General features: G+C 59.5%; 1 protein-coding gene across 1 annotated transcript; it reads right to left on the bottom strand.

Moving 5' to 3' along the window:
• Positions 1–30,818: 30,818 nt before the first annotated feature.
• Slc6a3 (solute carrier family 6 member 3) lies at positions 30,819–69,069 on the bottom strand. Its single transcript, XM_077109407.1, has 14 exons — positions 68,784–69,069; positions 67,038–67,169; positions 61,123–61,354; positions 56,008–56,146; positions 55,200–55,334; positions 51,700–51,803; positions 50,321–50,445; positions 44,887–44,999; positions 43,790–43,918; positions 43,221–43,320; positions 42,853–42,953; positions 39,776–39,943; positions 38,367–38,438; positions 30,819–30,842 (listed from the first exon to the last, which is right to left on the bottom strand). Exons 1-14 carry the CDS (start codon positions 69,067–69,069, stop codon positions 30,819–30,821), a joined length of 1,860 nt encoding a protein of 619 aa, XP_076965522.1.
• Positions 69,070–70,003: the final 934 nt, after the last annotated feature.

Below are 70,003 nucleotides of genomic sequence, written 5' to 3'. Positions count from 1 at the left end.
CTTCTCTGGTGTGTCCTCGGCTGGGGGAGATGAGGCTGCCCCCCTTTGCCCCTGGCCGCTGCTTCCTGCTAGTTTGTTCTCGAGTTCTGCTCCAGTTCCTCCCCTTTTGCTCAGGGGCTGAGTTTGCCCTCCTTCCTCTCAGACTCTCCCCACTCGAACTGCGTGGCCCTCAGGCCATGACCGCCAACGCAGTGGCCCTTCTGGGAGCTGGGCGTGGAGGTGTGATGCGGCCACACCCTGGCAAGGCTTCCAGATGTGACCATCACCGACCTCCAGGGCCCAGAAGCCCCCACTGAACTGACCCAGGCCCCGTGCTCCTCCGTAGGAGAGGGTCACCCTGAGCGGGGGGTTGCAGGCCGACTCCGAGGAGGCGGAGGTGCAGCAGTGAGCCAGTGCCACACGCAGGGAGGGCCGCATACCCAAGACGGGGATGGAACAGGCTGCTGGGGACGCTGCGGGGGTCTGGTGGAGAGGGGAGGATGATGGTGTGTGGGGGGCAGCTGCAGGCAAGCCTGAGAGCCCAGCAGGAGGACTGTGGGCCCAGGGAGCGGGGAAGGCCCCTGGGACAGGAAGGTGTGGAGTGTCAGGACAGCACAGGACAGCACAGGACAGCTGACCACCAGGTGGTGGCAGGTCAGGGTGATGTCAAAAGGCACCGGTGCTCAGTGTCCTGGGCACGCTGGGGTCCTGGGTGCCAGCAGATAGGGGGTGCACCCAGTCTCAGCAGGACTGGGGTGGCCAGGTCGGACCAGAGCCTGGCCAAGAGTCCAGAGTAGTGAGAAGGACAGGGCTGGGGCCCCAGGAGGAGCAGGAGCTCTCTGTGGTGTCCTTCCATGGTGTGGAGGCAGCCCGCTATGGCTGGTGTGGGAGGGGGATTTGGATGCTGGGGGAAGAGGGCTGGTGCAGGTGGAGCCATTGTGGGTGGAGGGTGGGAGCTCTGGGGGAGAGCTCATGAACTGAGCGGCCAGCACCGTGGTCCCCAGGGTGTGCGTGTTCCCAGGCCACAGGGTGGGAGAAATAGTGGGAGAAGAGCAGGCCAGGCCTGAGTCTGCAGAAAGGCTCAGCTGTGAGCAGAGCAGGGAGCCGGTGAGTCCCCTGAGGGACTGAGGGGTGGCCGGTGGTGTGGACACCTGCTCAGCGCCCAGTGGCACAGCGAGGAGGGGCAGGGCCTGGGCAGCTGAAGGTGGGAGGTTTGTTGTTCTGCTGTCAGACCCCAGTGCAGGGAGGCAGGGGTGGAGCAGGGGTGGGCTGGGGCCAGAAAGCCAGTGGACAGGACCTGCCAGGAAGCTGGGCTCTGCAGAGTGAGATTTAGAGAAGGAAGGAACTGGCCTTGCAGAGACCTTCGAAGGCCAGTGGTCTCTTCAGAAGCAGGTCACGGCAGCCTGGTGACCACTGCTCCCTGGCTCATGTTCATCTGCTGTTCCACCCAGTGTCAACACACTCCTGTCCCCAGGGTAGGACCTTTGCTGGAAGGCCCCTTGGGAACTGGAAGATGCTGGTGTCCTGTGGTCCTGGTGACCAGGTTGACCTGTGAGTGCTGTCGGAGGCTGATGCAGACCACACGCGAATCCACAGGCCTCCTGTCCTGCCCCACCTCTCCAAGGTCCTGCCTGAGCCTGGCCTTTTCTGACCTGCACTCACACATGTGCACACATACACACACACATACGCACAGGCACACCCATGCACACACACGCATGCACACAAGCAGGCATGTTCACACAAACGTGCGTGCACACATGCACACACACATGCTCATAGGCATACCTACACACACATGCACACAAGCACGTGCACGACTCCCCTGCACTCGGACTCTCCCAGGACTGTGACCACAGTGTTGTTGGGGGTCAGTGGCGTGTGCTGTGGCTTTGCTTGGAACACCCCTTGTTGGCTCTCGTCCCTGCATGGCTGTGGGCTCACTCGCCAGGCTGTCCATCTTGTGGATGCCAGGGCCTCTGGCGTCTGGGAGGTGACATCACCTTTTCCAGCAAGGTGCTTTGGGGTGAAAGTCACTAGATGCCATCCATTTCGGTGTCAAAGTTGATACACGTCCTGTAGCAGTAATCACCGTCCTGCCCTGGGATTGATTTTTGAAATGACTTTTACAAGTTGTTAATGTTGCTTTGCATTCCACCTGTGGGCTAAGGGGACGTTGGGAGAGTTTGTTCTAAATGGCAGGGCGTTGAGTGTCGCAGATGAGAAACACTCATGCCCAGCACTGAGATGGTGAGTGGCACGGGCCACTCGAGGGTTGCCGCCAGCCAGGGTACCCCAGGACAACTCCGGGTTGGCTCTCGGGAGCCTCTCTTGAAACCAGAGGAAGACTCACTTCCAGGAGTTGGGGACCCACGCCCAGGGGAAATGACTCTGGTCTCCACTCCACACAGGTGGTTGCCTCTTCCCCAGAACCAGGGGATCGAAGCTGTGTGGGACTCAAATGCCAGGCAGAGGTGAACTAAACTCTGTTTTAGGGAGTCAGTGATCTTTTTAAGGAGACAAGCTTTGGCCCTGGAGACACTGTGTCCATGACAAATCTGAAATAATGATTTCAAAGAGAAGCCTGGGTCTGGCTAATGTCAGTGGTGGAGGATAAGTGGTCCGTCAATTCCATCCATGAGCCTCGGGGGCAGGGCAGGGAGCGGATGGGCCGCCCAGCCCCCAGGCTGCTCCTCAGGTGTGAACGGGTAGCTCTCCTGCAGCACAGAAGGACACATCCGCAGCCCAGCCCCGCCCTGGCTCCTGCAGAATGGCACAGCGCCAGGAGAGAGACTGAGGCCACTTTGTAGGGGCCTGTGAGACTCCTTCTGTGAATGCAGAGATTTGAATTCCATGTTGTGGATCCAGTGAGCAGTGGAAGAGAACAGGAAGTCCATAGGTGTGCTCATGTGTGCCGGAGATTCCAAGTGTGCAGAGGGGAAGAGGTGCCCTTTAATGATAATGTTCCTGGGACAATCAGACAGGCCTTCGAGAAGGTGCAACTGAGCTCCTGCTCGATGTCAGGATCACCCCAAGGACCATGTGCAGGGGAGGAGCTGGCACCGACCCACCTTGGCGAGCTCAGCACCTGCGTTGCAGCTGCATGACCAGGGCCAGGTGCATTGGCAGGGAGCAGGCACACATGCCCACAGAGCAGGTAGGGCGCTGGGATGAGCCTACACAAATAGAATCCACCTGGGATGCTGAGCAAAGGCATGTGGTGGGGGAGGGCAGGTCTGGACAGCTGGAAGTCCATGCGCAGAAACAAACCACCGCAGACCTCACACCTTACTCAAGAACAAGCGTAGCGCAGACCAGAGTTCCGAACAGGCAATGGAACCCGCGACACTCCTGGGAGATGACCAAGGAAGCCCTGGATGCCTGGGCATGGAGGTGACCCTTTGTGTACAACATCAGAGGCACAGATGAGATGTTCCTGGGACAATCTGACAGGCTTTAAGATTGAACATTTCTGGTCCTCAAACCATTGTCAAGAGAACAAGAAGACAAACCAGGGCTGGACGGGCACATCAGATCAAGGAATGCTGTGCAGAATACAAAAAGAACTCCTTCCAAGATGGAGTCTGCACTGCCTAGGCTGTCCTCGAGCACAGGATCCTCCTGCCTCAACCTCCTCATGGCTGGGATCATGAGCAAGGGCTGCCAGGCCTGGTAGAAAGCACTGTGAAAACTCAATGTAAGGGGCTGGGGATGTGGCTCAGTGGTAGAGCACTTGCCTGGCATGTGCGAGGTGCTGGGTTTGATCCTCAACACCACATAAAAATAAAATAAAAGTTATAAAAATAATATAATAAAATAAAAAAAAATAATATAAAACTCAATGTAAGAAAGTAAGTCACCTGATCAGATGTGGGCAAGAGACCTAGTAGACACTTCCCCAAAGGACACACGGTGGCAGACAGCAGACCCCAAATATGTTCTGCATCACCTATTGTCAGAACTCAGAGTAGAGCAGCCAGAGACCACACACTGCCAACATGGGGGACCCAGAACAAGAGCATGCTGCGGGCTGGGGGATGGGCAGGGCTCCCCACCAACCAAGTGAGCTCTTCCCGGGCAGTTGGCAGTCAACCCAAGGCATGTGCAAAAGCCGCTGGAATCCACAACTGCAAACCTGTGGAAGTGGCCGAGATGTCCCTCAGGGGCAGAAGGCAGGCACATGGAGCCACCAGAAGGCCTGACACTCTGGGCGCATTGCTGAGCTCTGAGCTCTGCTGGCTGTCTCCCACGGCTAAGAGTGTCCATGGTTCTGCTCCAGGGCCAGGGCCCAGAACTGGCGGCGGCCTTCTTGCTGGTGAGTCCCAAGCAGCTCAGGGTGTCACACAGTGAGACACAGGAACACGTGTGTGTCCTCTGGTCTCTTCTTTCTCTGTGGTGCTGGGGACTGAATCCAGCGCCTGCGCATGCTGGGTAAGGACTCCACACTGAGCTCCACCCCAGCCCTCTCTGTCTTTTTAGAAAACCACCATATGTGGCTGCGGGAATCTGTCAGTAGATGTTTTCTGAACTCGCAAAATATGCAGTACCCAGAGGGGACCCTGTGTAGACTAAGGCTTCGGGTGATTATGATGTGTCCATGTGTGTCACCAGCTGTGACACATGAAACCATCAGGTGGGGATGTTGACATTCGGGGAGCCGGGCCTGTGGGGTGGGGACAGGGAGTACCTGGGTAATCTCTGTACTTTCTGCTCAATTTTGCTGTGAACATAAAATTGTTCTCAAATATAACATCCATTTTTGCAAAAAGAGTAAATGTTTGCATGAACAAATTTGCAATGATCAAATCAAAGACAAACAGCACACGGGGCAGGCAGGGAGAGGAGAATGTTCAAGCTCCCAGCTGACCCCCTCCCGGGAAGGGAAGCCTTGGGAGGTGGCCCCCCCACTGTTGTGTGTGTAGGCGTGAGCCCTGCGGCTCCCGGGCCAGAGCACATTCCCACCCCAGTGGCCTTCCCTCCTCCCAGGGCTGCTGCACCTCCATGAGGACATCAGTCATCCAGCATGACCTCATCCTAACTGGTGTGTCTGCAAAGACCTTATTTCCAGACAAGGCGACTTTGAGGTTCTCCCATGCTGGGGGGAAGCAGCCAGGATGTGACCACACTGAGGGAAGAGCTCTTTCAGGTGACACTGTACCCTGGCCAGATCTACTCTAAGGACAAAAGGGGATCTCTCGTGTTAATTCTTCTACTCTTTTTTTCCTATTTATTTATTTTTACATGATCTCTATTATTATTATTATTATTATTATTATTATTATTATTATTTGCGTTACATTTTTTTTAAAGAGAGAGGTGAGAGAGAGAGAGACAGACAGAGAGAATTTTTAATATTTTATTTTTTTTTTTTTTTAGCTTTTGGCAGACACAACATCTTTGTTTGTATGTGGTGCTGAGGATCGAACCCGGGCCGCACGCATGCCAGGCGAGCGTGCTACCGCTTGAGCCACATCCCCAGCCCTGCATTACATTTTTAATACACCTTTATACCACAATTTTTCATATCTCTGTATACAAGATATGTTAACACCAAATTCACATCTTCATACATGTATTTTGTACAACAATGAGGGTCTCCTTCTGCCACCCATGCAGTTCCCAGTCTCCCTCCCTTTCCCTCCCACCTCTTCCCTATCTAGAGGTAATCTTCTTCCCATGCTCTTCCTCCCTACCCCATTTTGAGTCCACCCCCTTATATCAGAGAAGACATTCAGCATTTGTTTTTTGGGATTGGCTAACTCCTCTTAGCATAATCTGCTCTAATGCCATCCATTTCCCTGCAAATGCCATGAACTTGTTATTTTTTAGTGCTATCTACTACTCTTTTTTAACTATTCACTTTAAAATGATTTCAGGCTTATGAAAACATTTGCAGTTGTGACAGAGAATTCCAGCATGTCCCGCAGGGTCCCTGGAAGTCAGTGTCTTCTGTAGCCAGAGTAGTGCCTGAAACGAGGACGTGGGTGCTGGTGTGGGCCACAGTTCTCTGCAGGCCTTGTTTAAGTGTCTCCAACTCAGGACCTCACGGTGCATTCCCATGTCCCTGGTGGCTTCCCCGGGGACAGGTTGGGCCCCAATGCATCCAGGAGAGCACTCTTCTGCTCAGCTTGGGCTGGTCTGCTGCTTCCTCATGGCCAGATCTGGACCTGCCTTGGGGTGGGACCCACGGAATCCATGCTGGGACCTCCACAGGGTGTCTTCCAGGAGGTCCTGGGTGGGCCTGTGCAGCCACGCAGCCCCATGAGGGGTGTCCACAGCTGCTCCCTGTAGCTGCTCTTGCTTTTCTGTTTTCTGGGGAGGGACTGTGAGACTAAGCGATGTTCCACTTCTCATCAGTTTTGCCTGCTAACGTTAGTGGCCCTTGATGATTCCGGCCGAGCTGCTGTTCATGTGCTGTGTGCCACAGGAGTGTGCTCAGTCCCCACTCCTCCCTTTGTGTTGGCCCCTGCAATTCTGAGAGGACCAGCATTCCCTTCTCCCCATTTACTCACCTGCCTGCTGTGGACCTGTGGGCATTAGGTGGGTCATAGCCCATTGCTGTTGATATTCACTTTTGCCCCCACCCCCACCCCCAGGGAATTGAGTCTGGCGTCCCAGCTCTGCAGATTGGCTTTGTGTGCTTTCCACACACCCCCTGGGGGCCTGCCTTGCCCTCGAGGTGCAGGGTGCTGCCGCCCATGGTCACTTCTTCAGCTCTGTGCAGGAGCCCTGAGGCCTCTGGTATTAGAACTCACGCCCTGGGTGTGCTCAGGCTGCAGGCCCGGCACCAGCCCCCCAGGGATGGTCCAGTATGTGGGCAGTGACAGTCTGTGCCTTGTGGCCCCTCCCTATCCTGTGACCACTGCACTGCCCACACCACCCAGGGTCCAGGCTGCCTCCCACCCTCCGGCCCCTCCCACCGGGCACCGCACACCTGGAAGGACTTGTTCCCGCTGGGCTCGGAGCCCTTGATGAGCTCTGAGTGGGGCCTGCCTCCTCAGGGGCCTGCATTCTCATTTTGCACTGGGTCTTGCAATTATGTAGCAGGTTCTGATTACCCATAATCTGTTTGTTTGCTTGCTTGCTTGTTGAATAGACACAAAGTAATTTTATGTTTGCTAACTCAGGTCTCCGAGCAAAACAGACTTACTAACAAGGCAGCATCTGCACAGCCCCCTCCCCTCTGGGTCTGCCTGGAGCACCCCACCCTGTGTGCCCTGCTCTCTTCCCCACACCCTCACGCACAGCCCCCTCCCCTCCCCGTCTGCCCGGAGCACCCCACCCTGTGTGCCCGGCTCTCTTCCCCACACCCTCAGTAAACTTCATTTGTTGCTGCCCGATTCCATCTTGGGGCTCCTCCCAACCTGATTGATTTTAGCCATTTTCTGACTTGGGGGAGTGTGATACATCCCATGTTCCCCTGGAGGAGCACCAAGGCCCCAAGCCAGCCAGATGCACCTGCACATGCTCCCCAAGGCCAGGCGAGGACCCCAGTACCCTGTCGCCCCTCTGGCCCTCTCACCTGGGAGCCCTCCCTCCTGCTTCGAGGGAGACCCTCACTGGGAGGGGGAGGGGACAGGTGCCTTCTTGGCTGGCCACACACTCTCAGTGTGAGTTTGCCCTGGGCAGGTGTGGGGCCGTGTCCCCGTGTCACTCCAGCCAGCCCAGCAAGGAGCATCCAGTTAAGGCAGAGGGTTCAGGTGGGGTGGAATCCTGGTGCTGGGGAAGTGGGAGAGCCATGCAGGGCATGCCCAGGTAGAAACAGGGGCTGGGCAGGGGTGGGCCAGGGCGAGCCGCCCTCCTCTGCACTTGGTGGTGCAGGACCACAGGCTGCACCTCCCTGTACTGGGGCTCTCAGGGCAGAGCTTGGCCTTGTCCCCGAGAAGACCAGGTGGAAGAGAGCAGTACGTGTGGTGGCAGAGCTGCCCTCCTTCATGGGGACAAGGCAGGGGAGCCCCGGGAGGGGTTGGCTGGAGACCGAGGAACGGGGGCCCACTCTCAGGGGCAGCTTGGGTAGAGAGGCCATTCCTGCTGCTGGCACACCTGGCCCCGGGCACCAGGACACACCAGCCCCTGTTGCCAGGGAGCCATCGTGGTGCATGTAGTGGGACCCAGCCCAGGGTGATGGTGTCGAGGAGTGGGGCCGGGGTGGTCATGAGGGCCCCGTGGATGGGATCAGCGCCCTTTCCACACTTTCATGTGGCATTTCCTTGGAGGGCAGCTGTGCAGCCCTAAATCGGAGAGTGTCCTGATTTCACTTCCAGAATAGGGAGCTGCATCCTGTTGCTCAGGACACAGGCCAGAGTGCAAGACCAAGCTAGACCAGTGTCACGTGGCGCAGGCTCACGTCTAGGCACTTGCCAGTCCTTTCTACAGCTGCCGGAGCTTGGCGCCAGCTCCCAGGACAGAAGGGTAAACTGAGGCACGGGGGCTGGGAGCCTTGCCCGGGAAGGGGCAGAGCAGGTCCTTCCCAGGCCGTCCTACTGAGTCCTGCCCTTGCCCTCCTGCCTGCTGTCCCTAGAACCCCCATGGGGTGGATGAAGCCAGGGCAGAACAAGTGCGAGAGAAGCCCAGGCATCCGAGAGGTCCGCACCACCTGGAGCCCTGGCACTGCCTCTCTTCCTCCAAGCCTTGGACATCAGCTCTCATGGGACAAGAGATGTTTGGAAGGTTATGGTTTCCCCTGTGGAGGGCGCGCAGCTGGCTGCCGCGCTTCACGCCAGGCTTCAGGCCAGTGTCCTCATCCTTTGGTTCAGAGCGTGCCTTGGGCTTAACCTGACCTGTGGGGGTGGCGGCGGTGGCGTGGCCCACGGTCCCCAGAGGCAAGGGCACAGCTGAGAGGGGAATTTCTGCCTCTGACGCTGTGTGAGCGCACACCGTCCTAGGGCCAGCAGATGGGCGTCCTGGCCAGGGGCCCGCACCCATTGGCAAAGAGCTCCCAGGAGAGAGGAGCTCGGCTCTGGGAGAGGAAGACATCCAGACTCCAGGTGACACGCTCAGCCCCGCAGGCAGATCCCGGCTGGGCCCTAAATTCAGTTACCTGAGTGGGATCTCCTGCATGCCCTCAGGAGAGCAAAGCCTGAGGGCAAATAGAGTGTAGGACTCTTCTGGCACACCATCTGTCCACTGGCCTTCGACTCTCCGAGGGCTGGTGACCCGCCAGGTGATGTCTCCAGGGGAGGGGCACAGTGTGGGGCTCCTCCAGCCCTGACTTCCTTGATTCCTTGAAGCCCTTTGGGGAGGCAGGCAGAGCAGGAGCAGGCTGCCCTCTGTCCTCAGGCTACGACACTCAGGGCCTGGGCTGGGGATTCGAGAGCCACTCTGTGATCCCCGGATCTCAGAAACAAGCCCGAATGGGCCTCTCTGCTTCCTAGGGGCTCTGCCAAGTGAGGGTACAAGCAGGTGATGCCGGCCAGTGGTCCTGATGCTGCTGCCCAGCCCAGCACTGCCCACAGGTGGTCCTTGGAAGGTGGCTTGATCTCCCAGTGGTGGGTGGAGGCCACTGGAACAGCCAGGCTCACGTGCTGAGTTGGGCCTGCTTCCTGGGGTGGTCCTTGTGGGACGAGTCACAGTGGTGACATTTGTTGTCCTGTGAGGGCTGTCTGGACCAGCTCCATTGCCCCCTGCAGGACCCCATGTGGATAACGTGCAGGGGGCTCCAGGCTCCTGGGCTGGGGTCCCTGTGAGGCAGCTGGGATGCAGAGTGCACCCCCAGGCTGGCTCCACTCACCCCCTGCTGGCCTCTAAGCAGGTTCCTGGGAGCCTCCGATGAGTGGTCACATGTCCCCTGTGGGGACATCTCTGATGCTGCTCTTGCTACAGAACCCTGACTCCTCAGATTGAGGCTAGACTCGGGGACAGGCTATCCAAACATCGATGTCTAAATTCCTAGCTTCTCAGAGGGGAAGAGGAGGAACCAGAAGTGCCACGCGTGCAGCTTGCCTTCGGTGGTGTACAGCAGGGTACTGAGGCCAGCAGCACCACTCTGGAGGGTGCACCTCGCTGGTCCTCATGCTGTGGTCTGCCTTGGCTTCTGTTACCTGGCCACACCCAGCTGGTCTGCGCTGGTTCCCCTGGCAGAGATGGGCCACTCGGTGTGTCCCTTCAGTCCACCCCATACACCTTGCTCTTGAGTGGACACATGACACTGGCCTGCTGTAGCTGAACATGCAGAGCGGGTGGAGCAGCCTGGGCGCCACCTTCTCAGCCCCGTTCCCTGGCCAGTGGTGAAGGACTGGGCTCAGGGAGGTCAGGGGAGGCCAGGCGGGGCCGTCAGCTCTGCTTCTGCTTTTGCAGCTCTCCGAGTCAGGCACCCTGGTGCTGGAGAGGGTGGGGTGGGAGTGTGTGAGCTTCCCTGGCCACCACAGGGGCTGCTGGTCGCGGGTGGCAGTGCTGGGCTAGCTCTGCCTGTGCCCGGCACATCCCGGGAGGAAGGGAGCAGCGCTCTCCACCCTTCCACGGGGAGCAGGAGCGCAGGCCTGGCCCACCAGCCGGGGCTCAGAAAAGGGGCACTTTCCCCTCCTGTAATTGTAAATCAGGACCAGGTAGCTGCGGTGCCCTTTGGTCTGGTCGGAAGAATCCACAGAGATCAAAGGAGGACCGTGGAGTTAAAAAACAGAAAAAGCCAAACACGAGGAATCCGTTTACCCTTTAAAGCAGGCTTCTCGCTGCTGCCGAGCCTTTATTAAAACGCTTCTCTCAGAGGAGCCGCTGGCTTTTCTGGGCTTTACCACCCAGACTGCGTGTCTAAAGGTCACTCAGTGGAGAGCACAAATCTGACGGTAAAGAGCAGAGTGGGCACCGCAGCTGGAGCGCTGCCGGGCGGGAGAGTGGACCCAGGTGGCGGGCCCAGGATGGTGGCTTCTGACGCTGGAACGAGAACCCTCGGATGTCTGGTATTAGCTCGTCTCACTAATGTGAAAGAGCCACCATTCCCTCAGGAACAAGTGCCAAATGCAGCTCCGTGCCCTTAGTGCTGCCGGGCACTGGGTTTGGGCCAGAAGGCAGACGTGGGGAGGTCCTCCGTCCATCCAGCTGCCCACTCATTCACCTGTCTGAAAACCCGCTCCACTGCCTGCCAGGGACCAGGCACCTTCCAGACACCCCCAGAAGCCAGTGAGGTCCCACACTTGGAGCAGGACAAGCAGTCTCCTGTGTGACACCTGCTAGGGAGGCCTGACCAGGGGCCAGGACCTAGAAGCTGGGGTCAGAGCAGATGTCCAAAGGTGATGCCCAGTGGAGGCTGAACTGGAGATGGAGCCTGGAAAGGGTGGATGGACAAGGAAGATGTCCAGACAGGAGGTCCCTGGGGCTGGAGGATAGCCTGGGGCCAGAATCCCCGTCCAGGTGACCTGGTTTCTGATACCTGGAGAGCCTACCACCTGTGGCTCCCGTGGCCAGGGGACAAAGCACAGGTGCACCTTGAACAGCAGGGTCGAGCTCTGCTGAACATTGGGTGTGCCTGGGCATGTGGACACTTTGAAATGCTCCCAGAAGACCACAGAGCCCTGTGTGTCGAGAACTAGAGAGAAGGCACGTGAGTATGTGACATGCAGGTGGACAACTGGTCAGCAGGTGGACGACAGGTCAGCACAGGCCTTCCTCAGAGTGCGAGTCATGGAACTCGCTGTGGAGCCCTTGCTGGGAGAGGAGTGAGAGGGATGTGAAAGTGACACTGACCGCAGCCACACAGCATTGGTGTGGCACGGTGTGCGCCTGTGTAATCCCAGCCGCCTCCTGCAGCGTGTAAGCCTGTGTCTTGGCTTGTCCCTTCAAGTGCTGGGTGGCACTCACCTGCTCAGGTGAGCGACTCACCTCCAGCAAATTGCACCCCAGGGTCAGGTGCCTCTCAAGGTCCCCACATCTCTTAGTGATGTACAGAGCGTGCTGATGGCCAAGGCTTCTGGTTGACAGCAGGCCGTTGGTAGTTACATTGAAGAGCTGTGGGGGAAGTGGAGGGGAGACCCTAGACAGCTGAGCACTGCGGCCCGTCGCTTTCTCACCAGGCTGAGCTGCAGCATTGCACCAAGAGCAGCCTGGAGAGGTGACCGAGGACGAGGAGACCTAAGGACAGCAGACCCTCAGTGCTACACAACCTCTACTGCCCCTCGGACACCCTCCTCTGAGATGGCAGAGGCAACAGCGGCTGGCTGTCCACCCGCTGAGCTTCTGGCTGCTCCACCGCTGTGCGTGGGTCTCTGCCAGGCTGCCCACCACAACAGGGTGAGCTCAGAAGCCCAGCTGCAAGAACTAGGTGGGAGAGGCCAGGAGAGGTCAGGAGAGGGCCGGAGAGGGCCGGAGAGGGCCTGGCAGGATGGTCTGCATTGTCCGGACAGCTCTGGGCTTGGGGTTCTGCCAGTTTTACCTCAAGCTGCCTCTTTGGGTGTTTAAAAGCCTGGGTCTTCTCTATCCACCTTTGCTTTTAAATGTTTCCTATCAAGTTGAGATTTTTAAGGACTTCATTTTAAATTTGTATTAAAATTTATGACTTGGATTTTTCAAAAACTGTGATCAAACTACAAGCACTTCTTAATAAAAACATTGAATACATTTTTAATAGTTTCATGCAGATTTTGATTCTGCAGTGTTGGGTTCCCTGACCCCAGTTGTTCAGGGCCAGTTCCTACAAACCGGTGCTTAAAGAATGAGGGTGCTTTGTTAGGCTGCAGGTCTGAGGCCAAGGTGTCACAGGGCTGCTCCTGGGAGTACCTGTGCTGTGGCCACCTCCACCCTGTGGCCAACCTCAGTCCCATGGCCAACCTGAGCCCTGTGGCCACCATAGCCCCTGTGTGCCCAGGCCCACAGGCCCATCTCCCAGTCTCCCCTCTGCCATCCCGTGGCCTCCTGCCCCAGTGCACCTCGGGCCATGTCCGTCCCCCCTGCCATCACAGGGGCACAAGCTCCCGTGGCGCCTGCAGCCGCCTACCCCCAGCTACAATCACTGTGCAGGTACTGGGGCCGCGGGACTCCGCGGGACCTCAGCATGCTCCTTGAGGCCAGAGTCTGTGGCTGAAGGTTCTCCCTGATGCTGAGCAGGCTGTGGGCTGGCATTCCGGCCCTGCCCAGCGTGAACATTTTTTGATACTGGGGATGGAACCAGAGGCACTTAACCCTGAGCCAGCACTTGGGGCTTTTTATTTAGAGACAGGGCTTGCTGAGTTGCTGAGGCTGGCTTTGAACTTGCCATCCTTCTGCCTCAGCCTCCCGAGCATCTGGGATCACAGGAGTGTGCCACCGTGCCCGGCCCAGTGTGGGCTCATGGATGCTCTGTAGACGTGCCGTGAGGTGCCGTTGCTCACATCTGCCAGGGTGGAGGTGGCATTATCTGAGGTCTACGAGTGCCCCGAGTGGGATTCATATGCCAACTGGTGGTGGAGCCTGAAGCAGAAAACTGGGCGGCACGAAGCAGTCAGGACGAGGAGGCTGGTCCTGTGGAGCCCCGCTCCTCCTGATTCACGGCGACCTCAGGCTAGCAGGGGCTGGCCACCCAGGTCATGCGGGCAGGTGAGATGCAGGCTGGTGGTGCTGCAACTCGGCAGGCGGATGAGGGGTTCCGTGTGGGGTGGGGCCCCAGCAGCACCCCACAGGCAGGCTCTCCAGATGCCACACCTGTCCCTCCTCCCTTGGAGGGTCAGTGCTCCTGCCCCGTGTGGACGCTGCCTATGTGGAGCTCAGCTCTGGGGGCTGAGGGCCGCACCATGTTCCCTCCAGACCTCCTGAGGCTGGCACCACCCAGGTCTGCTGCCACATGACGCCCGTCCTGTGTGCCCGTTGCAGTCTGGGTCTGCAGTGGCGCCAGGGCCCATGTGTGGAGGGGGGTCCCCACCTGCAACGGTTGGGAGTGTTGGAACCTTAAGAGGGGGGCCCAGGGTCTTGGACTCTGGGCCCAGCCCTGCTGCCTCCTCCCTTGGGTGTCCTGTGAGTGAGTGTCTTCACCGAGTACCGCCATGACAGCTGCCCTTCTGTCTGCCCAAAGCTCCAGGGCCCACCAATCTGGGCCCAAATCTCCCAAACCGAGCAAGACAGGCCTTGCTCTTGTGAGGGCACAGCTGGACCACTGGTTACAGTAATGGGAAGGTGGCCGACACAGTGCCCTCAGGACCTCTGTCCCTCTCATCAGGTTGTTTCTAGTTGATTTTCAGGGGCTCCTTTTGAAACCAGGGTGGAATCCCCTGCCCCCTTGGTACTTTCTGAACGGCCACGTGAGGTGCTCAGCCCCCACACTCTGTAGGCCTCCTTTTGGTCTCTTGCAGAGCTTGAGGCTGGAGAGCACACGGACACGGGAGCCTGGCTGCTGTGGGGTGTGCAGTGGCAGCCACGGGGTGTGAGTGGCTGCTGGTCCTGTGGCACCTGCAGCCTGGGGCCCTCCCCTGTTCTCTGCAAGGTGCTTTCCCACAGCTCTACCTCAAGAGCTTTGGCTCCTGCTGGTGTGTCGCGACCCCTTGCCCGCAAGGAAGAGGCAACTCAGGAATCTTCTTTCAGCAGTTTATTCAGGCCCTTGATATTTCTTCTAATTCCTTGTTGGATGCCCCTCCCAGCCTTAATAAAGCATCCCAAGCCCCAATGCGAAGCTGCCACGTGGAACTTTCTCACAGGGTGCTGAAAAACCATGCACCAACTCTCCCAAACAAGGAGTTGTTTGTTACAGACCACAGTGGAGCCAGCGCCATCCTGCAATGGCGACCATAATCTGCAGAAGCGGCTCACCACAGTTCCCCCTTTTTGTTTTCTGAAAACAATACAGGCGAGAGTAGAGGTCCTATCCCACTGTGCAGAAGTGGCTGCATAGTATGGCTCAGTCCTAAGGAGGGCCCTTCCCCAGATCTGAAGCCATATCAGCCGACGCCTTTTTTCGTGGGGCGGGGCGTGGACATCAAACCCGCATGCAATAGGACATGCTCTCCTTGAGATCCACTTCAAGGATCACTCAAGTGCAGTGCCTTGCCTCGCATCCTGTATCGTGACGAAGGTGGACGAAGGGGGACAGCTGAGGCTGAACTGTGGCTGCTTACAACGACAAACGAGTTGACAGCACCCTGAAAGAAAGGCACGGACTTTAAGGTGATAGAGAAGCATTAGTGTGGAAACCCACCTGCGTGCAATGGCAGCGAGACCGGCAGAGTGCAAGGGCTTTCCAACACTAAGAGAATAACGAGGAAAGACATGCCGATCCCAGTGCAATGTTATAATAACTTGGGGTGCAACGACCATGTCAAAGATTTACTGTTTAAGATGCGCAAGCCAGACTTGAGGTGAATTGCCATTTTCTAAAGCTGCAAGAGCTTGGATGATCATAGCCTTATCGTGAGCATTGCGGGCCTTGAGGCGACAGAGAAACCACAAACAGAGAAACATACCGAAGCAACACATTGCACCAAAAATGCCTACCCCCACCCACTCTTTAAAAAAGGAAAAAGCAGAAGATATCCAATCGGTGAATTGACCCAAAGTCACGGGATCAACACGGGTGTTATTCAAGACAGCTATCTGGGTTAGTTGAGACTGGATCATGTCTTCCGCTTCCATGGACCAATTTCCAGCCAAATATTCGCCAATGATGCGGGAAGCATTCCTGGAATCATTAAATCTGACAGAGGTTATGCATAAATGTGCACGTTGGTCAACACAACCCAAAAGCACTAAGTCAGCCAATTCTTCTACCTGAGCTTGGAGTAAATCTATTATTTGGTTAGCAGCTAAAATCCCTGACAAAATATGTTGATTAATTGTATTTTGGGATTCAAGTATGCTGGAAGTTTGTTGGACAACTTGATTAATGGTGGCAGCAGTTTGTACTTGATTGGCCATAGCCACTCCGGCCGTAACCGCTGCAGCAGCAGATACCACCACGGCTGTCACTATAGCCGCTGTGATTCCAAAATCTCTGCGGACTCTAAGTAGCTCAACAATAGGGAATTTATCAGGATCCGCAGTGACCGGGATTGGGACAAAAGTTGGAATTTTCATAACCACTGCTGCAGTCCAGGAACCATTCCAACACTCAGATAAGAAACAGGTAGTATGAGAACAATCCAGCATCCCCGACGAGGTGGTCTTAGCCAAAAGGAATAAGAAGGGGGATTGGACACAGACCATTGCAGGAGGCAATGTGGCATTATACAACAGAGAGTTGAATGAAACAGATGTAAGTCTATTACCAAATTCACTTTCCCTAACAGTACCAGAAACATTAGCCAGCCAACTTTTGGCTCCTACCAACTGAGCCAGTGCAGAAATATCGGCTGAAGCCCCCTTTTCATTGGAAATCAGCCATTGAAACCAGGACCAACCTACTCCTGTAGAGGAGCTGGCACTATTGTTAAAGTTATAAACATACCTCTTAAGAGACGGGGAAAGGGAGAAACCTTTAGCAACTTGATGTTTCTCCCAAGAATGATCCTGACAAGGCGTAAATGTTGGGGGGAAACCAAGATTAGGGGAACAGTAAGGAGAGGCCTTGAAATGAGTGGCATCATGAATACTACTAGAAGAAGGAGGCACTGGGATTAGTACCTCGGAGATAATAGCCAAGGTAGTTATGTTAAGAGCAGAGCTGCTGTTTGCGGGGGTCTCTGAGCCTGATTGCTTCCCCGAAGCTACCTTGCTCAATACATCACTGATAATGCTTCCTGAGGCCTGATTGGACCGCAATGGGTCCTCCCAGTTAATCAAATTTTTGGTCTTAAGGCTAATGCAATTAGCGTTTCTAAGGCTGAAACAAAAAACTCCTGTGAGATTAACTTGAGATTGATTAAAAATGCTCTCCATGTCCCCTCTAGGAGAGGCACAGGGAGCAGACATCTCACATGAGGTTGAAAAAAGAGTGGGGAGGACACTAGAATTACCGTGAACCGGCATCGGCATTGGCCAGGCCCGTGCCACTGCCCACCACCGCATTGGTGTCGCCTGTGCCATCGGCACCAGCACCAGAGCCAGAGCACTTAGCAGAATGAAGATCCTCATCACAGGATTGTTGTGGTATCTCTTGTTGCTGGTCAGTTGATGTCGAGACTCTTCTTGTCAAGCGTTCAGGGACCCACAACGGTTCCGTACGATCCTGGGGAAAAACACATACAGATCCTCGTGCCCATGTCAGCACGGGGTCAGGGCCGTTCCATTGGCCCGTAAGAACATCCTTCCACTTAACATAGCCAATCACAGAGGGCTGAGGGGACACATGTCTATCGGCCGAAGAGCGACCATGAATATCCAAATTCAAAAAATTAATGGTAAAGAGAGCTAAGGACAGGCGTTCTTTAGGAGTGTGTTCAGCTCCTATTCCCCCTTTTTGTTTTTGTAAAGTTTCCTTTAAGGTGCGATGAGCACGCTCAACAATGCCTTGTCCTTGAGGATTATAAGGTAAACCATGAGTAAGTTGCACTCCCATAGTAGAACAAAAAGCTGTAAATTGTCTGCCAGTATAAGCAGGTCCATTATCAGTCTTAAGGGATGCAGGTGCACCCCATGCTGCCCATGCCTCTAAACAGTGAGTAATGACATTACGTGCCTTTTCTCCCGATAAAGCAGAAGCATGGATAATTCCAGAGCACGTATCAACGGAAACATGCACATACTTAAGGTTACCAAAGTCAGGTATATGTGTCACATCCATTTGCCAAACAACCAATGGCTTCAATCCCCGTGGGTTTACTCCATAATTAGGGGGATGAAGAAATGTGACACAATGGGGACATTGCAATACTGTCTGCCGAGCATCTGCTCTTGAAATGGAAAAACGCCTGCGCAGCGTTAATGCATTAACGTGGAAGTTTTGGTGAAACAACTTAGCCCCCTCTAAGGAGGAAGCCAAGCATATCAATTGACCTCTAGTGGCTAAGTCCGCACAGGCATTACCCTGGGATAACGGACCAGGAAGAGAGGTGTGAGCCCTGATGTGCATTGGATAAAAAGAAGCAGTGCGGTTAGAGATAAGCTGTTGAAGCTGAGTAAAGTAAGCAGACACATTGTGGGCATCACTAATAGCTCCCACGGCCTCCAGGACTTTTAGTGCTTGTACCACATAGCTGGAGTCCGAAATAAGATTAAAAGGAAAAGAACACTGTTTAAAAACTTCAATAACAATTTGTAGTTCTACCCATTGTGGATTTCCAGGAGCAAATTGATGCTGGATAGGGGGAGAGTCATTAATTACATAAGCTCCCATTCCAGACTTGGAACCATCAGTAAAAATGTTAACAGCCCCCGGAATTGGACTGGATGAAGTTACCTTAGGGAAAATGATGGGATGTTCTTTAACAAAATGGAGTAATGGATGAGAAGGGTAGTGATTATCAATACCCCCTTGAAACGAGCAACACAGAATAGCCCAGTTGTCTAGAGTAGCACATAAAACATTAAGTTGAGCTTTAGTGTAGGGTATGATAAGAGAAGAAGGTGATTGGCCGAAAAATTGAATGCTTTGTTGAATCCCTTTAAGTGCCAACGCTGCAACAGCATCAGGATAATATTCTAAGGATTTTCCTGGGGATACATGTGGGTGGATCCATAGTAAAGGCCCATCTTGCCACAGTACTCCAGTAGGCTGCCGCATAGTGGCAAGCACACATAACTGGAAAGGTTTATCACTCTGGAGTCTGCATAGAGTGGCATGCTGTGTAGCTTGTTCTACTTTTATAAGGGCCGCTCTAGCCTCAGTAGTGAGGCTACGAGGGGAAGCAAGATCTGGATCACCCTTAAGAGTAGCATACAAAGGCTGGAGCACAATATTAGGAATATGTAAATATCCTCTTATCCAATTAATATCTCCCAGCAATTTTTGAAAATCATTTAGAGTTTGGAAATCTTGAGTCCTGATGGTAATTTTTTGTGGTTTTAATTTGTCATACCCAATTGTTGCTCCCAAATACCTGATAGAATCCCCTGTTTGAACCTTTTCAGGTGCGATGTGCAGTCCATGTTGAGCCAACAGCATCACGAGTTCTTTACAAGCCTCATTAACTGTCTGTTCTAATTTTGCGGCCAATAACACATCATCCATATAGTGAATGATCTTGGTGGAGGAATACTTACGTCTGAGAGGTGCGAGTGCCTTCCCCACATACATCTGGCACATCGTGGGACTGTTAGCCATCCCCTGCGGCAACACCACCCACTCAAACCTTTGATCTGGTTCCTCGTGATTACACGAGGGAAGGGTGAAAGCAAAACGTTGTGAATCTTTAGGATGCAAAGGAATGGAAAAGAAACAGTCTTTAATGTCAATAACAATTATGTGCCAGCCTTGAGGAACAGAGGAGAGCAGAGGCAGCCCTCTTTGAATGGGCCCCATAAGTTGCATCTGAGCATTAACTGCTCGTAGATCATGCAGTAGGCGCCACTTCCCTGATTTTTTCTTAATGACAAATATGGGAGTATTCCATGGAGAAGTAGAAGGTTGGATGTGACCCAAATCAAGTTGTTCTTTGACTAGATCATGGGCTGCTGCCAGTTTAACCGAGGGAAGAGGCCACTGAGGCACCCAAACAGGCTCCTCAGTGAGCCATGTTATGGGTATTTGAGCCCCAGTGGCCCCTAGGAAAAACCCAGACCAAACCTGTTAAGCTTTTGATGACCTTGCACAGGATGCTTACGCCCCTGTAGGTGCCTTCCTAGTCCTAGACCTGGCCTATACCCCATATTTTGCATGATATGTTGAGACACTGGGGAATAGTCATTACTAAGAGTGAACCCCATGTCTTTCATCAGATCACGGCCCCATAAAGAAATAGGTAAATCAAGTACATAAGGCTGAAAGGTACCATTGTGTCCTTCCGAGTCCTTCCAAGATAGATGTCTACAGCTGATTTGAGGGGCTTGGGCATATCCAAGTCCTCTTAGGGATTGATCAGAAGCCTGCACTGGCCATCCCCTAGACCAGTCCTTAAGGGCTATGATACTACGATCTGCTCCTGTGTCCAGCAATCTCACAATAGATTTACCTTCTATGCTTAATTCCAAAGTGGGGCGATTGCTCATATCCAGTGACAAATAGGCACAATTTCCTCCGGTGGTACCAATCTGATTTCCTGTCCGTGACCTTGAGTCAGCAGGGAAGTGATTATGCAAACTAGGCAAAATTAGCAATTGAGCAATCCGATCCCCTGGGGAGATAGACACAATGCCCCTTGGAGCTTCCACCATAACCTTTACTGCCCCTACAGTATCAGGGTTTATAACTCCGGGGAAAACATGAAGACCTTGTAGGATAGAGGATGCACGTCCAATTAGCAAACCTACAGTGCCAGGTGGTAAAGGCCCTTTGAACTCAGTTTCCACCAATTGGACTCCCATCTTAGGTGTTAATACGAGTCTGGAGGTGGAACAGAGGTCCAATCCCGCGGCACCTGTAGTGGCTCTCCGCATCTCGTGGGATGGCGCAGAGAAGGCCATGTCTCGGGTTCGGGTGTGACATTCTCCATTGCCCCATATATTCGTGGGCCCTGGGGTCGGGGGCCCCTTCGGCCGTTTTTTGGCCCAGCTGAAATAGGCTGTCCATGGATGTCCCTCACTGATCTACACTCTCTTGCCCAATGCTTCCCCTTTTTGCATTTTGGACACAGCCCCGGTTGACGAGGGCCATTAGAAGGGCCACCGCGAGGAGGTCCAGTAAAATTGTCTTTTTTGGGACAGTCATGTTTGAAATGGCCGGATTGACCACAATGGAAGCATGTTCCGGCACCAGGACCGCCCCCTTTTGCAATCCGAAGGACAGCAGCTGCAAGACCTGCATTAGTTAAAGGTCCTCCAAGCTCTCTACACACTTTCATCCAAGCTTCTATGCCCTTGTTTTTATAAGGAGCGATTGCTGCTTTACATTCTTTGGTGCATTGCTCAAAGACCAATTGCTTGATAAGGGGCATGGCCCTATCAGGGTCCCCAAAAATCTTTCCAGCGGCATCCACCATCCTTGCTACAAAATCTGAAAAGGGTTCTGTAGGGCCCTGCAGAATCTTAGTCAAGTTACCAGACACCTCTCCTCTATTTGGAAGTGACTTCCATGCCCGAATGCAAATGTTGTTAATTTGATCATATGCCTCAGGAGGGAATCCTGTCTGTTGATTAGCAAATCTGCCTTGTCCCAAAAGCATATCCTTGTCCCAATGGGGGTGTCCCGCCGCATAGTTTTGGGCGGCCTGCTCTACAGCGCCCTCTAGCACAAAGGCTCTCCAGTCCAAATATTTGCCTGGAGAAACACAAGCCCGAACAAGGCTAGCCCAATCAGAGGGAGTCATACAGTATCTAGACAGACTCTCCACCTGAGTTAGTGTGAAGGCGGCATCCACCCCATAAGTGCGGACAGATTCCGCCAAGGTTTTAATTATCTTAAAGTCTAAAGGCTCATGATATCTTCCCCTGTTATTGTCCTGAAATACAGGGTATGCAAGTCCCATATCTGTATTAACTGTCCTCCAAACTTGCGCATGAAAACATCTCCCGGAATTTTGGCTCCCCCCCACATACGGGGGTGGGGCATCCGGCACCATATCTTCTTCGAGATATTCTACCTCCTCCTCCTCCTCAGAGTGTTGTTGACCGATATTGGATCCCGTCCCCTTTTTACAGTAGGCCTGCGTGCCCTGTATCCCTTTTTTCCTTTTCTTCACTTTTATCTTGCGTAGTTGTTGTAACAATATATCAAGGTCCTCAGAACTCTCTGAGCCGCTTGTGTTCTCAGGCGTTTTTAATTCAGCCAAGTCTGGGTAGAGCCTTCTCCTATTTTTAGTTTCAGGCTCTTTTGCCTTCTCACTACTCTTACTCCCAATGTTCTCTGCCACTTCACTATGTGATCCTTCAGACTTTTCCTCATGTAGTTGCTCAAGAACAGCTTGACCCTCACTCACAGCTTCCTGGCATTTACTATCTACTATACATCCTCTAACTAACTTCCAAAGTGGTATCACCCCACCCTCTAATATGCCCTGCTCAGAAGCAAAGTCAAGATCTGTGCCTAACTTATCCCAGCTAGGTATAGTAAGGCTGCCCGAGAACGCAAACCACGGTGCAGCAATATCTGTCTTCTGTAAAAATCTCTGTAAAGTACTACGTTTCACTTCTAGGCCCTTGGAACGTAACAGGTCATCTAGGGCCAGGAGAAGCGGACTTGAAGATACGGCACCCATGACACAACAAAAGACGCACAAAAAACAAAAGTGAAAGTAAGAGCGAAAGTACACAGTGCAGCTGCAATAAGATGTAATGCTCTCTCTGGCTTTACAGAGGAGCTGCCGCTTTGATCGCGGGTCCCACTTACCTGGGACTAATTCCCGCTTTGATAGCGGATCCCACTTACCTGGGACTAACCGGTGCACCACCCCTGACTGCTGAAAGTTCTGGTTCCCGGGTTTTCAGCACCACTTGTCGCGACCCCTTGCCCGCAAGGAAGAGGCAACTCAGGAATCTTCTTTCAGCAGTTTATTCAGGCCCTTGATATTTCTTCTAATTCCTTGTTGGATGCCCCTCCCAGCCTTAATAAAGCATCCCAAGCCCCAATGCGAAGCTGCCACGTGGAACTTTCTCACAGGGTGCTGAAAAACCATGCACCAACTCTCCCAAACAAGGAGTTGTTTGTTACAGACCACAGTGGAGCCAGCGCCATCCTGCAATGGCGACCATAATCTGCAGAAGCGGCTCACCACACTGGTGGACTTTGGTTGTGCTGGGCCTGGGGAGGGGCACCTTCAGCACTGTGTCTGGCCCACATGTGACACTGGCCAGATGGCGCCTCACTGAGCTAGACCTGCTGTCTGGACGGTGACCCTACGGCACCCTGACTCAAAGTGGCTTGGGCTACGAGCAGGGGAGACAGACCCATGTGGCCAACCCAGCTGACCTGAGTGCAGGGCCTCTGCAAAGTCCCCCTTGAGGCTGCCAGTGGCAATCCTGGAGACCAGGCCATGGGCCCTGAGAGAGAGGCCCTAGCTCACTTGGTGTTGGGTCCAGTAGCCTCCATGGTGAGGCGCTGTGTGGGCAGAGGCCTGCAGGAAGCAAGGCCGCTCTCCTGGGACCTGGGGTGAAGGTCATCATGTGGGTGGTGCCTACAGGACCCTGTGGATGTGTGGGCTGTGCTGTCATGCAGCATGCCTGTCCTGCAGGTCCACTGGGTCATCTGGGTCACAGCAGGGAGTCCATGAGCAGGTGACTTCTCGGGTCTCACTGAGGATGCTGCCATTCAACCAGGTGGCCAGGTTGACTGGTGTACCTTTGGCTACAGAGGGGACAGAGACCATGGAGAGCCAGGGCTAGGTGCCACTCAGGAAACAGGGAACATGCCCCTGGAGAGGCTGATGGGCTGGACAGTGGTGGTGGTCAGGTTGTGGGGACAGAGGGAGGCAGGGCAGAGGAGCCCACCTGGAGGCTCCTCAGTGGCCTGAGTGGGCCGCTGTGACACCCAGAACATGCCATGTACAACCACAGGGCAGCCTGCAAGGCTACAGACCTGGGGCAGGGGCCAGGCCATCCCAGACATGCCCGTGGGAGCCCATGGGGGGGGTGTTGCCTTGGCATGCCGCATGGGAGCCCGTGGGGGGGATGGGGCACCCTGGCACACCAGTGTGGGAGCCCGTGGGGGGGGATGGGGCACCCTGGCACACCTGTGTGGGAGCCCGTGGGGGGAGGGGGCACCCTGGCACACCTGTGTGGAGGCCGTGGGGGGATGGGGCACCCTGGCACACCTGTGTGGGAGCCCGTGGGTGGGATGGGGCACCCTGGCACACCTGTGTGGGAGCCCGTGGGGGGAGGGGGCACCCTGGCACACCTGTGTGGGAGCCCGTGGGGGGATGGGGCACCCTGGCACACCTGTGTGGGAGCCCGTGGGGGGATGGGGCACCCTGGCACACCTGGGTGGGAGCCCGTGGGGGGATGGGGCACCCGGGCACACCTGTGTGGGAGCCCGTGGGGGGGGGATGGGGCACCTGGCACACCTGTGTGGGAGCCTGTGGGGGGGGGATGGGGCACCCTGGCACACCTGTGTGGGAGCCTGTGGGGGGATGGGGCACCAGGGCACACCTGTGTGGGAGCCCGTGGGGGGGCGATGGGGCACCCTGGCACACCTGTGTAAGAGCCCGTGGGGGGGGATGGGGCACCCTGGCACACCTGTGTGGGAGCCTGTGGGGGGATGGGGCACCCTGGCACACCTGTGTTGGAGCCCGTGGGGGGGATGGGGCACCCTGGCACACCTGTGTGGGAGCCCGTGGGGGGATGGGGCACCCTGGCACACCTGTGTGGGAGCCCATGTGGGGGGATGGGTCACCCTGGCACACCTGTGTGGGAGCCCGTGGGGGGGGATGGGTCACCCTGGCACACCTGTGTGGGAGCCTGTGGGGGTGGATGGGGCACCCTGGCACACCTGTGTGGGAGCCTGTGGGGGGGGGATGGGGCACCCTGGCACACCTGTGTGGGAGCCTGTGGAGGGGATTGGGCACCCTGGCACACCTGTGTGGAAGCCCGTGGGGGGATGGGGCACCCTGGCACACCTGTGTGGGAGCCCGTGGGGGGGGATGGGGCACCCTGGCACACCTGTGTGGGAGCCCGTGGGGGGATGGGGCACCCTGGCACACCTGTGTGGGAGCCCGTGGGTGGGATGGGGCACCCTGGCACACCTGTGTGGGAGCCCGTGGGGGGAGGGGGCACCCTGGCACACCTGTGTGGGAGCCCGTGGGGGGGGGATGGGGCACCCTGGCACACCTGTGTGGGAGCCCGTGGGGGGGGGATGGGGCACCCTGGCACACCTGTGTGGGAGCCCGTGGGGGGATGGGGCACCCTGGCACACCTGTGTTGGAGCCCGTGGGGGGGATGGGGCACCCTGGCACACCTGTGTGGGAGCCCGTGGGGGGATGGGGCACCCTGGCACACCTGGGTGGGAGCCCGTGGGGGGATGGGGCACCCTGGCACACCTGTGTGGGAGCCCATGTGGGGGGATGGGGCACCCTGGCACACCTGTGTGGGAGCCCGTGGGGGGGGATGGGTCACCCTGGCACACCTGTGTGGGAGCCTGTGGGGGTGGATGGGGCACCCTGGCACACCTGTGTGGGAGCCTGTGGGGGGGGATGGGGCACCCTGGCACACCTGTGTGGGAGCCTGTGGAGGGGATTGGGCACCCTGGCACACCTGTGTGGAAGCCCGTGGGGGGATGGGGCACCCTGGCACACCTGTGTGGGAGCCCGTGGGTGGGATGGGGCACCCTGGCACACCTGTGTGGGAGCCCGTGGGGGGATGGGGCACCCTGGCACACCTGTGTGGGAGCCCGCGGGTGGGATGGGGCACCCTGGCACACCTGTGTGGGAGCCCGTGGGGGGAGGGGGCACCCTGGCACACCTGTGTGGGAGCCCGTGGGGGGGGGATGGGGCACCCTGGCACACCTGTGTGGGAGCCCGTGGGGGGGCGATGGGGCACCCTGGCACACCTGTGTGGGAGCCCGTGGGGGGGGGATGGGGCACCCTGGCACACCTGTGTGGGAGCCCGTGGGGGGGCGATGGGGCACCCTGGCACACCTGTGTGGGAGCCCGTGGGGGGATGGGGCACCCTGGCACACCTGTGTGGGAGCCCGTGGGGGGGATGGGGCACCCTGGCACACCTGTGTGGGAGCCCGTGGGGGGATGGGGCACCCTGGCACACCTGTGTGGGAGCCCGTGGGGGGATGGGTCACCCTGGCACACCTGGGTGGGAGCCCGTGGGGGGGATGGGGCACCCTGGCACACCTGGGTGGGAGCCCGTGGGGGGATGGGGCACCAGGGCACACCTGGGTGGGAGCCCGTGGGGGGATGGGGCACCCTGGCACACCTGGGTGGGAGCCCGTGGGGGGATGGGGCACCCTGGCACACCTGGGTGGGAGCCCGTGGGGGGATGGGGCACCCTGGCACACCTGGGTGGGAGCCCGTGGGGGGATGGGGCACCCTGGCACACCTGGGTGGGAGCCCGTGGGGGGATGGGGCACCCTGGCACACCTGGGTGGGAGCCCGTGGGGGGATGGGGCACCCTGGCACACCTGTGTGGGAGCCCGTGGGGGGGGGATGGGGCACCTGGCACACCTGTGTGGGAGCCTGTGGGGGGGGGATGGGGCACCCTGGCACACCTGTGTGGGAGCCTGTGGGGGGATGGGGCACCAGGGCACACCTGTGTGGGAGCCCGTGGGGGGGCGATGGGGCACCCTGGCACACCTGTGTGGGAGCCCGTGGGGGGGCGATGGGGCACCCTGGCACACCTGTGTGGGAGCCCGTGGGGGGGGATGGGGCACCCTGGCACACCTGTGTGGGAGCCTGTGGGGGGATGGGGCACCAGGGCACACCTGTGTGGGAGCCCGTGGGGGGGCGATGGGGCACCCTGGCACACCTGTGTGGGAGCCCGTGGGGGGGCGATGGGGCACCCTGGCACACCTGTGTGGGAGCCCGTGGGGGGATGGGGCACCCTGGCACACCTGTGTTGGAGCCCGTGGGGGGGATGGGGCACCCTGGCACACCTGTGTGGGAGCCCGTGGGGGGATGGGGCACCCTGGCACACCTGTGTGGGAGCCCATGTGGGGGGATGGGTCACCCTGGCACACCTGTGTGGGAGCCCGTGGGGGGGGATGGGTCACCCTGGCACACCTGTGTGGGAGCCCGTGGGGGTGGATGGGGCACCCTGGCACACCTGTGTGGGAGCCTGTGGGGGGGGGATGGGGCACCCTGGCACACCTGTGTGGGAGCCTGTGGAGGGGATTGGGCACCCTGGCACACCTGTGTGGAAGCCCGTGGGGGGATGGGGCACCCTGGCACACCTGTGTGGGAGCCCGTGGGGGGGGATGGGGCACCCTGGCACACCTGTGTGGGAGCCCGTGGGGGGATGGGGCACCCTGGCACACCTGTGTGGGAGCCCGTGGGGGGAGGGGGCACCCTGGCACACCTGTGTGGGAGCCCGTGGGGGGGGGATGGGGCACCCTGGCACACCTGTGTGGGAGCCCGTGGGGGGGCGATGGGGCACCCTGGCACACCTGTGTGGGAGCCCGTGGGGGGATGGGGCACCCTGGCACACCTGTGTTGGAGCCCGTGGGGGGGATGGGGCACCCTGGCACACCTGTGTGGGAGCCCGTGGGGGGATGGGGCACCCTGGCACACCTGGGTGGGAGCCCGTGGGGGGATGGGGCACCTTGGCACTCCTGCGTGGGAGCCCGTGGGGGGATGGGGCACCCTGGCACACCTGTGTGGGAGCCTGTGGGGGGATGGGGCACCCTGGCACACCTGTGTGGGAGCCAATGGGGGGATGGGGCACCCTGGCACACCTGGGTGGGAGCCCGTGGTGTGATGGGGCACCCTGGCACACCTGGGTGGGAGACCATGGGGGGGATGGTGCACCCTGGCACACCTGTGTGGGAACCCGTGGGGGGATGGGGCACCCTGGCACACCTGTGTGGGAGCCTGTGGGGGGATGGGGCACCCTGGCACACCTGTGTGGGAGCCAATGGGGGGATGGGGCACCCTGGCACACCTGGGTGGGAGCCCGTGGTGTGATGGGGCACCCTGGCACACCTGGGTGGGAGACCATGGGGGGGATGGTGCACCCTGGCACACCTGGGTGGGAACCCGTGGGGGGATGGGGCACCCTGCCACACCTGGGTGGGAGCCCGTGGGGGGATGGGGCACCCTGGCACACCTGGGTGGGAGCCCGTGGGGGGATGGGGCACCCTGGCACTCCTGCGTGGGAGCCCGTGGGGGGATGGGGCACCCTGGCACACCTGTGTGGGAGCCTGTGGGGGGATGGGGCACCCTGGCACACCTGTGTGGGAGCCAATGGGGGGATGGGGCACCCTGGCACACCTGGGTGGGAGCCCGTGGTGTGATGGGGCACCCTGGCACACCTGGGTGGGAGACCATGGGGGGGATGGTGCACCCTGGCACACCTGTGTGGGAACCCGTGGGGGGATGGGGCACCCTGGCACACCTGTGTGGGAGCCTGTGGGGGGATGGGGCACCCTGGCACACCTGTGTGGGAGCCAATGGGGGGATGGGGCACCCTGGCACACCTGGGTGGGAGCCCGTGGTGTGATGGGGCACCCTGGCACACCTGGGTGGGAGACCATGGGGGGGATGGTGCACCCTGGCACACCTGGGTGGGAACCCGTGGGGGGATGGGGCACCCTGCCACACCTGGGTGGGAGCCCGTGGGGGGATGGGGCACCCTGGCACACCTGGGTGGGAGCCTGTGGGGGGATGGGGCACCCTGGCACACCTGTGTGGGAGCCAATGGGGGGATGGGGCACCCTGGCACACCTGGGTGGGAGCCCGTGGTGTGATGGGGCACCCTGGCACACCTGGGTGGGAGACCATGGGGGGGATGGTGCACCCTGGCACACCTGTGTGGGAACCCGTGGGGGGATGGGGCACCCTGGCACACCTGTGTGGGAGCCTGTGGGGGGATGGGGCACCCTGGCACACCTGTGTGGGAGCCAATGGGGGGATGGGGCACCCTGGCACACCTGGGTGGGAGCCCGTGGTGTGATGGGGCACCCTGGCACACCTGGGTGGGAGACCATGGGGGGGATGGTGCACCCTGGCACACCTGGGTGGGAACCCGTGGGGGGATGGGGCACCCTGCCACACCTGGGTGGGAGCCCGTGGGGGGATGGGGCACCCTGGCACACCTGGGTGGGAGCCCGTGGGGGGATGGGGCACCCTGGCACTCCTGCGTGGGAGCCCGTGGGGGGATGGGGCACCCTGGCACACCTGTGTGGGAGCCTGTGGGGGGATGGGGCACCCTGGCACACCTGTGTGGGAGCCAATGGGGGGATGGGGCACCCTGGCACACCTGGGTGGGAGCCCGTGGTGTGATGGGGCACCCTGGCACACCTGGGTGGGAGACCATGGGGGGGATGGTGCACCCTGGCACACCTGTGTGGGAACCCGTGGGGGGATGGGGCACCCTGGCACACCTGTGTGGGAGCCTGTGGGGGGATGGGGCACCCTGGCACACCTGGGTGGGAGCCCGTGGTGTGATGGGGCACCCTGGCACACCTGTGTGGGAGCCAATGGGGGGATGGGGCACCCTGGCACACCTGGGTGGGAGCCCGTGGTGTGATGGGGCACCCTGGCACACCTGTGTGGGAGCCAATGGGGGGATGGGGCACCCTGGCACACCTGGGTGGGAGCCCGTGGTGTGATGGGGCACCCTGGCACACCTGGGTGGGAGACCATGGGGGGGATGGTGCACCCTGGCACACCTGGGTGGGAACCCGTGGGGGGATGGGGCACCCTGCCACACCTGGGTGGGAGCCCGTGGGGGGATGGGGCACCCTGGCACACCTGTGTGGGAGCCCGTGGAGGGGAGGTGGACCATCCCGGTACACCTGCGTGGCAGCCCGTGGGGGTGGGCCACTCTGGTACACCCACGGGGAAGCCGGGATACAGCTGCCCCAGGCTCTGGGGAGCAGGTGTGGAAAGCCGTGGTGGGATGGAGGGTGGGCTGGGAGCACCAGGTGACGGTGTCCCTGGAGCTAGCTTCCCCCGCCCAGGTGGAGCCAGTGAGCTGGGCCTGTGCAGGGCAGCAGGACCGGGCAGGAGTTGCGAGACAGCCATGGCCATTTTCTGGACAGGTTTCATTTATTGTGCGTGAGGACCACACAGACACTGACGGCGGAGTCGCTGGCATGCTGAGGACCCTGCTTCTACAGAGCCACACCTCGGCAAGGAGGAGGCACAGGCCTGGGCCGTGACCGCAGGTCCAAGGGACATGGCTCGGGTTTCCCCAGTGTCAAGGTCCAGTCCCTGGTGCCCACGTCCACCTGTGGGAGGCCCAGAGGGCTCTGTATGCAGCCTGCGCCTGCTGGATGGCACAGGGTGCGACCTCTCTGCAGGCCACATCCAGCAGCTCCAGGTGACTTGGGGACACGTGCCCTTCCCTCCAGGGGCAGCAGCCAGTGTGCCGTGGAGGTGGCCCTGGGTGGCCTTCTTCACTTGGTATTGCTGATAGCTTTTGTCAACAAAACCAGCCACCAGCATACAGACATGCAGAGACTGACCTTAGGCCGTGAGAATAGTCTGGATTCGAAGGTAAATGTGATTTTAAAAAGCCACTCCCTAACAGGAAAAGTGTCCACAGATGTGACGGTGCCTGAGAGAAACGACACCTGTTGGTTCTTCCCCAAGGGCCAGCTCCAGGACTCGCGGGGTGTCTGCAGGCTGCCTAGTGGCTCCACGTGCCAGGGGCCCTCGAGCTGCGGCATGGGGCTTACAAGGAGCAGCTTTCCTCCCATGGCCTGGAGGTCCCCAGAGAGGTGACCATGAGCTGACCAAGAAGCCAACAGAGTGCCCAGTCCCACGTTCCAGACCCCAGTCATCCATGGCCAAAACAGACGAGGGGTGCCAGGCGGCAGGGCGCTCACATCCAGCCTGGCCACACACTGGGAAGGAGTGGGGCCTTGGGGCGGTCTCCCCGACTCTCCTCTGCACACTTAGACACAACAGGACACTTGGCTTTTAAAATCTGAGCAAAATAAATGACCCAGGCAGCTATCGTGAGCACAGGGGTCCTCACACAGTGTATGTACAGTCACCAGGGTCCTCTCCCCAGAGCATGGTGACAGTAAGATCGTGTTCCAGGGTGGCCGCAGGGGAGGGGCCAGCCACGTGGACCCCTGTGCAGAGATGGGACAGGCTGGGACCTCACCACGAGGATCTCTGTTCTCACAGGACGCAGGACGCAGGGCGAGCCCTCTACGTACGGGGCGTGAAGCGGTGAGAAGTCAGAGATGGAGCCTCGCGCTGCGTTCTCAGTAGAGGCAGGGGTGGGAGTGGCCCTCTTTCTCTGGAAGCGTCAATCTTCTTCCTCTGTCTCCCTGTGGCAAGAGGTCTGCCCTGGTCATCCGTGGGCTCCGTTTACACCAGGAGCCAATGGCGCAGCTGCAAGGAGGACATCTGGTCAGAAGCAGGTGGCAGCCCGGGGCACAAGCAGCTCCTGGGCTGCACCCTGCTGGCTCAGGGCCACCCCTGCCAGCCACCTGCCCATGGGAGCCAGCGGGATGCAGGATCAACACTGCTCCTGGGGCCTGTTTTGAACCTGCGACTCAGCGGCAAAGCAAGGGCCATGCCTGGCGGGGGAGGCCACGGCAGGGGGGGGCCACAGCAGCCTCTGGGCACATTAGAGACAGCAGCTGGGGTGGGGAGATGCTGGCCTCAGCATCTGTGAGTGACCCAGTGAGTGACCCAGTGGTGTCCCCTCCCCTGCAACCTGTGAGTGACCCAGTGGTGTCCCCTCCCCTGCACCCAGCACTTCCCTGGGGCCCCACTTCTCCATCCCAGTGAAGCCCTGTGCTCTGCCACCAGCCTGGCAGTGTGACCCACCATGTGGGCAGCGGGCCTCACTGGTGGCTCCAGGTTGAGGACACTGAGGGGTGACTGTGGCACTGCAGCCACTGCCATCGCTGTTACCGTGCAGCTACTAGTTTGGCTGTTTCTGAGTGAGAGCCAGTTGGTGACATGATGGCAAGAATATTTTCTGAGCAAAAGCTTGGCTTGTTTCTGTCCCCACGGTACCAGAGGGGGAAAGCGGGAACTGGCCCTCTGGCCATGCAGGGCCTCTCTGTCCCTTCCACTGGGAACCCTGAGGGGCTACCTCCGCTGGGTCAGGACACACCACACGTGGGGGGGGGGCTGCAGGGGCCGGGGGCAGCTGCAGGTGACGTCAACATAGGTACTGTCCCGGTGTGTCATGGAGCCCAGTGATGGCAGTGGTGGGCAGGACCTGGCTGGGGTCACAGCCAGGAGGGCCCAGTGGCCAGAGTCCAGCACAGCAGCTCTGAGTGGCAGTCCCTTGAGATCACGAGGAGGGACGTTGCTCTTGGACAACTGTGGGACTCACCTGAGTGACCCAAAGCAGAGTGACCCTCTCTGGAGGGAGGGCAATTGGGGTGACGAGCTCCACAGACTGTGGTCAGGCCACAGACTTGTAAATAGAAAGGCCAGAAATAGGAGGCAGGCCAACTCTGAGAGAGAGTCGGCAGGAACCAGAGGTCAGCAGAGCCGAGGACCAGTCTGCAGGGTCAGATGACAGGACAGCTCCAGCGGTTGGGTGTCCCAAAGAGGGACAGAGGCACATTACAACGTGCTCACTGCACAGGAAGCAGGAAGGCCAAGCGCAGCCACAGAGCTGAGCCGGAGGTAGCTGCCAGTCAAGGGTGCACATGGGGCATGCTGGCTTGTCAGCGCAGCAGGTCACACGTGTGGCCACGAGGTCCTCCCAGAGCCACAGGCACCTTACTTCTAGCCGAGGCAGACTAAGGGCCAAGTCTCCCCTCCCACCTGAAATGCCCTTGGAGTGAATGGCACACACACACCAATGGCTTGGAGACCTGGAGTCAGATGGCCAAGGTCGGGGTTGTCCCCATGCAAGGGCCAGCAAGCAGCATGTCCAGTGCATCCAGCCTGCTGCCCGGAGGGATCTTGTGGACTGTGGTGCAGGGAACGGGAGGCCAGGTGGAGCCCACAGGGCTGCCTCGGTGGGGGCCCACAGCACTGAGCTTGCAGGCACCTGAGGGGTGACTGCACAGGGGTGCCCAGGCTGGACCCAGCACCCACAGTGCACGCAGAAGCGGGGAGAGCCTCTGATGCACTGCGGGGAGCCACCTGAGGCTGGGCAGGGCTGCAAGCCTCACGGTGGCCTGGCCCTGGGGGGAGAGCTCAGGGTGGCTGGCTAGACGAGCTCTGGGCGACCTGTTTCCAAGTACCTAAGTTCAAGAAAATCTACAGGAATGCAAACTCAGCATCTAGCAAGGAAAACCACAGCGTCCAGGGACCATCTGGACACGACCCAACACGCAAAGAGGGGGACTAGAACCACAGTGAGAAAAGCCACAGCAAATCTGACCCAGGATAGACACATGTGCAAACTGCAGGTGTGGACGTCGGGCAGCTGTAACTTATTGCACGTGTTCAGAAGTGGAGACACAGAAGGCACAAGAAGACCCCAGGGGAGCTCACAGAGCCAGGTGAAGGGTGCGTGCCAGAAGGGGTACGAAGGAGGGCACGGAACTAAGCAGACCAAACCATAGCAAAGCCACGCTGCTGGAAGCTCCCTCAGCCACCTGAGGGCACAGGGCGTCCAACCCAAGGCACCCAGAGCACAGCAAGGGAGAGGGTGAGTGACGCACTGCGGTGCCGTGACTCCAAGTGGCAGAGTGCTCATGCAGCCACGGGCCCTGGGGGCAGAATGAGAACTGAGTAACGGTGGCTGGAAATGCCCAAATGGGATCCGCCAGCTATGAACCCCAGCGGCACGGAGAAGGGCCGTGCACCCTGACTGTGCCGGGGGAAAGCAGACCTGGGGTGGAAGCAGAGGGTGCCCTTTCCAGAAGTGAGAAGAACTGCCAGCCAAACACGCTTTGCAGGACCACAGAGATGGCTCCATCTGCCAGGCGCGGTGGCCATGCCCACCATCCCAGCTGCTCAGGAGGCTGAGGCAGGGCACCAAGTTCATGGCCAGCCTGGGCACTTAGTGAGGCCCTGTCTCAAAGTAGAATTAAAATACAAGGGCTGGGGACCACAGACAAACTCTACCCACCACCCATCCATCCATCCTCTGTCCATCTATTAGCTACGTATTCGGTCATTTATGTCCATCTTCTATCCACCTACCTTCTGTCTTCTATCACCCATCTTTCCTACCTATCATCTATCAGTCACCTGTCCACCCATTATCTATATATCAATTTTGCCTATCCTCCTATCTACAAAACGTATCATCTACCTTCAGTCTTCTATCTTTATCCACCTATCTTCTGTCTTTCCATCATCCATCATCTACCTTCCTTCTGTCAATCATCTAACTTTCTACTCATCTTCTGTCATCTACTTACCTCTGTCTGTATCTTCCTATCATCTCTCTACCTTCTATTCCTCCCCTGTCTCCTGTCCATCTACCACTCTTCTCTCTCCATCATCTCTCTTCTACCTACCTTCTGTCTATCATCCGTCCATCTCTCCATCTATCTCTTTCCATGAATCTACCCATCTACCTACCTACCTTCTGTCACCATCTATCTATGGGACAAACTTATGCAGTGGGAGGGCAGAGGAGGGATTCACGTGGGGCTGAGGCTGTTTGCTCCAAGGACACTGGGGAGAGGGTGGGCGGCTGGAGGTAATTGCCACCAACACTGAGTTTTTGTGCAGCAGTCTCACAGGGGCTTATTTTGTTTGTGGACAAATAGATAAAAAGTGTCAGTGACAGAAGCCTGCTGTAGGATTGTGGCTCTGGAGTGGCGGTAAGGAAACTCCAAGTGAGGGTAGGAGGGCCGGAAGGCCTGGGCGGAAGTGGCAGCACGGGCTTGCTCTGCCCTGTGCTGGTACTGGGACTGAACCCCGGTGTGTACCATCAAGCCACGCCCCAGCCCCTTTCACCTTTCACCTTGAGTCAGGGTCTCGCTGTTGCCTAGGCTGGCCTGGAACACACATCCTCCTGCCCCAGAGTCCCGCCTCTGGGATTACAGGCTTGGCCACTGCACCTGGCCAAAGGCAAGGTTTTAGTGTTGTTGCAAAATTCCCACAAGTGACACAAATCGTGGATCCACAGTTCCTGTTCACACGACATATCCTAAGAGATGTGAAGACCCATCAACAGAAGGCAATAAAGGAGAAAAGTGAACATTAACCGGGGGCAGGCGGGGTTAAAGGCCCCAGGACAAAGCTCAAGCCTGTCAGTAACCACAGAAAGCGTCAGTGGGTTAATCTGCCCAATGGCAGAGGAAGGAGTTCCAGGGGTGTGCTGGGCTTGCAGAAGAAACCCATGTCTCACTATCCCCGAGGCCGTGAGTGGACAGACTTCCCAAGGAAAACCCAAAGGCACCAGGCACACCATATTCCCCACAGACAAAATGGGTGCTACAGCAAAGGCGAAGACCGCTGGGAGAAGACCACTGGCCAGGAGCTCTGGTCATTCTAAACACAGCTGTACCTTGGAGAAGAGCTTCAGATGGTGTAGAGGAAAAGCATGAGCCGAGGAGAAAGCTGAGCAGATGTGCTGTCAAGGAACACACCACAAACGGCTCTCGGTCATTAACTGTCCAGCAGACCTCAAATGGACAGGCTGAAGGCGGCATGGGCAACGTCCATAGCAGCCCAGTCTATTGGGCAGAAGCAGGCTCAGTGCCTTTCGCAGGTGTCTGAGCACAGTGCGGTCAATTCAGAAGCAGCCACAGAGAGGAATGGAACACCCCCTGATGTGGGAATTTAAAAGCAATTTGTAAGCAAGTTATGAGTGAAGGTAGATGGAAAGTAAAATATGTGAAGAACTAAAGAATAAGACACCCTCTGTCGAAGGGTGTGGGGTGCAGCAAGTCAGGCATATGGAAGGACATTTGTAGCCTTGAGTGCTCGTTAGAAAAAAAGGAAAGTTGAAAACTAATTATCTAAGTTCCAAATTAAGAAGGTAGTGAACCTCAGAAGACCTGGGGGGAGTGGAAGGACCGCATCGGCGCGACGGGACAGAGCCGGCAGACTCGTCTGCACAGTTGCTCTGGAGCCTGAGAAGTCTCACCAAAGGCCACACACAGGTGACCCCCGCCAGCCCAGGCTCTCAGAGGACCCGCTCTCACCGGGGTGGCAGGGCCGGCGGGCAGGAAGGACATCCTGTGCAGGTGGGGCAGGAAGGACGTCCTGTGCAGGTGGGGCAGGAAGCCTGGGTGTGCCTCTTGTGCTCAGAGCAGGAGGTGGTCTGGGGAGGGCGGGAGGCTGACCCTGCACCAGGACCTGCACTAACGGGAGGAGGAACAGGAGGCGCAACCCCGTGGGGGTCGCCCACGCTGGCCAAGTGGCACGGAGTGTCCCACTGCCTGGCTCAGGTGAGCATGACTGCCCCCACCCTGGGTTCCTAGGGCCCGTGTCTCTGGGTGCCGTCCGGGTGACTGAGGCCTGCACACCCTGAGAGCTGACACAGCAGGCTTTTTTCAAGGCAGAGGGACAGCAGCACCAGAGATCTGTGCTGTGGTGTGTCCCAAACCTTATCGGCAACCGGGTGACCTCCCCCTGGGGGTCCCGAAAGCCCCCGGAGCATGTCGGAGTTCCAGGTGGATGCCACCTAGCACCACCCCCACCCACATGTACCCCTGCTTACATCATCCCTTCAAACAGCCCCAGGCCTGGACGTGTGCTCTGGGCCCTCGTCCTCCCCAAGCGTGCCCTGCTCCTGCGGGTCTGGCTTCCCTAGGAAATCTCTCCAAGCTCTTTGGATGCATGCTGAAATTCCTGTGGTCGAGAACCTGCCAGGGCTGGGTTAAGGTCCCTTCTCCCTTTGGGGAACCTTCTTGGACCCCATCTGGTGACAACTAGATCTGCCCAGGGGACGGTCACTGCCCTCCCACTCCACAGAGGAGGATACCAGGCGGGAGGGGTGGGGGAAGGGCAGTCACAGGATCCTGCCAGGTGTCCCCTCTGCCTCCATTCTGCTGGGCTTGAACACCCAGCCAGTTGCACCTTTGAGCCCTTCTCATCCTGGGGTCCCGCCACCCTGCATTCAGCTCATGCTAGAGTTCTGGAGTTGGGCCGCTCTCCTGGGGTGGGGAGGGGACAGCTGAGAATGCGCCAGAGCTTGGCCTAGGCCCACCTCCCACCTGGGAGTGGGGCTGCAGGCAGGTTCTGGAGCCTCTCTGTAGGGAGCAGACCTACCTCTGAGGTTGTGGCAGTCACAATCTGCCTCATGCTTATACTGGGCTCTCGGCAGCACTCCTGCCCATGGCACATGACGGGCGCCTGGTGTGCACAGTGCACCCCAGCCCCCCCCCCCCACAGCATGCGACAGGCACAGGACATGCACAGTGCACCCCGCGCCCCCCCAGTATATGACAGGCACGGACATGCACAGTGCACCCCGGGCCCCTCCACTGCACGTGACATGGGGGGTGATGTGCACATGTGCACCCTGGGACCCCCACAGCATGTGACATGTGGGTGGTGTGCTCACATGCACCCTGGGACCCCCACGGCATGTGACATGTGGGTGGTGTGCTCACAAGCACCCTGGCTCCCCCACGGCACATTACAGGAGTGTGGAGTGCTCACATGCACCGTGGCCCCCAAAGCACGTGACATGTGGGTGGTGTGCTCACGTGCACCCTGGCCCCCCACGGCATGTGACAAGACTGTGGTGTGATCACAGGTACCCTGGGCCCCCACGGCATGTGACAGGAGTGTGGTGGGCCCAGGTGCATCCTTGTCCCCCACGCCATGTGACAGGAGTGTGGCGTGCCCATGTGCACCCAGGCCCCCCCACGGCATGTGACAGGAGTTTGGTGTGTTCATATGTACCCTGGCCCCCCATGGCATATGCATGTGGGTGGTGTGCTCACGTGTATCCTGTTCCCCCACGGCACGTGACAGGAGTTTGGAGTGCCCACCTATACCCTGGCCCTCCCACGGCATGTGACAGGAGTGTGGCGTGCCCACGTGCACCCCTGTCCCCTATGGCATGTGACAGGAGTGTGGCATGCTCACGTGCACCCCTATCCCCCATGGCATGTGACCGGAGTGTGGCATGCCCATGTGCACCCCTGTCCCCATGGCATGTGACAGAGTGTGGCATGCCCACGTGCACCCTGTCCCCCATGGCATGTGACAGAGTGTGGCATGCCCACGTGCACCCTGTCCCCCATGGCATGTGACAGGAGTGTGGCATGCCCACGTGCACCCTGTCCCCCATGGCATGTGACAGAGTGTGGCATGCCCACGTGCACCCTGTCCCCCATGGCATGTGACAGAGTGTGGCATGCCCACGTGCACCCCTGTCCCCATGGCATGTGACAGGAGTGTGGCATGCCCATGTGCACCCCTGTCCCCATGGCATGTGACAGAGTGTTGCATGCCCACGTGCACCCTGTCCCCCATGGCATGTGACAGGAGTGTGGCGTGCCCACGTGCACCCCTGCCCCCCATGGCATGTGACAGAGTGTTGCGTGCCCACGTGCACCCTGTCCCCCATGGCATGTGACAGAGTGTGGCATGCCCACGTGCACCCTGAGCTCCTGAGTGAGGGAGACAGTGCTGTTAGGGCCTGCCAGGGCCTCGGTGGACACCTGACCCACTCTAGACCTGCGAGACCCGCTTCCCCCCTCCTGTCCCCTCTGCCCCCAAAGCTTCCAGGACCCTCTGTCTCCTCTGCCTCACCACACCCAGGGAGACAGGCTCAGCCATCCGTGGGCCCCGCCCTTCATATGGGTGTCCGTCAGCAGTCACCTGTTCCGTCATCTCCACTGATTCTGCTGCTCTCAGCTGCCCCGTCCTCAGCTCAAGACCTCAGGTGGCCCCTGGCCAGCCTCTGACCCTGTGGCACATGGGTGCACCCAAGCGTGTGCTGCTTCACACAGCCCTCTGGGGCCCCAGGAGCAGCTGTGGGACGAGGACACTGCTCCTCCATCGTCTGAAGCCCTGCTGACTCACCGTGAACTGGCGCACCTCCCCTCGGTCCACCAGCGGGCGGTCCTTCTCAGGTGTGATAGCGTAGGCCAGTTTCTGAGGGAGAATGATCTGTTGGCATTGGCACCTGCAGGCCCCCACCGGCCAGAGGGCACCAACGCTCCTCAGGGGACATGTGGGCAGATGCAGGAGCCCACAGCCCGCATGTCCTGGTGGGGCATCTGCCAGTGTCCAGGCCCAACTTGCAGCCCAGGCTGTGGTGCAGGGTCCTGTCCCTCAGCCCAGGTGTGGCGGCTCCACAGTGTCTGCTAGGAGCCCCCGCTTCTCTCATTCAGCGCTGAGCCTCGTACCCCCAGCCTTGAGAACAGGCTTCAGCAGGACTGTCCCTGAGTCCCTGTCCCTACCTGGGGCCTTGGGCGCCTGGCCCATGTGGGGGCACAATCTGGTGGCACCAGTCCAGCTACTGAGGTCCCTCTTGGTCTGTGTGGGAGCTGGGAGGTGGGAGCTGGCAGCAGAAAGGCCGCTGGGGCCCACTGCATGCAAACCTCTCCCCCAGGGGCTCCGCACAGACTGCCCATGGTCCTGGGCCCTGGGGAACCCATCTCCCTCCAGGAACTGCCCGGCACCTGCTTTACAGCAGCTTGGAGGTCCGCAAGCGTCCACAGCAGACAACATCAGCTTCCTCTGAGGCCACGGCAGCCCCAGGAGCTATAGCCCCTGTCACAGGCTGCACTGGACCCATACCAGGCCCTGCCTGGCCTGAGGACAGGGGAACTGGGCCAAGGGCAGCCTGTGAGGCAAGGGGCCCTCTGTGGTGCCCCAGACCAAGGGATGCTGGCTCTAGAGTGAACCCTTGGACCCGGGGTACACGGATGGGCTCTCCCGAGGCACTGCTCCTAAGCAGGCCTGCAGAACTCGGGCACAGAGCAGAGCTGGGGACCACCTGGGGGGCTCTCAGGGAGGACAGTCCTTCATCCCTCAGGAACTCAGGGCAGAAGTCTGACATGGCCTCCGAGACCTGTCTCTGCCCTGCTCCAGGGGCAAAGCTGGGCGGAGAGGAGGAGCGTTCTGGGTGGGGGCCCAGAGCTGCCCAAGGCTGCATCAGGGGCTTCACCTGGCCACCCTGGAGGGACACAGGTCACCCTTGACACCACGGCAGTGTGCAGGTGTCCATACACACAGACACACGGACTCACAGGTAGACGACACATGCACACATACGGCACACGCCACATGACAGACTTGTTGACAAGACACAGATGTGAGGTGACCTAGACACACATGTGCAGGGTTCCTAGACTCGCACTCCCTGCTGCACTGGCCCCACCCCTCAGCCTCCGTATCTCCCCTGGTCGGGCTGAGCCAGGGCGTGGACACTGCCCAGAGCTCCTGGGCAGCCGGGTAGGCCAGGGAGGGGCCGTGCGCACACCCACCTCTCGGAAGGACCCTGGCAGGCTGTAGAACTTGTAGGCTGCGTACAGGGGCACCATGGCCATGGAGGACGTGGCAATGACCCAGCCCAGGGCATTGGCCCAGGCAGGGAAGACGTAGGCTCCGTAGTGGGGTGGCCTGAAGGTCACGATGCTGACCACAACCACAAACTGCAACAAGGACACAGGGGTCAGGAGTGCTGGGGTTGGGGGTGAGACAGAGTGGCAACCCCCAGGGTTGCCCCACCGCACATGCTGGACCCTGGCCAGGCCCTGCAGACAAGCAACCTGGGGGTGGCTGGACAGCTAAAGCAAGGTCCTTTGGAGTGTATTGGTTTGGATATGAGGTGTCCCTCAGAAGCTCCCATGCGAGGTCACGCAAGAGTGTCAGAGTGAAGTGACTGGTTTAGGAGAGCTCAGCTCTAATTGGTGGTTGACCTGCTGATAGGGATGGGTGGCCACCGTGGGCAGGTGGGGTGTGGCTGGAGGGGGTGGTCCCGGGGCTGTGCCTCTGGGGTTGCTGAAGCAGAGCCTCTCTGTCCTGGTGTCGTGTCCTGGGCCACTGTCCTCCTCCACGCCCTTCCGTCATGCTGTGCCTCTCCTCGGGCCTACAGCAGGGGAGTCAGCCCACCATGACTGAGCCTCAGAAACACGCGCCTTTTAAGTAAACTTCTCCTCTCCCGAGTTCCTGTCGGGTCTTTGGTGACAGCGACACAAAGCTGACCAGAACAGCGGCAGGTCCTGCTCCGTTCTGTGCCCCTCTGCCCTGCCCCAGGCTGCTCGGCCCACTCCCCTACTCTTCCCTGCCCTGCTCACCTGACCGTGCCCCACCCTCTTCCTTCTCTGCCTACCCTCCTTGCCCTGCCCTACCCACCTGCCACCCCTCCACCTACTATACCCTTCCCTACCCTGCTCCGTGCACCCCACCCATCCTACCTACCCTCTCCTCTGCTGAAATCGAAGCCACACCAGCTCCCTCCAGCACACTGAATCCCATCTGAGGCTGGAAGACACTGTGGCTCTGTGGCACCCCGGGCAGCCTGGGTGTGGCCTCTTCACCCACTTTGGAGAGATGATGCCACTGGCAACTGGCATCATCTCAGACACACTATGATGGCCACAGCTGCGAACGGAGGGTGTGTGGCAGCCGCTGATGGGAACAGGTGCCATGTCGGAGGTCACCTGATTGACGGGGATGGGGTCTCATTGCTGTGGGGGTCTCTTCACGCCCTTGTTCACTCTTGCCCTCCACAGGGGCGTTATCAGGAACACGTCCTGCAGTGGGCCACACACCCACACGTGCACTGCAGCCCACACGTGCCCCTGAGTGTGTGCTGTGCCCCACATGTGCACACTGGAGTGTGTGTACCCGGCGAGAGGGGCCTTCTAGAGGGAATGCAGGGACCCTCGGGGACAGTTTAGGACGCAGCTTGGAAAGCAGATTCCCGGCTTTTCTCAGGGTCTCCAGTTAAGCACCACACCATGTCTGTGTCTCAGTGTCTTCTTCAGTGTTGCCTATTACCTCCAGGCTTGGAGCCAAAAGACGGAGGGTGGGGCTGGGATTCAGGCTGGTGTTGAGCAAGGCGTGGGAAGCCCACGGGCCGCGCATGAAGGCTGGAGCCTCAGATAAGCGTGGCGGCTGCCTGCGGGTCTGCGTGGCGTGGAAAGGCCGCACTTCCACGGCACCGACTGTGAGCTGGTATACCCTCTGGGAGTGTGTTAGTGCCCTGCGGACTGTGCACACCCACAGCGCACCAGGTCCCTGAGGCCAGAGGACAGGGCCACGCTGTGACTCAGGGAGACAGGACAGTGTGGAGCTTCGCTTTCTGTCACATGCAAATTTCATAGGAAGGGCTCTGACCCAGCGTCCTCGTGTCCCCACCAAGCTGGCAGAACAGTAAGAGGTTCCAGATGCAGTCAGGTGTCCGTAGGTGCTGGTCTCCCAAGACCTGGGTCGGCTCTTGGTGGTCTGAGTGCTGAGAGGGGCAGACAAGAAGGCGATGGCACGGGTGTCCTCGGGGAGCTCCTGAGCTCCACGTGGGGTCCCCAGCAGGTGGAAGCGCTTTCCCGGGATGCCGAGGGCTTCAAGGCGGGCTGGGGGAGCTCGCCCACAGAGCCACAGGTGGGCGCGGAGCCACTGCCAATTCCTCAGGCCGCCGGCTGGGCCTCGGGGGTCGCAACGAGCCCTCCAGGAGAGGGCTCACCACTTCTCGCCTAAACCCCAGGTGCTGCTGCCAGCTCAGGTTCTCAGACCTCCGCACGGGAACTTGCTGGGACCGTCCAGCTGCTGGTGAGTCTCTTCACCTCCCAGGGCCCCTGCTGGCCCTTGGGAGAGGCCCAGGCTGCTCTGAGGGTGTCTGGCTGCGGCTGTCCTCCAGGGCTGCCCATTGGCTGGGGACTCTGGGCAGGTGTGCCCGCCTGTGACAGCTCAGGATCTGCTCCGACCTGCAGCCCTACACAGCCAGAGTCTGCACTGGCCAGGGCTCTGGCTTTGACAGGCCTCCTGTTCTGTGCTGTAGCAGGGTGAGGCAGCCAGAGTCCATCCTGAGGCCACCGGCTGCTGCCAAGTTTGGGTGCAACTCTACAAAAACAGGTGGCTGGGGGAATGCTAGTTGGGCCCAGTCGGATCCCTGTCCCTGCTTTAAGCCAGGGGCTTACTGGCCACATTAATGGTCCCCAGGCTGAGGGGCCCTGGGAACAGTGGAGGGTCTAGGTCACTCCTGACCGTGGGGACCCCGGGTCTGATGGGCCCCCACCCTCGGCCCCAGATGGTCTAGTTCTGTCTCTGACTCGCAGCAGACGCCTGGCTGGTCTCTAGGTTTCCTCCGACACAGAGGGACAGCTCAAGGCCAGGACTCGCTGGGACCTGGGTAGCCCCAGGGTCCTGCAATCCCCATGAGTTCCTGTCTAGAGGCTGAGGTGGAGGATGCCTCGGGAGGCCAGCGAGGATGTGGGGGACCCACCTGCCTCCTCTGCTGAGTCCTGAGACCCCCAGCTCCAGCCACAGTGCCCCAGGCTCCAGACCCTGGGCACAGGCCAGCTGGGGCTGAGACGGAGTGATGGGCGGCTGTGGCACTTACCAGAAGGAAGCAGGGGCTGACCAGCTTCCAACACAGACGCCAATACAGGCTGGGCCGCTGCCCCGTCATCTGCTTGATGTCGTCACTGAACTGTTGGACACCTGAGATGGGGACGTGGTGACCACAGGGTCAGGACAGCCATGTTCCCATGACACTGAACACATGCCAGTTCCTTTTATGCTCAGGGCTTCCACCCTGCAGACCCCAGGCTCTGGCTGCGCTCAGCCTCCTGTGGAGGTGTCCAGGATCCCTGCCCTGCCCAGACCACCTGGTGGCCTTGCAGACTATGGGTCCCACAGAAAGCAAGCAAGAGGAAACCGGCCTGGTGGCCACAGAGAAAGCACAGCACAGTGTGACTCTGGGCTTACCGTAGAACCAGGCCACTCCGATGGCTTCAATGAGCACTCCAAAGAGGATGGACGTGCCGGCTGCGAAGTGGTCCAGCAGTGTGAAAACGTAGATGCCCCCCTGGAAGAGAGGGGCCCGGCTGGACTTAGTCCCCAGCAGAGGGAATCCCTGCTGTGGGGCCTCCCTCACAGGACTGGCCTGCAGGTCCACTCTGAGATGTGTCCTGTCTACTCCCGTGGAGCCCAGAGCACTGAACTCCAGCACATACAGCTATCGCGAAAAGCTTGACGCTAGGTCCCCTCCCAGGACTCCAGGAGAAACAGGCAAGCGCCATGCTCAGGACCCCTCTGCCACCCCTCCCCTGGCCCACCCAGTCCCCCACATCCCCACGTTCCACTGAGGGTGTTTCCGGGAGCTCCCTGGGTGGTGGCGTCACTCTGGGACCACGCTCCGGACAGGCAGCTGTCCTGTGTGGGGCTACAGGGAATTGTGTTTGGGGACTTGCAGCTTCTGAGAGATGCGGCTGGCCTGCCCAGCCCGACGGCACCAACCACCTGCCCACGCCAGGGAGAGCAAGACCCGTGCGTACGTTGGTGACGCAGAAGAGCGAGAGCAGGAAGGTGGCCAGCACGATGCCGAGTGTGAAGAGCTCCCGGTGCCGGTGCAGCAGCGGGAACTCGTCAACCAGCCCTGTGATCACGGACTCCATGCCACCCATCTGCAGGACACAAGCAGGGCACTGGCACCACCCGGCAGAGACAGTCCTGTCGTGGGGGGTGCGACCCGGGAGGGACATGGGGGAGGGGCCTGCACAGTAACTCAGAGCTCGCATGAAGAAAGGGCTTCAGTGAGGGACACTTCCTTGGTGACATGGCCCTCAGAGGGGGGCCTGGAGGGTGACCACAGCCACCCCAGGCATTGGCTACGACAGTATGTCGAATACCACTCGGGACCTTGCAGGCCAGGCTCTGCTGCGAGGGCAGCCGGGTGCTGCTGGGCTGCCCAGGCTGCTCAGAGACCTGTGTCCTGTCAGCATCCTCCGTCTGAGTGCAGGAACACAGAGGCCGGTGGTCTCCAGGGCTGTGACCGAGCTGGGTGGGGGGTGAGGGTGGGCTGTGGCCAGTGGCCCTCACTGCTTGGGAAAGGGATTCTTGGTCCACGCTTTCCAGCAAGCATATCCTGGGCCCCATCAGGATGGGCAAATGCAAGAGGCACTGCCCCCTCCCACCAATCCTGTGACCCCCGAGGCTCAGCTCATGGGGCAGAAGGACCCTGAGAAGGTGCTGCCAGCTCAGGCCCAGCGAGGGCCCGGGCAGCCTCCACTGCCCGCCGTGCATGCCCTATGGTTGGTCATGCTTTCTGAGCCAGGCCTCTGGTGGCTGGGGCCTGCTGCATGTGTGCTCAGACTCTGAGGGGCCCAGGGTGGACACACTGAAGGCCCAAGGGGGAAGAGGAAGGGTAAGCTAAACTCCAGGAACCGCCCAGCTCCCTCCAGAGAGGGTCTAGAATGACTGTGGTCTGCCTCCCTTGAGTAGGCTCTGTGCTGAGCAGGGAGGTTCAGGGGACCATCCAATGGGTCTCTGGGTCTCTGCCTGGCCATGCCAGGGCATCACCCCAGGAACATGCCGAGCATGGTGCTAAGGGCCCCAGGGGGCTGGGCACGGCATCCAGGGCCACCGGACTCACGGCACTGTCGATCCCCAGGGTGAGCAGCATGGCGAAGAAGACCACCGCCCAGGCGGAGGACAGGGGCAGTGTTGCGATCGCCTCAGGGTAGATGATGAAAATCAGCCCCGGCCCTGCAACGGAAACCCGCTCTGGTCACTGCAGGGCTCGGCTCTCTCACTCACCCGCCTTGAAGGCTGGCTCCGCCCTGTCGGGGGCCCGGGGCCGACGGGTGGGAGGTTCTCCCCAGCAGTTCTCCTTGAGGGTCCTCCGTCCTGTGAACTCAGCACACACCTGGCCCAGACCCCAGAAGACACACACACACCCAGAACCCATCAGGGGCTGTGCTCGTCCCCCATTGCAGCCTGAGCCCCACTCAGTGGTGTGCGCACGGGCTTTGGGGCGCAGGGGAAGCAGTTAAGGCAGGAACAGAAGTGAGGGCAGAAGGGGCCATGGGCAGCCCGCGAGTCTGCCAGTTAGCCCTGAGGTCTTTCCAGTGCAGGCCCCATGCACACACAAGCACACGTGCCCACACACAGGCACACTCCGAAACATGCAGTGCACACTCATGACAGTGCACGAACATGACATGCGTGTGCCACAACATGTGCGTGAACACCGCGCACACAGAAGCACACCCATGTTCACACTATTGGTGGCCTGGCTGTAAAGTTAGACGTCACAAGCATGCTGCTGACACCTGCTTCCCGACTGTCCACGCTCACTCCGGCCAACTCAACGCAAACAGACATGGTGAAGTCACTTCCAAGAGGGCACCTTGTGGATGAGCGTGTGGCTGACCTCCCCACCACCCTGCAGCAGGGGCCCTGGAAGACCACACAGATGCAGGCTCCCCCACCAGGCCCCGGGGGCTCGGGAGGCAGAGACTCAGCCCAGGGGACGCCTGCAGTGACCAAGCAACACTGCTGCTGGGCCCGAGGCCTGGTCACGGTGCACACCCAGTATCCTAAGATCAGCTGCAAAGCCGTGGCATGTTGTCACAACAGGATGAGGCCTTGCAGGGCCCAGGGGAGGTGCCTGCGAAGGCCCAAGGGTGGCTCCCTGCATGGCTCACTGGGGACATTCGCAGAAGCAGCAGAGAGGACGGCAGGGGAGCGGGCTGGGGTGTGGCAGGCCCCCAGCACAGCTCCACACAGCTCCATCCCAGAGGGTCCTGGATGATCCCACCCCATGTGGCGGACAGCGTCAGTTCCAGCTCACTGTGGATGGGCACCTTCACGCCTCCTGCCGACCCCAAGTCTCGGCTGCAGACCTCTAACTCCTGCAATCCCCCGTCTTCCGCGTGTCTGGCCCACAGGAGGAACTAGAACTCACCGTCTTAAAGAACCACACCCACAAGGTCACAGGGATCTGCCGTCAACACGGCTGGACCTGGGCTCCCTGCAGCTCTCAGGATGCCCTGCCGGCTGTGACCCGGGAAGGCTGTGGCCTGGCGGAAGGCAAGGACAGCGAGCCCACCTGTGGTCTCTGCCTGAGTTGGCACTGTGCCCTGGGGTCCTGAGAACCGGGGCTGTCATGACATCTTCTTTGTCAGAAATGCAGACACAGGCAGCTCACTTCCGGGGCTGGGGCTTCAGGGCCAACGCCACTTACCACACCAAGGGCAGGAGGACGGGCGACGGCGGCGAAGGCAATGGCACAGCCACTCCCGGGGCTTCTCTCCCGCCTGTGCCAGCACCACCCACTGTGGGTGGGGGCAGCCCTCTCAGGACCTGCCCATGTTCTACCTGCAAAGTGAGGGTCCTCCTGCGTGGCTTCTGGGGACCACGTGGGTAACCAAGGCTGGCTGTGGCCAGTGCTCAGGGCACACGCAATGTGGCCCTTCCTCCAACTCTGGGCCCCAGGAGGAGGTCAGCTGGTGATGGCACTGCTGGGGTGGGGCAGGTCCATCTGGGTGCAGTGGTTATCACGGCCTGTCTGCACACAGCCCTGTCCCTTCCACTGCATGGACGCCATCTGCCTGAGGCCCTCACCAGAGAGGAGCCGGTGCCAGCTCCACAGGCAAAGTAGATGTCACTTTCAGCTCTTGGACTCTATGAGCTAAGCAAGCCTCTTTTCTTGGTTTTGGTGGTGGGTACTGGGGATTGAGCGCAGGGGCACTTAACCATTGAGTCATATCCCCAGCCCTATTTTGTATTTTATTTAGAGACAGGGTCAGCAGGAAGCAAAATTCTTGCTTTTGCTGAGGCTGGCTTTGAACTTGCGATCCTCCTACCTCAGCCTCCCAAGCCACTGGGATTACAGGCATGCACCACCATGCCCAGCTAAACCTCTTTGCTTTATAAAGTTCCAATCTCAGGTATTTCATTACAGCGATAGAAAACAGACTAAGACACCATGCCACTCAAACACACAGTGTTACAGCCCTCCCACTTTCTCAGCTATAAGACACAGGTGTGGAAAGACATTTGGAATCTGAAAGCAGGCTGTATGAGTAAGCGTCCACATGCCAGGGACTTTGGCGATTTCTCTGTGACCTATATCCTATCCATGTACGTCATGATCTCTGGATCTTGGTCAGAAACAGATTAATTGCTGACATCAAGAACAAGCCAGCTTGGTTGTGGCAAGGCCAGCACTGTTTAGTCCTGTGTCACATGCAACTGCAGAAGTTCAGTCCCCCTCCCTGGAGCTGTAGGTACCTCCATCAGGGTACAGGCCCTGAGGGACAATGTCCTCTTCAGACCTTGCCAAAGGTCTCAGGGTGTCTGCAGGAAGCATGTGTTGAGGGACAGAGGTGTGAGGTGCTTTGGGGACTTGTGGCTCTGTTGGCCACGTTGGCCTGGTGCAGAGGGCTGCAGAGGGCGGGGGACTGCAGAGGGTGGGGGGCTGCAGAGGGCTGCAGAGGGCTGGGGGCTGCAGAGGGTGGGGGGCTGCAGAGGGCTGCAGAGGGCAGGGGGCTGCAGAGGGTGGGGGGCTGCAGAGGGCTGCAGAGGGCTGGGGCTGCAGAGGGTGGGGGGCTGCAGAGGGCTGCAGAGGGCGGGGGACTGCAGAGGGTGGGGGGCTGCAGAGGGCTGCAGAGGGCGGGGGACTGCAGAGGGTGGGGGGCTGCAGAGGGCTGCAGAGGGCTGGGGGCTGCAGAGGGTGGGGGGCTGCAGAGGGCTGCAGAGGGCAGGGGGCTGCAGAGGGTGGGGGGGCTGCAGAGGGCTGCAGAGGGCAGGGGGCTGCAGAGGATGGGGGGCTGCAGAGGGCTGCAGAGGGTTGGGGGACTGTAGAGGGCTGCAGAGGGCTGCAGAGGATGGGGGGCTGCAGAGGGCTGCAGAGGGCTGGGGGACTGTAGAGGGCTGCAGAGGGCTGCAGAGGGCAGGGGGACTGCAGAGGGCAGGGGGCTGCAGAGGACGGGGGGCTGCAGAGGGCAGGGGGCTGCAGAGGGCTGCAGAGGGTGGGGGGCTGCAGAGGATGGGGGGCTACAGAGGGCTGGGGGACTGCAGAGGGCTGCAGAGGGCTGGGGGACTGCAGAGGGCTTCAGAGGACGGGGGGCTGAAGAGGGTGGGGGGCTGCAGAGGGCTGCAGAGGGTGGGGGGCTGCAGAGGGTGGGGGGGCTACAGAGGGCTGGGGGACTGCAGAGGGCTGCAGAGGGCTGGGGGACTGCAGAGGGCTGCAGAGGACGGGGGGCTGCAGAGGGTGGGGGGCTGCAGAGGGCTGCAGAGGGCTGGGGGGCTGCAGAGGGCAGGGGGCTGCAGAGGGCAGGGGGCCGCAGAGGGTTGCAGAGGGTGGGGGGCTACAGAGGGCAGGGGACTGCAGAGGGCTGCAGAGGGCAGGGGGCTACAGAGGGCAGGGGGCTGCAGAGGGCAGGGGGCTACAGAGGGCAGGGGGCTGCAGAGGGCTGCAGAGGGCGGGGGGCTACAGAGGGCTGCAGAGGGTGGGGGGCTACAGAGGGCAGGGGACTGCAGAGGGCTGCAGAGGGTGGGGGGCTACAGAGGGCAGGGGACTGCAGAGGGCTGCAGAGGGCGGGGGGCTACAGAGGGCTGCAGGGGGGCGGGCTACAGAGGGCAGGGGACTGCAGAGGGCTGCAGAGGGGGGGGGGCTACAGAGGGCAGGGGACTGCAGAGGGCTGCAGCGGGGGGGCTACAGAGGGCAGGGGACTGCAGAGGGCTGCAGAGGGTGGGGGGCTACAGAGGGCAGGGGACTGCAGAGGGCTGCAGAGGGCAGGGGGCTACAGAGGGCAGGGGGCTGCAGAGGGCAGGGTGCTACAGAGGGCAGGGGGCTGCAGAGGGCTGCAGAGGGCGGGGGGCTACAGAGGGCTGCAGAGGGTGGGGGGCTACAGAGGGCAGGGGACTGCAGAGGGCTGCAGAGGGGGGGCTACAGAGGGCAGGGGACTGCAGAGGGCTGCAGAGGGCAGGGGACTGCAGAGGGCTGCAGAGGGCGGGGGGCTACAGAGGGCTGCAGAGGGGGGGGCTACAGAGGGCAGGGGACTGCAGAGGGCTGCAGAGGGTGGGGGGCTACAGAGGGCAGGGGACTGCAGAGGGCTGCAGAGGGGGGGCTACAGAGGGCAGGGGACTGCAGAGGGCTGCAGAGGGCGGGGGGCTACAGAGGGCAGGGGACTGCAGAGGGCTGCAGAGGGTGGGGGGCTACAGAGGGCAGGGGACTGCAGAGGGCTGCAGAGGGGGGGGCTACAGAGGGCAGGGGACTGCAGAGGGCTGCAGAGGGTGGGGGGCTACAGAGGGCTGCAGAGGGGGGGACTACAGAGGGCTGCAGAGGGGGGGGCTACAGAGGGCAGGGGACTGCAGAGGGCTGCAGAGGGTGGGGGGCTACAGAGGGCAGGGGACTGCAGAGGGCTGCAGAGGGGGGGGCTACAGAGGGCAGGGGGCTGCAGAGGGCTGCAGAGGGCGGGGGGCTACAGAGGGCTGCAGAGGGGGTGCTACAGAGGGCTGCAGAGGGGGGGGCTACAGAGGGCAGGGGACTGCAGAGGGCTGCAGAGGGTGGGGGGCTACAGAGGGCAGGGGACTGCAGAGGGCTGCAGAGGGCGGGGGGCTACAGAGGGCTGCAGAGGGGGGCGCTACAGAGGGCAGGGTACTGCAGAGGGCTGCAGAGGGGGGGGGGCTACAGAGGGCAGGGTACTGCAGGGGGCTACAGAGGGCGGGGGGCTACAGAGGGCTGCAGAGGGCAGGGGGCTGCAGAGGGCTGCAGAGGTCGGGGGGCTACAGAGGGCTGCAGAGGGCGGGGGGCTACAGAGGGCTGCAGAGGGCAGAGGGCTGCAGAGGGCAGGGGGCTGCAGAGGGCAGGGGGCTGCAGAGGGCTGGGGGGCTGCACAGGGCTGGGGGGCTGCACAGGGCTCGGGGCTGACGCTGCTTCTGACAGCAGGCTGCTGTGTGGGGCGGGCACTGTAAGGTTGGCCCCTGTTCAAGTCAGACACTCATGGACAGAGGCTCAGGCCCCGCCTGTTCCCTTTTCATCTTGGGGAGCGGGGAAGGTGGGGCAGGGCTGGGCTCACCGTCCTTGGCCACGTCCCCAATGGGCACGTTGTGCTTCTGTGCCATGTATCCCAGGAAGGAGAAGACGACGAAGCCGGAGGAGAAGCTGGTCAGAGAGTTGATGGAGGTGGTGACGATCGCGTCTCTGCAAGGACAAGACAGGCTGTTGGTGCCAGCCGAGCTGCGGCCCCTGTAATTTCCCAGTCATTACTCTCCATTTCCTGTGTCTGGGGGGCAGGACGCTCTGGAGGGGCTACTTCTCCAGATGAGCTCGGCAGCCCTTCTGCAGCCCGGCAGGGCCTGACTGTGGCCACCCTGGACCTCCTGCCTCAGGGTGGGTGAACGGCCTGTACTCTGCTGGCCCAGGGTGGTGACTGCCCCCCTTGCCAGGGGGCTGCCAAGCAGGGCTTCCAGGACCAGAGGTGTGCACACCCTGCGACATCGCTGAATGCAGATCCTGAGCGGTGGCCCAGTGGCGGCTGTGTGTGCAGGCACACATGGGGACGCTGGTGCTGCCAGTCTGAGGTCCTCACTGGAGGGCCACAGGCAAGCCAGGGAGAACCAGGAGGGCCAGGGCCCTCAGGCAGCCAGTGCTCTCCTCCTGGGTCCATGTGGCCAGCCTGCCGTGGAGGACTGCATCTCACCCGCAGAGTGCCTGGACCCGGTTGACACGGGGTGGACTCTGGGCTGGGGCTAGCTGGGGGCCTCCTGCATGGTCTGACTGGCCGTTTCGCTGCACTCAGTCTGAACTTCGTGCAATTTAATCTTCATGATGGGAAAGAAAGTGAGCCAGGCTCTGAGGGTGGGAGGAAGCAGGACTCAGAATCGATTCTGTTTGCTTTGGGAGGATTTGGGTTTGGCATGAGGCTGCGGGTGGCCCGCGCCCTCCTGAGCTGGTGGACCAGCCTAGTCTCCTCAGGGTCTGGCGTGCCATCCTGGGGTCCAGGCTCCCTCAGTGCAGGCCTGAGGGGCACACTGAGGTGGCTCCTTGGGGCAGGCGTCTTGGTGAGGTTGGACCCTGAGCAAGGGGACAGAGACTGCTGTGCTGGCCTGGGGAGGAGGTGGCAGGAGGAGAGCATGTCTGCGCAGAGGGCTGGCCGCGTTGCCCTGCTGTGTCCCCTCCAGGAAGGTCCTCCCCAGGAGGGGGCACGCATTCCTAGGGACCAAGACCCCAAACCCATGGGTTTCAGTATCTTCCTCGAAGTGAGAATTAAGATTTCACTGAGTGCCCACCTTATTTTCCATTTAAAAAGCTGTGTGGTCAGAGGTTGTGCAAGCAGGGTTTAGCTTCCAGGGACCCTCGTTTCCCCAAGTCAGAGTCCCTCCCCCGGCCGCCTGCCAGCAGTGATGCCGACTAGCTCTCACAGACCTCTCAGGGCCACTGCAGCTCAGGACTTACCTGTAGCAATTGTTGGTGAACTTGTTGTAGCTGGAGAAGGCGATGAGCACCCCGAACCCAACACCCAGGGAGAAGCACACCTGGGTGGCAGCATCTATCCAAACCTGCAGAACCGGGAGTGGTGAGATCGCTGCTAGAGGCCATGCAGGAGGGCTTTCCACGCCCACCCACCTCGGGGACATCTGCAGCTGAAAGCCACGGGCTCCAAGGAGCAGCGAGCCTCCCTCCTCCCGCCCTGTAGGAAGCAAATGGCATTAGCAGAGTGCTCGGAGGCGGCAAATGCCACCAGGGAGTGACCCTCCTGCATCACTGGCCTGAGAGAAAGAGGGCAGGTCTGCGTGGTCTGCCTATGTCTGCAATCCCCTTGGAGCGTCCACACAGCTATTCCACACGACCAGGGGCATCTGGTCCCTTCCCCTTGAAGCTGCTTTGCGTGTTAAAGCACCAGTGAGCTGATGCTCCGAGTGGCCCGACACTCAGTGTGGCTCCTGCTGCTCCACGTGGCCCCTGCCGCTCGGCGTGGCCCCCTGACGCTCGGCGTGGCCCCCCTGACCTGCTAACTCGTGCTTTGTGTCTTTCCCAGCACCCCAAACCCAGCAGTGCAGCCAGCATGAGCGGTGCCCAGGAGCTGGGGGCCACCTGAGGCCAGATGTTGGTGTCCAGCAGGTGGCTGGCCCACTTCCTGAATGTGAAAGGAAAGCATGCAGGTCAGTAGCTGCCTGTGGTACATGACTGTGCACATCAGGGCCGGCAAAGGCCATCAGAGCCCAGGCCTGCCCGACTCCTGCACAGCCCGTGGGAGGCTGAGGAGAAGCCCTGAGGGTTTGGGCAGAGGCTGCTACCTGAGGCGTCTGGGGCTGGCTGTTCCTGGGGGCTATTCTTGCATGTCCAGCCAGGCCAGGGAGAGGTCGTGGGCCTGAATCTAAGGAATGACAGCAGGAACTCACTCGGGGTTCTGGGGCTGGGAGGGAGGGCTGGAGGCCTCCAGTGTCCCAGGCGCCTCCCCTGTTTGAGGGAGATGAGCTGGACGCAGAGGAGGCCAGAGCCTCTGGATGCGGGCCTCAGGCTGCTGGGCACCAGGTGCCTCTGTCCTTTGGACAGAAGGTCAAGATCCCCAGGGCCACCATGTTGGGGACCTGTGTTAGAGGGCAGCTGGCCAGCTGATCGTCAGGGCTGAAGAGGTGGCCCAGCATGGTCAGGCGGGCAGCGGGCAAAGGGGTCCCTGCTCTGCCGTCCTGTGGCCCCAGTGCCAGTGATCATGCCACCCCTGCTCAGGTGGCTGTGGGCGGGGGTGTGGCAGCGAGGAGTCCTGCCTCCTGCATAGCCCTCGGCCCTTGCCCAGCTGATATCACCCTGCCTGGGCCAGCTCCGGGCCTGGGCCCTCAGTCCTGCCCTCCCTGGCCTCTTCCCTGCTGCTTGCCCACCCGTCTGCGCAGCCATCGTCCACCGCCTGCCTCAGTCTCCTGCCCACATCGGCCTCCTGCCCAGCCTCCAGCCACCCTCTGACTGCCCCTGTTCCTTCTGTCCCCTGGTTTCCACGCCCTCACGTCTTGGCCCGGCTCTCCTCTGCGGAGCGTCTTCCACACGTGCACCTGCTGCCCTCTTGCAGGCTGCCTGCTCCTGCTGAAGCCCTGTGCTCTAGGTGGCCCCCTGCTTTGCCCTGGATTCTGGAACACACCTCCCTGCAGGCATCCCCGGCCCTGCTGCCCACCCTGCCCTGCTGCCCACTCTGCACTGCTGCCACCCTGCCCTGTTACCTACCCTCCACTCTGCCCACCCTTCACTCTGCCCACCCTGCCCTGTTCCCACCCTGCCCTGTTACCCACCCTCTACTCTGCCCACCCTGCACTGCTCCCACCCTGCCCTGTTACCTACCCTCTACTCTGCCCACCCTCCACTCTGCCCACCCTGCACTGTTCCCACCCTCCACTCTGCCCACCCTGCCCTGCTCCCACCCTGCCCTGCTGCCACTCTGCCCTGTTACCTACCCTCCACTCTGCCCACCCTGCCCTGCTCCCACCCTGCCCTGCTGCCTACCCTCCACTCTGCCCACCCTCCACTCTGCCCACCCTGCACTGTTCCCACCCTCCACTCTGCCCACCCTGCCCTGCTCCCACCCTGCCCTGCTGCCACCCTGCCCTGTTACCCACCCTCCACTCTGCCCACCCTGCACTGTTCCCACCCTGCCCTGTTACCTACTCTCCACTGTGCCTACCCTCCACTCTGCCTACCCTCCACTCTGCCCACCCTGCCCTGTTACCCACCCTCCACTCTGCCTACCCTGCCCTGCTCCCACCCTGCCCTGCTGCCCACCCTCCACTCTGCCCACCCTCCACTCTGCCCACCTTGCCTTGTTGGCCCACCCTGCCCTGCTGGCCACCCTGCCCTACTGCCCACCCTCCCTTGCTGGCCCACCCTGCCATGCTGCCCACCGTGCCCTCTGCCCTGCTGCTGACAGCTGCAGCTCGCCTGGCCTGGTCCACACCACAGTCCCCTTTGCCAGTTCCTCCACGCCCCAGCCCCCAGGGTGCGCCTGTCCACTGCCCTCAGGCCTCTGCAGCTCTCAGGTCTCCTCTGCCCTGAGGCCACCACTGCCCCAGGCGTCCACTGTCCTCAGGCCTGGCCTCCATCTTCAGCTGGGCTCACCTCACCGCCTCCTGCCCCTGTGAGGAGCTCTCCTCCTCTCCTCCTGCCGCCCTCCTCCCTGCCCCCCTGTTTCTGCTGCAGCTTTGGTCTTTCTGCTTCCTGTGCACCTGGAACTGGCCTTAGGTGCCTAGGGCCACACCTGCGGAGGCCTCCTGCCCCCGCCGTCCCCTGCTGCCACCCCGTCCCACAGTGACAGAACCCCTGGATGGCCTCCGCCCTCCATCCCGCCTTGTCCACCTGAATCTGACATCCCCACCACCCGTGCCCAGGAGCCTCTGCCACTGGCCACTGCACCCTCGTTGCCCAAACAGCACTGTCCCTTCTCCCTCCCTTGGGGACCCACCCCGCAGGGCCTGGCCAGACCTGGCCTCTCTGAGGCCGCTCCAGCCACATGCTTCACCCGAGGCTCTCTCCCTCTGTGCGGCCTGACTAGATTTGGTTTCCCACGGGACCAGATTGAGGTCACCCTCTTATTGTGCGCAGGCCCAGGAGACCCCGGAGCAGGCAGCGCTGCGGGTTGTTGGACGGGGAACCGCAGCAGCCGGCTGAGCCGCACGGTGTTTTCTAGGACTCAAGGGCACCCTTCTGGCAGCAGGTGGCAAAGGGGAGAGAGCGAGGCAGCACTGGGGTGTGGTGCCTGGCAGCAGCCAGCAGAGGACTGCCCCCCAGGGTCCTCCCCCTGCTCTAGCACAGGCCCCTCACCTGGCCCGACAGTGCGGGTGCCAGCCAGCCTGCACCTGCTGGACAGAGAAGTTCCTGCCCAGTGCTTGTGGGACTCCCGGGCCAGAACGCAGGGGCTCATGGCCTGGCCCCTGCCAGCCCTCGAGGTCTGGGGTCCACGGGGGGTTACTCACAGATGCCTCGCAGAGCCGGTAGAAGTCCACGCTCAGGTAGGCTCTGATGCCATCCAGGGCCCCAGGGAGGGTGATGCCGCGCAGGAGCAGGGCAGTGAGGACCACATAAGGCATGGTGGCTGTGATCCACACAACCTGCAGGAGAGCAGGAGACACTGGACTGCCCAGGCCACCGGGAGGGGGCCCTGGTACAGCAGGTGCTGGCAGGAGAGCAGCACAGGGTCACCTAAGTGGCGAGTGCTAGGCGGTGGCCTCTGAGGGCCGCCTGGTGTCCTGCACGTCACATGATGCGGCCCAGGGAAGCTCACTGAGTGGACTGCAGCTTGCCTCTGTCCTGTGTGTGTTCCAGGCAAGAGTGCAGTGGGCAGGAGTGGCTGGGCTCCCGAAGGGTGAGGGGCACGCCAGTTGATCTTGCTTGGGAGTGAAAGGGCTGCTGTCCCGAGGGCTGAGTGTGCCTACCACAAGTGCAGTGACCGCTGTGTTAAAACTGCTCTGGGTGCCCATGTCCCTCCACAGCACTTTCATAGGAGAGAGAGAGAGAGAGAGAGAGAGAGAGAGAGAGAGAGAGCGAGCACCAGCACCCCCTGTGCTTGTCTTCACTCTGGAAACCTCCTGCCCTCTCCGTGTCCTTCCCCAAACACAGCAAGTATCTCCTCAACCCCACAGGGCCACATGTCCATTTCTGCCCATGGACAGACACTTGTCCATGCTGACTCAGCTATGGCATGTGTCCTAACCATGGCCGTGTGTCCACCCTAACCTGACCACCATCCTGTGTCCACGCCTGGTGGCGGGGCCCAGCACTCACCTTCCCCGAGGTCTTCACCCCCTTCCACAGGCTGAAGTAGAGCAGGACAATGACCAGGATCAGGCAGGCTGTGAGCTGCCACCGCGGAGGGCCCAGGTCGTCGATGCCACGGCTCTCGTGGAGATGCAGCACGCCGCGCCTGGAGGGGCACAGGGGCTCAGAGGGCAGCCACCACACCCCGACCTGGACAGCTGGCCAGAGACCTGCCCTCCCTGCTCAGCAGGGACACAGCAGTCACACGCAGGGAGAAGCTGGGAACCCGACCAGGCACGGGATCTGACCAACCAGAAAGTCTGCTCTGGAAGGTCCAGCCCACCAGCCCGTCCCCAAGGCTTCTGGACACCTGGCCCTCACCGCCTGCCCTTGGCACCCTGCTGTCTGGAGTGGGGAGGAAACGGGTTCCCTGGGTCTGTGAGGAGGGAACCCCAGGAACCAGAGGGAGGCTGCTGCCCAAGATGGCCCCGGGCTTCTGAAGGCCGAGCGGCTCTGAGCAATAACAGGCTCCTGACCCCTCCCGCTGCCCGGCTGCTTCAAGGAGGCTCCTCAGGGATGGACTTGGGATGACTCTGCTCTGGGCTCCATCAGGGTCCCCATGTGGCTCCTGTCCCCCAAGGGCAGAGTGTAAGGTAACAAGGAGAGGGGTGGGGTGGAGCCAGGCTCCAGTCCTGGACACTAAGTCCTGGTGACAACCTGCGGGAATCTGCAGGAAAGGCGGGACAGAAACAAGAGATGTGAACTGAAACCAGGATGAGACCAGTGAGGCCCACGTCCACCGAGGGAAGACTGAGTCGGCACAGGCACTGCGCTCTCCGGGGAGGAGACGCGGACGTCGGCTCGGCCTGGGGTTCGACAGCGGATTCCTAGACACACGTGAAACCTAGACAAGTCTGACGTTATCAGGTGTAAAGACGTCTGTACGTCCGAGGAGTCCATCAGCGAGGGAGCAGGGACTGTGGAAGGGGGAAGACGCGCCCAACTCCCCGCTGCACAACGGAGTGGCAGCCAGAAGGAAGGACTCCCAGGACCAACAGCACGGGCACAGCCCTCCACGCTAGGGTGGGCTCCGGCTGGCCCTCCCCCCGCAGGCACACCACGGCCAACCGGCACGTGGACAGATACTGAGTGCGCCAGTCACTAGGGACGCGCAAACCCAGACTATGAGAAGCTCCACTGCCCACACGGATGGAGGTCATCTGAGCCAAGAAACAGGCAGAGAAGAAGTGTGGTCCAGCGTGGAGAAGCTGGGAACGTGGGCCCTGCCGGGGTGTGAGGGCCGCGCTGCGAGGTCAAGCTGAGGCTGTCCCCCAGGACGCTGGCATCGCGTCTGGGCACACACTCAAGGGAGGAAAGCGGGGTTCACGCTCCACGTGCACCCACATTCCCATGGATCTGCAGCAGCCGGAAAGCCCCAGCTGCCCAGGGGTCCAGGCAGCTGCAGGATGTCATCAAGACCAAGAGCCAGCTGGGCTGAAAATGAAGTCAAGCCCTGGCACTGGGTGGACGCTGTGGACGCTGAAGGTGTACCCTAAGGGGAGTAGGTCAGAGCACAAGACCCCACGGTCCACGGGCGGGACGCCCCGGCATCATTGGAGTCATCAGCTGGTACCTGTAATGTGGGGGCCAGGCCTGGGGGGACTGCAGTTGAGTTTAATGGGGACAGAATTCCGGTTTGGGAAGCCGAACACAGTGGAGATGAGTGGTGGCGATGGTCTCCCACTGTGTGAACGCGCTCAGTGCGCCACGGACCTGCGCGTAAACGGGAAAGCGCTGGATTCATGTGCGGTTGCTACCTGGGAGCCCCCGAGAAGGAAGAGCAGTGAGTCACCGGCACCGTGCTCATGGGGTGCCTCACGTAGGGGCAGTGGGCCAGAAGGAGCCTCCCCACAAAGACGAGGCCAGGTGCTGGCAGGCGGGAGGGTAGGATGGATCTACGGGCCGTCATTAGAGCACACCCCGGCCAGGACAGTCGGCAGCAGTGTGGAGAGGACCTTGACATGGCCACACAGACTGGCAGGAGGGAGCAGGCTGCGGGGCTGTCCGGAGCCGTGGAGCCACGCGACGTGAGCGTCACCTGGCCATGAGGCACCTGGCCACGAGGCACGAGGGGCTGGAGCCTGGTCACCCACAGTGCGGATGAGGGGAAGCCTCAGAGCTGATTAACCCCAGAGGAGAGGTGACACCAACTGAAAAAATAGCCAGAGGGAGACTTCAACCCCACCATACTGATGACAATCACAGGCAGACTGTCACCCTGGACACGAGCGGGAAGAGACTATGCTGTGTACCAGAAGCCCACTCTGAGGGAAGGACACACAGGTCAAATGCCAGAGCGGGAACAGGTCACGACATGGCCACCACTCCTGATGGCGGGGTGGCCATATTCATGCCAGAAAAGCAACTTCAGGAGGAGGTGACCCAAAGGGCAGGCATGATGGCCAGGGGGTCAAACCAAAGGCCGACACTCACGCACACACCTGCCTTCATCCCGGGGCCTCCGGATGCAGTGCAGCCAAGAGAGCATGAAGAGGAAAGCAAGCCCACCACTGCAGGGGGTCCCCGCACCCTTCCCAGGACCTGGCCAGCAGGGGACAGCAACTCCCTGCAGACACAGCGACTGAGCAGCACCGAGGACACCAACCAGCAGACCGTTCCCTTGACACCGCCCCCGACAGCTGAAAGCTTGCTCTTTCTTTTGAGATGGGTCTTACTGTGTTGCCTGGCTGGCCTTGAACACCCAGCCCCTGGGACCCTCGCTCCGTAGGATCCAAATACCACTAAGTTGCTGATGCTGACCTTAAACTAGTGATCCTCCTGCCTCAGCCTCCTGAGGTGCTAGGATTAGATGCGCACCAGCATGGCCGGGCCACCATGCGTTAAAAACCCATTCTTTTTAGATGCATCTTCCACCAAGCTACCAGAGTAGAGGGTACATAGAGAGCATTCCCCAGATGCACCACACAGCAGGCTGTGAACAAGCCTCAGTAAATTATAAAGATTAAACTTTTATACATATGTCATTTTGTCAAAATGAAATTAAATTAGAAATTGATAACAGAGGGCTGGGGATGTGGCTCAAGCAGTAGAGCGCTCGCCTGGCATGCGTGCGGCCCGGGTTCGATCCTCAGCACCACATACAGACAAAGATGTTGTGTCCGCCAAATACTAAAAAATAAATATTAAAAAAAAAAAGAAATTGATAACAGAAACATCTAGGAAACCTCCAAATACTTCAAAGTTAAACAATCAACTTCTAAGAATATTCCGTTAGTCAAAGTCGAAATCATAAGTGAGATTAAGAAATACCTTCCCATGAATGGAAATGAAAATACATCTCCAACTTTGTAAGATGTAGCTAAACTGGTCCCTTAGAGGAAAATTCATAGCTCTAAATTCAGGACTTTCTACTCTGTGTTAGAAAGTGGGTGAAGGCAAACTTAGCAAGTGTCCATGGCAGCGAGGGGCATTCAAAAACGTCTGGAGCCATGTGAGTCTGTCCCTCAGGCCACACTTTCCGGGCTCAGGCTTCTTGCTGGCCGCGCTAACTGACCCTCAGTCCTCAGATCCATGGAGAGGCGCAATTCACACAGGGCAGGGAGGCTGACTGCTACAGGTGGGTGCCCTCCTGCAGGATGCACACTCATTACTGTCACACCGTGGCCTTCCCTTGCCGTGCAGTGTGACCTGGGCTCCTGACTCGGAGCCTGTAGGAGCCTGCTTCTCCTTCACGGTGAGCTCATTATAAAGGGGGTCTGAACTCCAGACCCCTGCAGACCTGTGCATGGAGGTCGCTGGGCCTGATGCTTCAGGGGAGTGAAGCCCGGGAGCGTTCGGGAGGCACAGCGGGCACCTCGGTGCCAGGAGAGGCTCCTCAGCACTCAGGGCTGTGGGTCCTCCTGCTTCCCCTCCCTGCCTCTGCCCGGCTGCCTCCAATGACAGTGGCCAGACCTTCCTGGAGCACAGAGCTCCATCGCCTCTCCATCTGTCTCCGATAGTCTGATATCTGAAACATGCATTTCCTTCCTCTATTCATCACAAATCACTGAATTCTCTGATCAACCTTCTTACCTGAAAATCATGCAGATGAACTGACACCCCACACCTTCCGAGAGGTGACAGAGAGGTGACATCTCTGCAACCTTCCCATGTACTCCAAAGTACACTGACGTCCACCTGAAACTTGGGACAGGTGCTGGCTCGGCACCTGTCACCATACCTAGGCCTCATGCCTCCCTGCACCCTCCAGGGCCACCCAGCTGTCCTGCAGATCCTGAGCAACCACAGTCCAGGGTAAAACTCTTGCTGGAAACAGGGTTGGGGAAGGACCACCAGTGGCCCAGTGTGGCTCCCCACAGCGAGCTTTCTCATGCACACACACATCTGGTTCCAGAGGGTCCAGGGGAGGGGTGGACCTATGCAGAGGTCACAGCCCTTCCAGGCAAGGCCACCTGGTGATGGAGAAGGGGATAAAGGAGTGGGTGCGGGATTGAAGGACTCAGAGAAAAACAGATTCCAGGAGAGGGGCTGGCCTGAAGATGGCCTGCAGAAGGTCAGGCCTGGCAAGCGGATGGCAGGAGGAGACAGAAGGCCAGGAGGAGCCTGCAGGGCACGGGGTGGGCTGGGGCAGCGGAGGAAGGGGCCCCTAGACAGGGGAGGAACCCAGTGAAGGCAATAAAGTTGTGTTTGTAAAAAAAGAAAAGCTCACGAAAGTGGGCTGCAGCTAGTGCACACCCCCTTGATGACCCCAAGGGCCAGGCTGCACTGCCCAGGAGCCCCTCTGCCGGAGAGAGTGGGGCCTGCAGGGAGGGGCGGCCAGAACACAGGCTGAGCGCACTTCCCCTCAGCACCCGGGAGGCTCCTTCCCCACGGGGGAGCGGGATGGATAGTGAGGGGCTTTTCTACCAGAGCTGCTGAGCTGCCGGACCCCTGTGGGATTCAGAAGCTCCCTCCACCAGGAAGTGGAGAAGCAGGTCAATGGCAGCTCCAGACAGGGCAGAGGGTCCCCTCCACCCCTTGGGAGCAGCAGGGCAGGGTGGTGGGTGCCCTCGGGGCTGCCCTGGGGGCCAGCCCTGCCACGTGGCCACTCTGCAGGCCTGTAGGAGCTGAACTTCCACTTACTCAAAGTACTCGGCGGCGGGCGTGGTCCAGAAGGTGTCGTTGGGGCCCGGGGTGGCGCTGGCGTTGGCGGTGCGGGCGTCGGAGCAGTTGGGGCTGTTCCAGGAGTTGTTGCAGTGCACCCAGGGCAGCTCCGCAGAGAAGGAGGAGAAGAGGTAGTGCAGCGCCCAGGCGATGATGACGTTGTAGAAGAAGCCCACGTAGAGCGAGATGAGGATGACCGTGAAGCCCACGCCTGGCGGGCGACACACAGCCGTCAGCAGTGGCCCTGGCAGGGCTCTGGCCTCACAGTGCCAGGTGACACACAGGGAGGCTCATGGAGGGGCTGGCCAGGCCTCAGGCTGTGACTTTAGGGAAGGGCCCTCTCCTCTAGCCAGAGACATCAGGATGTCTCTAAGGGCCACCCAGGGTATATGAGACCACCCTGGTACCTGCAGGGACCCTTAGGGCTAGCTAAGGACACCCAGCATCTGGGGCCACTCTAGATCATCCAGGGCCACCTAGGCACATCAAGGTCACCCACAGCCACACAGGGCAAGTGGGGACCATCCATTGCCATCACAGCCACTCAGGCTCATCTAGGGTCATGTGGGGGCTACTCTGGGTCACCCAAGAGAACATAACCCAGGGTTATAAGGGGCTGCTCTGTCTACATAAAACTGTCAAAATCATCTAAGTCACTTACGGCCACAGTATCACCCTGGGCCATCTTGAGATGCCCATGCCAATTAGGCCATCAAAGGTCACCCACGAATGCTCAGAGTCATCAGAGGACAATTGGGGTCCTCCATGACCATCCACAGCAACCCAGGCCCAAGGACCACTACGGGCACCCAGCACTATGCAGGATTAACCAGGGACACTAGAGTCACAGGGTGGCTCGCAGCCATCTGTGCTCATCCTTGCCCATTAGGTTACCCAAACTTACCCAAGGCCATCTGTGGCCACCCACAGGCACCCATACCTTTCCCTGAGACTACCCAGGGTAAGCAGGGTCATCTGGGGCTATCTGCAATCACCCAGGCCATGCCTGACCATTCAGTCCCCCAGGTTCATGTATGATCATCCAGGGCTTCCTAGGACCACGCGGGGCCACATGAGATCATCAAGCACCACCAAGGAATGTTAGGGCCATGTGGAGTTTCCTGGGACCACCCAGGGCCATGCATGAAGATCTGAGGCCACCCAGAGACAGACAGGGCCTGTCACATGCTCTTTCCAGGATCACAAAATCTAGAATTTGGGATCCTCCACTTGGTGGGGGTTCCTGGTGAGGTAAGCAGAGCTCAGTTGTGAGCAGTCCACAGAATGGGGTCCACCTGATGGTGGGCAGATGGGTCTGGTGGCTGGAAGGCCTCTGCATTGGTCAAGGGCTGGTCCTTAAGGATGCTGGACAAGCCAGTTGTGTTCTTGCCACTCTGGCTGGCTTCCCGTGCTCCTCGGCTTTCCTTCTCAGCGCGGTGCACATGGTGGGCGGGTCTGCAACTTTAATTTAGGTCATGAAAACCTGTGGGGTGCCTGTCTGGTGGCTTGCGGGGGAGGAGCCTACCTTCGGGGTGCCTTTTTCGGGGAATGGCGTGGGGTCCTTCCCATGGTCACACACTCGGGGAGGCTGCTCTCCTGATAAGGCACCATGTTCAAGTTCTCTTCCTATCCCATAAGCAAAGATGAAGGAAGTGTAACTCATTGTTTTAAACCAGGATCAGGAACGCATACAACCCCCTTGGGAAGTGTGCTCAGAGCAGTCAGACAAACCTGAATGCCCACTTAGGAAGGCTTCTCCAGAGTGGAACTGGTCAGTGATGAGTCATTCACACACAGCTCTGTCCCTTGAGCTCTGTCGAGAGGCTGGGTTCTGCTGGAGAGGACGGCACGGGCGGCCATGATGGGCAGCCATGTTGCCAGGAAGCCAAGATGTCCCAAAGGCACCTGCAGCTGGCTTTTCAGTGTTTTCAAGGTTAAAACGTTGAGTCCCAAGTCCTCAGCTTGGAACTTGAGGAACTCAAAGGACCTCTGATCAAACACTAAGGTGCATCCAAGTCTGCTGTGCCAAGGGAGGGCTGACTTTGTCCTTGTCCTTCCGGGGCCACTGCTGTGTGGGAGAGTTCTGGGCCTCACAGCAGAGGGGCAGGAGCACCACCTTCACAGGAGAGGAACAAATCAGCTCACCAAGCAAATGGGCACACAGGAGGGCCTTGTCCAGCAGCCCAGGTGCCTGGGGAGAAAACGGCTGCCCAGGAGGGTGGTTGCAAGTGTTGACTGCTCATCTGGTCACACTGAGCTCTGCACATCTCACACAGCAGACTGTGCCCCTGACACGCAGCCCTCACCAGCCCAGGAACCTCGGTGCAGCTCTTCCTTAGTGCCTTGGAAGACCCAGCCATGGGGAAGCCACGTACCCCGCTGCAGCCACATCTGGTTGCTGTGTGAGGAGCACAGCACAGTGAGGCTCCACAGGTGCCTCTCTTGCCACTTAGTGCCGATGGTTTCCGTCTCCCCTGAGCCGGCGGCAGGCTTCCTCCAGGAGGAACGGAGGAAGCAGGGCGCTTCCTTTCCCGGGCACTCAGTGACAGACGTGGACGCCAGTCTCAGCTCTCACTACCAATTTTCTTAGACTTCTGTTTTCTTAGTATTTCTTCATGTTTATCTTGTGTGTATTCCATTGTTTCCTTTGAGCCACTTTGAATTCTTTTTCAGAACGAGGATGAGTTTGATCAGTCACACTAAAGCATTACCGACTGCAAAACATGATGATCCTTTTACGTTCAATACAATAAGGTGATTTCCCACAGCGCAGTCTGTCCTGGGCACTGAACACCTAACCTGAAAGGGGGCTTCCCGCTAACCCGGGCACTGAGCCCCCAGGAGAGTCATGTGCACCTTTCCCCACCCACAGGAGCCAGCGCTCCTCAGCACTCACAGCTGGCTGTAGGACAGTGTCACAGACACCCTGCAGGAGTCCCGCTGGAGAGCGCACTCCATGATGGGGCACGACCTGCAGTCCCTACGGAGTCGCTGGGCAGGACAGAGACATGTGTGGAGAGAATGGGAAGGAGAGGGAGAGATGGAGGGGAGGGAGAGGGAAAGAGCCGGAGGTTTGTAGACATTCTTCTCCAGGGCCCCACGGACAAGGCAAGCTGCAGTGCTGGAGGCCCCCTGAGCCTCTCTAGCTGCTTTCCCTCGGGCCTTGGAGACTGCAGAGGGACCACCGTGACTCACGGTCTCAGACAGCTGGGCTCTTCAGACTTCACCTTCTGGCTTTCAAAGTGGAGCTCAGCTCCTGGTTAGGAGCAGGGGTAGCTCCCAGGGCTACCCGACACGTCGATCATCCACCCAGGATGACCTGAATGACCGTTAGCTCCCCAAATCATTTTGGGGGCACTTTAACTGTTGCCTTACTTGCCAGGTGGCACTCCTATTTAATGAGACACGAAAATGTATACAGGGTTATTAACCAGACCTAAGAGAAGACTGAGAGGAAGGAGAAGCATACACTCAGGGGACGTGGGAGAAGGCTTCTGCCTCACCTGCTGTGAGGCCAGCCACACCCTCTCATCAACCATCAGCCAAACGCAAGGGCAATTGCTTTCTGGGATTTTAGTTTGGTTGGCCTTAAACTACTAAGGGTCTTTCTTCTTGGAAAAAACATTTTTTTTCTTGCATCAATTCATTGAACTTTCCATGGCTGCACAGGTGCCAGAGCAGACAGCCTGCCTCAGCGGCCCATCTCCCCGTCACAGGTCACATTGTGGGAAAGAGGCTCTGCTGAGCTGCCACTCCGAGGGTGCATGCGCTTCTTCCTGGGCGCCCTTGGCCCCAGCATGGGCCTTGAGGGCATCTGGGATGGAGTCGACTACCTCCCCGCCACGGTCTCCCTCCCTCCGTGTTCTCACACCTGCTGGGGACCCGCATCTGTGATCTCTGTTTCCCAAGAGGGTGTGGACAGCCATGCCTGCTGAAGTCAGATGTCCTCTAGCAACCCAAGACAAGTCATCAGGGTCACCAAGTGCTCTGAAGTTCTCGGAAAATGCTTATTTTATAGGCTTCAAAATAAAAATCCACTCTGGCAGTTTTGTTGGAGAATACTCTTGTGGTGTGACGTTCAGATAGAAAACATATTTCCTCTGCCAACCCAGCCTCAGGGAGAATGGCCTCCTCCCTGCCGTCCCTCTGCCAGTCCCTGCCTGTAGAGAGCTGAATTTAGTTTGAGTGGGCACTCAGCTCCTGGCAGGGAGTGGGGCACTGGCCATGTCAAGTAGGAACTTAGGACGTACTCCAGACGTGCAGAGGTGAGCGCTCAAAGTCCACAAAGCACCGTTTGGCGTGGCTGCAGCACACAAGGCAGCACACGGTCCTGGCACCTCCCCGACTTGAGGTGAGCAGCTCCACGGCTGAGTCAGCACTCTTGGGCTCTAAGCTCTCAGATGCCACCTAAATGTAAATCTCAGCTAAAGCCCATCAGGCCACCACCACAGCCTCGGGTGCAATGTCCTTGGCACTGCTGGGCAGAGCCTGGGAGGTCACCATCACTTCCTGTGCACCAGGTCCTGTCAGTCAGCTGACCTGGAGAAGCGGTGCTGTGCAGCTCCCGGGCAGCACGTCGATGCCCAGAGCATGCCTTTCTAGAGTCCAGCACCTTCGGTTACCGGCCACACTGCTCCAACAGGGGAGAAGGGTGCAGACACACCGCGGGCAGCTCTGGAGCTTCGACTCCTGCATTCGGATCCCAGGGAATGCCCAGCACCGCCTTGCGCCCCCGGAGTGTCTGCCTCACTCGTGGGCTATCGAGGGCGGTGGTGGGAGGGAAGACTCTCTACGTAGCTTCCTTGTGGCATGGTCCAGAGAATCACTTAGCCACCACTGGGGTATTGGGAAGGAAGGCAGCCTACTGCCCGCAAGAGCCGGCGTGCCTGCCTGTCTCAGCGTCTCTGCTGCCAAGAGGGCAGTCCTGTCCTCCAGGCAGACCTGCCTAGGACAGCAGTATCCGCTGGTCCTGGACCTGGACGCCTGGGCACTGATGGCACATGCCTGGAGACTTCTGCTCTCCTCCACACACAGGTCTTCAAGACCTTCTGAGAAAATCCAAACACTGGCCCTTCAAGGGTCATTTTCTTAGTGAATGCCAACTGTCTGAGGGGCACCTCTCCTGTGTCTCCTTGAGGAAGTGTCCCCAAAGCCACCTAGACCCACGTGCCAGGAGGTAGGCCTGGAGCAGGGACTGTGTAACCCTGGGGCCTGGCTGGGGGGCTGGACAGGTCTGGGATGGAGTCCTGCTCTGCTCATCCTGGGCAAATTATTCAAGCCCTCTGACCCTCAGAGTGTATCTCCAGCACAGAGAAACAGCATGGTGTCCCTCCAGGGATCTCCTGGGGATGAGTGAGCTGCTGGGCCACCTGGGGTCAACACGGGGTGTGTGCCTCATGGTGCTGTGGCCTGCATCAGCAGGCTTGAAGGATAGGTGAAAAACCAGACTGATGATAAACAGATAGATACCAATAGATAGATGATAGAGAGCAAGAAAGATGATTTACATAGGTCAAGATAGCTGGGGAATCACAGATAGTGACCAGATGAAGATGAGAGGAGATGATAGATAGATGAGATAGATGATAGACAGATGGCTAATGGATGGATGAGAGGTGGCAGATTGACAGGTGGGTGATCTATATAACTACCATTTCAGCACCCTGACAAGATAACCCTGCTGAAGAACCGCAGGAGCCTCCCCTGGGACCACCAATCCTTGGTCATGGAGGAACTTCAGTGCAGGACCAGCTTAGAAGGTGGGTGAACTGCCCACGGGCCTCAGCAAGGCAGGACCGCACATGCACACTGGACAGCCTGCTCTGAAAGCCTCAAGCCTCTGCTGCGGTCTGCACCGCTGTGTCAGGGCAAAAGGACATGTCTCTGCACATTACCTTTCAGGATGGGGCAGATCTTCCAGACGCCGGCAGCCCCTTCCCTGTTGAACTGCCCAAGGGCTAGCTCCATGTAGAAGAGCGGCATCCCAGCAATGACCATGAAGAGCAGATAGGGCACCAGGAAGGCACCTGTGGACACACACGCCTTGGCTGCCGTGTGGAAGGGGCTGCTTGGCTTTCTCTGAGCTCTTACTGTCCCAGACTGAGTGTGGCCATTTGTACCCAGTGGCCTTTCTGGGTACAAATGTCTGACCCTTAGAGGGGTGAGTCTCAGATATGGTGGACAGCCTGCCTCCATACCTGTTGCCCACTATTTCTAGTGCCTCAATATGTCCCTCCAGAAACCCTGGTCACCCCCAACCCACACGATGACATCAAACCTATGGCAGAGCCGGGACAGCCCTGCCCACTCTTGGTTTTGCTCCCACTGCAGGCCTGGCCCCTCCCTGGTCCAGATCCATTTACCTTTCAAGATCTGGCCCCAGCACCCCCTGACCCTCCCCAGGGCCTGGCACTCAGAGTCTGCCTCTACAGCAGGCCACCGCTGAGGTCCTTGCTGCCAGGAGCTGCCCAAGGACCAGGACCCCTCGGGTGGACCTGGTTCCCTGCACTTATGCCCTCTATCTCCCCCTCAAAAGACTGGGCCCTGTGCAGGCCTCCTAAGTCCCTCTTACTCCCCCCCAGGCTGACCTCTGTAAGGGAGGGCTTTGCCACGGCTCCCTTCTGGCCTGTGCAGAGCTGTGGAGACCCCTCTGCTCCGTCTTGGGCAACTTACTGCTCAGGCCTTGGTCTCCGTCTTCAATATGGGCATCTTTAAGACTTCCTCAAAAAGTCTTGCCCTGCCTTTCCTATGTCTGGAGGATCCAAGCAGGGAGGCCAGGGGATGGCCCCCGACGGGGATGCATGGGGAGGAGTGCCCCTTGACTTGGCTGCTCAAGGGAACTTTTCAGGTGACCTGCCCCATCCCAGCCTGCTGAGTGCCATGCAGTCAAGGGTCTATGGCTGGATGAATCAGAAGTGAGGGCAGGGCCACTGGAGGCCCCCATTTCAGGGCATCATCTGCCCCTCCAAGTTCAAGTTCTACATACTTTTAAACACTATCAAGCCATTTTTTGGCCCTTGGAGAATTTTTCCAAAGTGAAAACAACCCCTGGAAACAGAGGACAGGGCCAAGGTGCCTCCACCTACTTCTTCCTGGTTGCCTCTTCTCAGGCCTTGTTTTTCTCAGCTGTTAAGATGCAGAGCAGAACCAGACTCTGTGTTCTTCCCCGGGAGAGCCTGCACCCGCTGCATCTCCTGCACTGGGGACAGTGTGCATCCGCTGCATCTCCTGCACCTGGGACAGCCTGCACCCAGGACAGCCTGCACCCACTGCATCCCCTGAGCCTGAGACAGCCTGCACCTGCTGCATCTCCTGCACCTGGGACAGCCTACACCCGATGCATCTCCTGTGCCCAGGAGAGCCTGCAGCATTGCATCTCCTGCACCTGGGACAGCCTGCAGCACTGCATCTCCTGCACCCAGGACAGCCTGCACCCCCAGTATCTCCTGGAGAGCCTGCACCACTGCATCTCCTGCTCCTGGGAGAGCCTGTATGACTTTATGCTCTGGTATGAAGCAGCCCTGTCTCCACCAGGAGGAGAGCATAATTTTGCCAGTGAGCATGTGTTCCCTAAGAACACTGCTCCCTGCTGCCCTGTGGCCCAACCTGGAAGAAGGAACCGGGCCCCAGATGGCACTTACCTCCACCATTTTTGTAGCATAGGTAGGGGAACCTCCAGACATTGGCCAGGTCCACTGCAAAGCCAATGACTGAGAGCAGAAAGTCGATCTTCTTGCCCCAGGTCTCCCGCTCCTGGGCCTCCTCAGGGCTCCGTGGTGGGTTGATCAGCGTGGAGTTCGTGAGCTGCACCCCGTTCTGCTCCTTGACCAGGATGAGTTCCACGTCCCTGGGGCCCATGGCATTGGGCTCCTTAGCCGGGGCCACCACGGGGGACATGGGTCCCACGGAGCATTTGCTCTTACTCATGGGAAGACTGGAGCCTAGGGATTCTGTGCTTTTTCCTCTTGGTCTTCAGCCAACATGAAAAACACAGAGAAACGCACTGGTGTGGTAGCAGGTTGACAGTGTGCGTCAAGAGCAGAGACCTGAGGCAATTGTGCTGCCTTGGAAGGAGCAAACACATTCCAAGCTCCTAGGATGACATGATGGTGCTCAGGAGAGGTGGAGACTCTAGATCTCTTTGGGGGTCACGGGGGGAACCAGCCATGGAAACCCCAAGACAGACCTGCTGATGTGCCTCCTCCTCCACCCCGCACCTGTCAAGCACAAGGCTTGATTTGCTTTCTAATAACCATGCACAGATGTTCTGTCCCTTCTCCACATTCCCAGGGAGTCATCCCATAGTCTTCAAAGAGCGCCAATAGAAGGTCTTTGTAACAGCACTATGCATTCTTTATACCAGGTAATAAAACAAAGAGCAAAATTTATATAAACAGCCACACTAACTAAAAATTTAAAAAATAATTACAACCATTTGTTCAAAGAACATCTGTATTATTCAAAGTCCACATCCACCTGTGCCCAGGGGCTTCTCCATGTCCATCTGCCCAGGGCTTCCTGTGCCCTACCTGAGCTGCATGGAGGATTGATTATGCAGGACTTCACCCAGGGTGGGGCAGCTGCCACACAACCCCTTACCAGGGAAGTGGCTCTCAATTACTTCCGAAAAGCCCTGGGCAGAGTGGAGGAGGGCTGAGCACTGACCCATTGACAGCCTGCAGACCTCAGCATTGTTCCCACTGTGCACAGACACTGAGTAAGCCTGGGCAGCAGGGTGACCGCTCTAGTGGGGTAACTTTCCCCTGCACCCAAAAGCAGACGCCTGACAGACGTTACTGTGTGCACCACTTCTCTGTGGCCTCTTCCCTGCAGGGACAGACCCCTCCCATGTTCTCAGAAG

Source organism: Callospermophilus lateralis, chromosome 5, assembly GCF_048772815.1.
Source record: "Callospermophilus lateralis isolate mCalLat2 chromosome 5, mCalLat2.hap1, whole genome shotgun sequence".
Classification (NCBI taxonomy): domain Eukaryota; kingdom Metazoa; phylum Chordata; class Mammalia; order Rodentia; family Sciuridae; genus Callospermophilus; species Callospermophilus lateralis.
This window is presented reverse-complemented; position numbering and strand designations above follow the sequence as displayed.

Bases quoted from the DNA above. Each gene is read 5' to 3' on its own strand.
- Slc6a3 (XM_077109407.1), bottom strand. From the start codon at position 69,069: ATGAGTAAGAGCAAATGCTCCGTGGGACCCATGTCCCCCGTGGTGGCC. The intron at 61,355-67,037 runs GTAATGTGCAGA...GTCGCCCGCCAG, and splicing joins GATCTGCCCCATCCTGAAAG to GCGTGGGCTTCACGGTCATC. The intron at 42,954-43,220 runs GTAAGCCCAGAG...TCCCCATCTCAG, and splicing joins CGGAGTGGCCTGGTTCTACG to GTGTCCAACAGTTCAGTGAC.